At 37.6% G+C, this 59,087-nt stretch overlaps 6 protein-coding genes across 16 annotated transcripts; 5 read left to right on the forward strand and 1 right to left on the reverse strand.

Moving 5' to 3' along the window:
- Positions 1 to 2,526: 2,526 nt before the first annotated feature.
- On the reverse strand, positions 2,527 to 8,421 carry LOC131312632 (transcription factor TGA9-like). 5 transcript variants are annotated; one of them, XM_058340528.1, is made up of 13 exons: positions 8,200 to 8,421; positions 7,947 to 8,100; positions 7,718 to 7,809; positions 7,305 to 7,384; positions 6,761 to 6,988; positions 5,884 to 5,928; positions 5,729 to 5,788; positions 5,356 to 5,433; positions 5,153 to 5,201; positions 3,658 to 3,929; positions 3,232 to 3,456; positions 2,975 to 3,117; positions 2,527 to 2,875 (listed from the first exon to the last, which is right to left on the reverse strand). In XM_058340528.1, exons 2-13 carry the CDS (start codon positions 8,051 to 8,053, stop codon positions 2,788 to 2,790), a joined length of 1,467 nt encoding a protein of 488 aa, XP_058196511.1. In that variant the 5' UTR covers positions 8,054 to 8,100; positions 8,200 to 8,421; the 3' UTR covers positions 2,527 to 2,787. The 5 variants fall into 5 exon arrangements, with proteins under 5 accessions (XP_058196511.1, XP_058196510.1, XP_058196509.1 ...); XM_058340527.1 differs by having other exon boundaries at positions 3,658 to 3,932; XM_058340526.1 differs by having other exon boundaries at positions 5,153 to 5,204.
- A 5,280-nt stretch (positions 8,422 to 13,701) lies between these two features.
- LOC131312633 (transmembrane 9 superfamily member 5) lies at positions 13,702 to 20,839 on the forward strand. Of its 2 annotated transcripts, XR_009195928.1 has the most exons (8): positions 13,732 to 13,979; positions 16,489 to 16,529; positions 16,790 to 17,378; positions 17,496 to 17,627; positions 18,481 to 18,637; positions 18,736 to 19,220; positions 19,550 to 19,808; positions 20,084 to 20,219. XR_009195928.1 is itself a non-coding variant. In XM_058340529.1 (7 exons), the coding sequence occupies exons 1-7, from the start codon at positions 13,750 to 13,752 to the stop codon at positions 20,298 to 20,300; spliced, it is 1,851 nt and encodes a 616-aa protein (XP_058196512.1). In that variant the 5' UTR covers positions 13,702 to 13,749; the 3' UTR covers positions 20,301 to 20,839. The 2 variants fall into 2 exon arrangements, 1 of the variants encoding a protein (XP_058196512.1); XM_058340529.1 differs by lacking the exon at positions 19,550 to 19,808 and having other exon boundaries at positions 13,702 to 13,979; positions 20,084 to 20,839.
- A 2,736-nt stretch (positions 20,840 to 23,575) lies between these two features.
- On the forward strand, positions 23,576 to 34,832 carry LOC131312634 (cell division protein FtsZ homolog 2-1, chloroplastic-like). The gene is made up of 8 exons (XM_058340531.1): positions 23,576 to 23,932; positions 24,886 to 25,617; positions 25,850 to 26,149; positions 27,982 to 28,072; positions 32,236 to 32,360; positions 33,202 to 33,294; positions 33,927 to 33,983; positions 34,446 to 34,832. Exons 2-8 carry the CDS (start codon positions 25,000 to 25,002, stop codon positions 34,548 to 34,550), a joined length of 1,389 nt encoding a protein of 462 aa, XP_058196514.1. The 5' UTR covers positions 23,576 to 23,932; positions 24,886 to 24,999; the 3' UTR covers positions 34,551 to 34,832.
- Positions 34,833 to 35,961: 1,129 nt separating this feature from the next.
- On the forward strand, positions 35,962 to 38,830 carry LOC131312640 (cytochrome b-c1 complex subunit 9, mitochondrial-like). Its single transcript, XM_058340541.1, has 3 exons — positions 35,962 to 36,216; positions 36,957 to 37,004; positions 38,643 to 38,830. The coding sequence occupies exons 1-3, from the start codon at positions 36,124 to 36,126 to the stop codon at positions 38,688 to 38,690; spliced, it is 189 nt and encodes a 62-aa protein (XP_058196524.1). The 5' UTR covers positions 35,962 to 36,123; the 3' UTR covers positions 38,691 to 38,830.
- Positions 38,831 to 40,592: 1,762 nt separating this feature from the next.
- LOC131312637 (large ribosomal subunit protein uL1-like) lies at positions 40,593 to 44,498 on the forward strand. Of its 2 annotated transcripts, none has more exons than XM_058340534.1 (6): positions 40,593 to 40,709; positions 40,820 to 40,850; positions 41,452 to 41,671; positions 42,551 to 42,716; positions 43,501 to 43,706; positions 44,257 to 44,498. In XM_058340534.1, the coding sequence occupies exons 2-6, from the start codon at positions 40,846 to 40,848 to the stop codon at positions 44,308 to 44,310; spliced, it is 651 nt and encodes a 216-aa protein (XP_058196517.1). In that variant the 5' UTR covers positions 40,593 to 40,709; positions 40,820 to 40,845; the 3' UTR covers positions 44,311 to 44,498. The 2 variants fall into 2 exon arrangements, with proteins under 2 accessions (XP_058196517.1, XP_058196518.1); XM_058340535.1 differs by having other exon boundaries at positions 40,686 to 40,739; positions 40,827 to 40,850.
- Positions 44,499 to 46,099: 1,601 nt separating this feature from the next.
- On the forward strand, positions 46,100 to 50,873 carry LOC131312638 (ferredoxin, root R-B1). Of its 5 annotated transcripts, XM_058340538.1 has the most exons (4): positions 46,137 to 46,341; positions 48,486 to 48,631; positions 48,724 to 49,047; positions 50,239 to 50,873. In XM_058340538.1, the coding sequence occupies exon 4, from the start codon at positions 50,245 to 50,247 to the stop codon at positions 50,716 to 50,718; it is 474 nt and encodes a 157-aa protein (XP_058196521.1). In that variant the 5' UTR covers positions 46,137 to 46,341; positions 48,486 to 48,631; positions 48,724 to 49,047; positions 50,239 to 50,244; the 3' UTR covers positions 50,719 to 50,873. The 5 variants fall into 5 exon arrangements, with proteins under 5 accessions (XP_058196520.1, XP_058196523.1, XP_058196521.1 ...); XM_058340539.1 differs by lacking the exon at positions 48,724 to 49,047; XM_058340537.1 differs by lacking the exons at positions 48,486 to 48,631; positions 48,724 to 49,047 and having other exon boundaries at positions 46,100 to 46,341.
- The last annotated feature ends 8,214 nt before the right edge of the window (positions 50,874 to 59,087 follow it).

The raw sequence follows: 59,087 nt of genomic DNA on the forward strand, positions 1-59,087 counted from the left end.
CCACAGCACCATTAAACAAACAAAACAGAACCCCATCCCTATCACACCCATTAAAATCATACTAGCTAGCTAGTAGTAGTACTATTATTTTGCGAAAAGTTTAGAAAAAATAACAGAATGTCACGTACTAGAGAGAATCAACGAGAACACTTGTTTTCATTTAGATAACTACACATGCTTTAATCATATCTCTATTATAAAACAGAAGGGTGTGGGGACAAGTTGTTGGAACAGTTCAGATTCATTTGATCCAAATGTTGTAGTGCATCCTCCTACTTTTCGGTTAAGTGTCAATGGTTTTCACCTAAATCACACAACTGCCATCCCCTTTCACATTTCAAGCTTATTTCAAGGGGTTTCACATTTATTTCAAATTCCAAACCTCCATCTTCTTCGTTTTCTTCTGTTCCCATCGCCGTGCACACTGGAACTTCGGATCGCCACCGTATCGCCACACCGGTCCATGTTTGAAACCCCACTCACTTTCTCTCTCAGCAAAAGGCAGTCCCAAGACTCAAATTTTGAAACCCCACTCATGTTTTTTGATTTGCCTAACATCTCTGATTCTCTGGTTTTGATAAGTATTATCAAATAGCAAGGTAAGTCATTTTTTTTAATGGGTACTTGGATATAAATTGATTGATGTGCTCCTTTCTCAACTATGCTCGATCGGTAATTTCTGTATTCTGCCAATATTTTTTTTTACTTTCCTGCTTTGATTTTATTTTGACATTCTGTTGTCTATCAATTGGGAAAGTACTGTAGAACTCTGGAATGGTAAACGGTGAAGGGGGTTATTGCAAGGTTTTAACTTTGAAACGAGACATGCATATACAAGGGCCTTTGTGCAGGGCAGGGCTGGACTTTGTCTTTGCCCAATCTTTTTTTACAAAAATCTGAAACACCAAAGACATGGGTTCGCTTCTCTTCTTCTTTTTCATGAAGGGCATGAGCCTTGGTCCCTGTGGATTGCGCATGTTCTCTTTACAGGAGGACCTAACCATTTAAAGGGGGCTATGATTCACAAGTTTTGCATGGTTTTGACTTTCAAAAAAATTTGCATCTACCTGTCTTAAAGAAATAAAAAGCAAAGCAAGAATGCTACAACAAGAGGTCCAAATGTGAGCAGTGTAGCTTAGGGAGCAAAGGCCATTTTGCATTTCTTTCCCTTTAAACAAATTTTTTTTTTCGTTTTTTGGTAACTTCGCTTTGAATAAGTTCTTGCTTCACTCCTTTATGTTTTTAGTTCGACAGTCAGGGATGTTCGGGCCAACTTTTTTATCCAAACAAAGGCAAACCATCTACGGCGCCAGAACTATGGTATTCACAATGAATTACTTTCCTGTGGCTTGACTCCAAGAAATAGAATCTTGATCGATAGAAGGTCCTAAACTACCTTAGTGGTGCTAGAGAGGGACCACTAAATTTATATTTTGTTAGCATCATTATATCTGGTGGGTCCTTATCGATTTGCATTTTTTCTCTACATATGGAAAAGTAAGATGGCAGAATCTATGATCAGATTGACTGTATTCAAGAACCAATTTTAAAGAGATTGAATTTGTTACTTCACTATATATAAAATGAGTGAATTTGTCAGGGTGCTGTGAAGATCTTTGATGCTGATGGTGTACATTTCTGCTCTATATTGAGTGTTTTTCTACTACTAATTTGCTTCTCTATGATATGATGGTGTTTCAATTCTACCCATATTTGACGAAATCCCATCTCTCTATTGGAAATATGCTTATGTTTGTTGCTGCTTAGTTTTAACTTTTTACCTGGTATTTATTGCGATTCCATAAGCAAATTGATAATTTTTTGTAGCTAGCTTAAAGGTTTAGTTGGGACAGTACCATAAGCCCGGGTAATTATATTTCATGTCACTAAGAAGAGGATCACATACTACACACTAATTAATCGATTTAGTGTTTGAGCTACTAGATAGCAAATACCAAAAGGCACGGGCAATTTCAATCGGGATGCATAGTGTCGTAGGCACGGACAAACACTAGTACAGTAAATTGTATAATGTGAGCACAGCATCATGTGGCACCGCCCTATTTAGCAATTGAATCAATTGCATTAGGAGATCAGTCATTTGTCTTAAACCTTCTAAGGCTATTTCTCATTCCTTTTCCTTTTTTTTTTTGACATTCGTTAAACCTAATCTATTATCAATGTAGTAGCATTTAACAAAATAGGGCTAGAATAATAGTAGTATTGTAGCACTAAGTATATTTTTTCAATATTTATTTTTAGGATCAATTTGCTTTAAGCGTAAAGCGTTTTCTTGTTAGAGTTTATATCCTCATTATATGTTAAGCGTAAAGCATTCTCTCGTTTTCTCGGATAATTCACGGTTTCACAATGAAAATCCGTGGACAGAACCGTACTTTCCGGTTTTTTAATTTTTGAATCTGTATCTAGATCATTAAGCCACTGATCCAATCCAAAATGTATGGAACAGATAGGATCGGACAAGTTTCACGATTTACCGGATTTTTTGGAGAGCCCTAATTATATGCAAGTCAGAATAAATAACAAGGGCATGCATACGTTCATTCCAAGACATACCTAAACATTCCATATTCTTCTATGTTTCCTCTTTGTTTACTTCAAACTATAAGCTAGCTTCCTCATATATGTAATGTCACATCTACAAGGCTGGCAACATAACTCATCAAGATAAATAGATCAAGGAAAATCCTCTCCTAATTAGCTATGGGAGAATTCTTCTTCTTCTTCATCATCACGTACAGCTTTTTCCGCCTATTGTGATCATGATCAAAAGTTGGAGAAGTGGTGTTGTGAAGATTGCACCATGTGAAAATCCGTGGCCGTTTGGCAGGAGTTATCATCGCTCATCAAAGTCCTGAAAGATGCGAACGGGCAAGATGCGTGACAAAAATGTTCTCAGAAAAGAAAAAATTGTACCAGTAATCTATACTGATTCATGTTTTAGATATCTTACTCTCGAGGCCGAGATGTCCAAAGGGAACTTAGGGCTCGTAGTCTACCATAGTACTCGCTAATTACCAAAAAACATCTTGCCGCTTGTCGAACTGTTAAGATTCGCCGCAGTTGATGTAGAGTTTGTTGTCTTAGATTATCGGCCTAGAATCGAAAATTATCAGACATCGTTAATGTCCAAGACAAAAGGACCAACATCTAAATAACTCGAGAGGGAGAAGAAATAATATATACGTGGTTTAACGAGGACTGTATTACCTGTCGAACAAAGCCTTCGAGATTAGTCAGCTTGCCCATAGCGACGGCCATATGGTGCAAGCCATCATTGAAAGAGCCACCACCGGAAACGGTGTCAATAAGAGATTGCTGTAGCTGATCCAGGCCCTGGGAAAGGGCCTCCTCAGCCTGTTGTGAGGAATGTTGGAGGCTGTAAATTCCCATCACTTGTTGCTCTGTTAATGGGTCCAGTTGGGTTATCAACATCTGGTAGCAGTATCGAAAGAAGCCCAGAATAAGTCAGAAGAGTAGAAAATAATAGCAATGCACAAAAAAATAATAATAATTCAGAATAATAATTTTCTAAATATTCTTTGGAAATACCCAATCACAGTCTTCACATTTCCCTAATCATCTTAAGTGTGACATGCATGCTTGAAGAAACAAAAAGCGTAGATTGGTTAAAACCTTGATTAGCTCGGAGGGCCGAAAACCACCCATCCAGAGGAAGCAACGCTCCGCCGGAGTAGTCCACATTCCGGTTATGAGATGGAAGACATCTGTTTTGGCAGCCACTCCCTTCAAGTGGAAGATTTCATCGTAATGACCAACATACCCATCTACTATTTTCTTAAGATCGTGGTCCGGCAAATGATGTTGCAACCCTGCCCGGAGCTCCGACATGTGCCTTAGATCATCGTCTAACCATCTCGCGTATTCCATGTCAAATATTGCGGCACCTGCTTTAACAACAAAACATGAAGAACGATGACAACTATACTTTCGACATTTGCGTAAGCTGAGAACCAATTTTGAAAAGTTGGGATCCCTTGACCTAAAACCTCTAGTCTGTCTCATGAGTACAAATGAGAATAAATGCGTTCATCAACTTGGTAAAATGAGAATAAATGGCCACGTGATTTGAGATTTATGAGGTATGGAGACTATTTTTGGTAGGCGAAAAGGTAATGTATGAATTGGTTGTGTTATGTGGAAGCCGAATAAACAGAAGATGATTATGAATATTGAATCGAAGAAATTCAACAAGTTGTTCTTCTGAAATTTTATTTTATTTTATTTGCTAAGCTGTTCTTCTGAATTTTTTAATCAGTAACCAGAAAACTAGAAGGAAAATGAAGTCAGATTCAAGATTGATTACGTCAAATCATCATTAGTTTTGTCAAATAATCCACTTAAGTGCAGAAGAACAAGACTTGAAATGTGAGGTTTGCTTTCATATGACCAAATTTTAGTACTATGTGAAAATTCAGATCAAATGGCACTTTTTTCTTGTCAAACTATTTGAAAAACTAATGCTGAAGACAAATCGGTGCAGTACTTCCTTGATAAAAGGCTCTTTTTGTTTTTTTTGTCTACAAAGGGTTTGAAAGCCAAGCAAAAATAATTGGTCACCGCACAAAAATTCTCCGAAGACGATAATAATTTATTGTGCAACTAAAACCTATGTTACATGGACTCAGGTGCAGGTGCAAATTCAACCGTCGGACCTTCCTAAACTTAAATCTTAGGATACGTGGATATATGTCTCCAACTTGGATACAAGTACGGATACTGGGACACATCCTGAACTCTTATTTGTATTATATATTGCATAATTTTCTCAGATTATATACCGTAAACTATGTTTACAAATGTATTTAAACAAGAAAGGGTTAAGAAAATTATGTTTTTGCTATTTTCCTATTTTCTGTCTATGTGAAATACTCGAATTATCACTTCTCTAGCTAATATGATATTACTTTTCTGCAAGTATCTTAACAAGTAGAGGATCCGAGTGTCCAAAAGAATATGGGTGTCGGACACATCGACACGGGTACTTGAGCCAAAATGAAAGATCCATGTAACATAGACTAAAACGGCTTCTTTTTCTGTTCATAAACTTTCTCAACAAATATTCAAATTTTGCCAGAACTGATAAATTATTATTGTTAGAAAATCTTACCAGAACTGATATTTCCACCAGGTCCGCCGGCACCTCCCAACAACAGTCCCTGCTAATAATACACAGACAAGAAGGGAAAAAAGAAGAACTGTTCAATAATAACCCATTAGTACTTATGGACCTCGCATAATAGTGTAATGGTAAAAAGTCCCGAGTCTGGCACGTGGCCATGCCGGAGGACCATTGAATAACTACACGCGAACCTGAGCTCGAGCGTGGTGAAGGTCTTGCTCCAACTGAGTGAGCTTTATCCTACTTGATTCCAGTTGCTGTACGTAAGCCTGCTCCATATATAATTAGGCAGAGAGCAAGTGAAGATACTGTTGACCGCAGAATTAATCACACAAGATTACAAAGAATAATTTACTTATTCATATAAATAGGATACTCGGGTGCAGACAAATCTTAGTATCAAATAGTAGCTCTTCTCAAACGGATACGCTAATTCTTGCTTTCTTCGGTCGACGATGGATACAATAATCGGAAGGTGAGAGACACTGGAATTCTATATATGAGCCAGTATTATTGCTGGATTAAGATATTTCTAATTTCCTGTACTTAGAAAATGACCCTTACCTTTTTTCTAAGTCTGCTTTTCCTCGCTGCTTCTCTGTTTTGAGCCAAACGTCTCAATGTCTGTAACAATATAGCACAATCCTTCAACTTAAGCACAAAACTCTGCGATATTTTACGGATACTCAGATAGTATGTGTGTGGGTTTGTCTGATTACCTTAGCATCATGCCCTCTTTCCGACGTTGAACCAACTCCCTTCCTCTGCAACACCAGTTCAAATCAGTAAAAATTTCTTTGATCTAAGCAAGAACCCCCATTTGAAATTGAATTAAAAAAAAAAAAATGCAACTTTGTAGAAGCTTTCATGGTATTTTTAAGCGGGACCGGAAAAGTAAGGCTTAATGCGATGATTTGCTACAGTAAAGTCGAACTTAAACAATATACCTAGTAAAATACTCTGCTCACCAGGCTAACCTTTTCAACGCAGAATCTTCATAATTCCGACAATCAATCAATAATTTTTTTTAAAAGAAGAAAATTGCAGTGACAGAAAAAAGAGACCCACTTCTCTACTTGTCTGGACAATCATATCTTCTCTTCTGATGCTGATCGATTACTGATTTTGAGGCAGTTGACGATAATTGCAAGGTTTAGCTCTTTAGTCTATGTCATTACCTGCCATTTGAGTTTCTAGTCCCAAGATGGATTAAGGCCTAAACAAAAATCTAAATTGTTGGGGAATGACAAGTAAAGAGGGGTTGCCTTTTCACAAAACCAAAAACAGGTAAAGGAGGGATTTTTATTATATTCCTCAGATAAGAAACAGTGGTAACTGTTGTAAAGATTCTCTTCTTCTTTTTCTTGTGGAGATAGGAGGTGGGGCACAACTCTTATCTCTCATGCAGTTCAAAGGAAAAAAACACTCTCTTATCTCTCATATTCTTTTTATTTTACATGTCACACTTGAATTAGCATATCACCAGAAACCATAAAAACCTGGCTTGACTGAAATCCTCACAGTCGTGTAGCTTTGTGCTTCTGTGTGTGTGTGTGTGTGAAGAGAGAGAGAGAGAGAGAGAGAGAGAGAGAGAACCTTATCTGTGGTGGGTTTGGCAGCTGGTTGAGTGATTTGAGCCTGTGATGATCCTGTTCTATTGCCATCATTTGTCATGTCAAGTTGTTGGGGCTGTTGGGGAAGATGCTTGTGATCAAAAGCCTGATAATCTAAAGAATCTTTTCTACTCATGGGAGAGTCTGGTTCAAGATGAGCCTCTGCCTTACTTGAATGAGAGTCGGTACTCTCTCCTGATTGTGAACTACCCTGTATTGAAGTAAAATGATAACAAAAAGAACACCAAAGTTATTCAAATGGGTATTTTCAATCACCCAAAAATGCAACCAAAACCTTGCCAAACGATTCAAGTTTTGTTTTTCTGCTCATATAAGAACAAATTGTCAAGGATTGGAAAAACCCACCAAATTGTTCAAAATGGTATCTACATGTCACCCAAACAAATCATCAAAACCGCCTAAAGACTTCAGTTTTCATTTGGGTATTCTCCACAAAAAAAAGTCATGTGTCAAATGGGAATGAGAAAAACAGATGGTCAAAGATAGGATGGAACTGAGGAAACTACTCTTGAGGTGTGGTGGAATCTCATAGGCCAAGAAGGGAACATTTCCAGAGTAGCGGCAGACCTGACTGTGGTAAATAAAGCTGCAACAGGATCACAGAAAGCAAAATCAGGAAAATAAAGACTAGCAACATTTTCAAAACTCATAAAGGGAGGAAACCCAATTCCCTTTTTCTCTCATTTTTTGTTTTACTCCTGCAGTTATGAAGTCGGCAAAAAATTTCCTTGTTTGAATCCCCACGCCAATTCACTTCCTCATCCAAAATGATTCCTGTACCGGAAATGGAAAGCTACCCCCACTCCTGCCTCTATGGACATTTTCAAACCTACCTCTCTCTCTCTCTCTCTCTCTCTCTCTCTCTCTCCAGACGTCACAAAAGGAGAAAGGAGAGTAGTAGTTAGAGAGAGAAGCCTACGTGCTTTAGCTTCATCATTATCGATCTTCACTCCTTGCAGTGCAATAGCTTGCTCCAGCTCTCCAAAATCAAAAGCAGATCCTCCTTGATTACTGAGACTCAAAATTGTTCGAAACCCATTTCAGAAACAAACAGAAAGCAAAACCAGTTTAAAGAAACTAAAAGACAAAAAAAAAAAAAAAAATCGGAAGCCATTAATTAAAAAATGGGAATTTCAATGGAAAAGTACACGAAGCTAGTGGGATGATTAATCCCATGAAAAACTGCATATGGGTTATGGTCGTTTGAAGGCCCTGAGTCTGCCAAACCAATCTCTCCAGCTCTGTGACTCGCCATACAAAGTTCTAGTCTTCAAACCATTGCCATGATTTTCCAACAAGAAACTGCAGATACAAAGGATTGAAAATCATTTCCAATGTAGAAAAAAGGTGGGAAATGAAAGGAAGGAAACAGAGGAAAGGAAAATATCAAAGTATATCTACTTGAAGCCAACACAAAAGGGTCCGGTCTGTTTTTCCCTCTCTCTCAAAAGAGCCTTGTAACTCCTTATCCTGAGTCTTATCTATTTTGTTTCTTTCTCTACTTCTCTGTGAAGAAACCTCTATTCATTATTCTGGTTGGGTTGCTTTATCGGCTTCTGTAGAGTTATTATTGATAGCAGAGTTGAAAAATCATTTGAAAAATCCTGTCTCAGGCGTCTGGTTTTGTTTGGTTTGAAGACGGAAAATGCGGAAGTACAATAGAATAACAACATAATTTCTGTTTCGGGTAACGACACTATTGGTCCCCGTAGTTTTTGCACTCTTTCAACATCATTATTTTCTACCCGACATTTTTCTTTCTTTTCTTTTTTGGAAAAACTCATTTTTTTGTTGAGTTCAATGTATCCATTTGTCATCTTGTTTTACTATTTCAAACAAGAAGACAACACGGACAAAACTTTTGTGGGTAGCTAGCTAACATTTTGAACACCTGCACCTGATAGAGAAAGATTACACTAAATTACTACATCGGTAGCTTTTGGATTTCTTCTGTGCCGCGCATTGATCTACTCTTTCAGTATGAAATAGTAAGAGATTAAATTTTTTACACCGCCGGTGTAAACATTTATTTTCTTAAAATCAATTATATTGCACCACATCGCCATATTTTATTAATTAGGATCACTGTTTTGCAATGTGGCGCAATGTAATTGATTTGGAGGAAACAAATGTTTACACCGGCGTTGTAAAAAATTTATTCTCAAATACTTCCTCTGTCAAAATTTGTTTGTCCAATTGTCGAAATACGTGTCTTTCAAAAATATATTTATATCTTACATTTTATAATGTTTTTTATGATTTTGAAGATTTTGTATAATAAAACTAATTGAAATCTATCAAACAAGATCCATATTGCATATTAAAAACATTACGAATTGAAAATTATAACCAATTCTTTGAGAGGTCAAACGCTCTCAAAAAGTCAAAAAAGGGGACAAACAAATCGGGACGGAGGGAGTAGTAATGGAGTACGGGGGAGGAACTACTCAGAAATAGTAGCGGTTTAAACTGAAATATTAAATTTATGATGCCTAAACTGAAATACTTGCAAACTCATGGTGACCATAACTGTAATTTCCCCTTTTGCCTCAAGAAAAGGTGCGGTCTTTTGCAGGAACCCACCAGAAATCACTCCTGCTCCAATCTCTCTCTCCCTAACCGCCTGTGCTTTCCAATTGGCTCTTTCACACAGAGCTGCAAGTAGTACTAAATTTTAAGAAAATTCTAAAATTAAAATAACTTCAACATCCAGTTGGAGATAAGACAAGTTCTTCTTCCACATAAGAATCAGAGTTACTAGCAGCTTTGCTCCGGCTTTAATTAGACTTCCGCAAGTGGGTAGCGAAATTGAGCCTCAATATTAGTCGAGGTGTGCGTAAGCTAGTTCGGACACTTTAGTAGGAAAAAAAAAAGAACTGATAAAAAATAAAGAATTTAGAGTTACTTAATAGTGTTTTTTTTTTTTTTTTTGCATCATTATATAGCTCAAAGGAGATATTGAGTTTACTTTGACAACTCATGCTTTTGGAAAGAGATGTGTATACTTTAAAATCCTGCTTATCTATATAGTCTATCCATATGCAGCCCTCATCTTCTACCAAAACATTTAAAATAATCACCATAACAAAACCCCATTGGGTTGTTAATCCAAAGTCTTAGACATGGATTTGTTTGCTATTATCCCCTTTGTTAGTAGGTCGATGTCCATTCCTGTCATAACCAAAAACCATGCCACACTAAGATGCTTTCCATTAGCAGAGTCATTATATTCCTGGTGTGCCTGTTTTGAGAGGTCCATGGCAGAATCGATCGCCAGAAATGGTATTTTTTTCCTGCTTCTCTTTATGATCATTGATCCCACACTAGTGTTTGTAATGTCTTAATTAAACCTTGTTTCTAATACAAGTATGCGAAATCCTAACATGAGATCTAAGGGGTATATCAAAACAAAAGTACACACGCTCGCCAAATTGGGGCGATTCACTGCATGTGAGCGTTTCAATAGTTTTACCGTGACTAGAAGACTTCAAAATTCACCGGAGTTGTCATGCCTCTTCAGTTACACTATCTGGCTAGAATTATAAGTCTATGCAACAAAATTACTTGAAAGTGTTAATTAGTACTGCTAATTTTTCGGTATAAAATAAGATAAGACTCGAAGCTCCATACCAACTTCTTTAACGACAGAGTCCCTTAAATGTTAATTGTCCCTATGTTCCCAAATTTTTTTCTGGATGCAAATGACAACATGTTCTTCTTATGGAAAACTCAGACTTTGAGGAGGTCAACAGATCCCTTGTTTGTTGCATCGATCCCTTCCAAACTGCGGTCTCTATAGTTTAATTGCTTGCGGTTAATTAGTCATACCTAAAAGTGTTATTCATGACTTTAACCCATATATTTTATATCAGCTGGAGGTATGATCTCACTTAGACATGGAACTTGTTATAGAACAATTAATATGCGAATCATATGTTATAATGTATTCTAAACAAAGAAAACAGATAAAAAAAAACAGCCTGATCTCATAGGCTGATAGGCTTGAGGGCTTGAAGGCTAAAAAAAACTAACCAACCCGTGGTTCTGCTAGTCCTGGAACTGGCTCACGTAGTGAGACTGGACTACGCCTCACAGTATTTGGCTCGTAGGTTGACTCCCCTATGCATCCAGACTAAGGTCTCACAAATTGACTCATTCCTTATCCGAGCATATTAACCATCCTTCTTTATAGCGCTCTTCCTTCATTCGCTTAAGTGCGCTATTGCTTAGCTTGCTTCAAATGCAAGGTCCATTGCCCCTACATGATACTAGGAAAGAGCCTGACTAATGTCTCTATATGCATCCTATATAACTTAATAAAAGGGGGTATCCACATCACGGAGCTCCCGCATACTCGGGGTCTAGGGAATTTTGGTTGCTCCTGGAGCAATGGGGAATTTTGGACCTTTTGGTTGCAGGTTGCTCGTCTAGCATTCTACCGTGGTGCCCTAACACATATTTCCACCTTATACTATTAAGGTGGGAGATTCAAAACTAAGTGTATGGATTCCACATGTATTTGTGGTGGAGAAGTACGTAGGGGCACCACAAAGCCACTGACTACTTACTCCTCCCGCATTCCATACTTAATCAGAAGAAAAGAATAGACGTACATTCTGGATTTTGAGAGACAAATGCCATTTGAGCCCAAAAAGTGAGCTAGGTTTTTTCGGTTTTCCGAATTTTGAAACAACCCTCCAAATTGAAAACGGAAGCAAAAATTTGGACCAGATCATCAATTTTCTTTCTTCCTCTTTTCCGTGTTCCTTTCCAGGGGAATTCAGTTTCCATTCCCTTCATTTTCTTGGCTTGTGTTTTCTTCTGATGCATCTTTACACCACGTACCTTGGGCCGCAGCCATCAAGTGGATGAAATTTTATTGCCTCGAAGGGAAACGAAAACCCTAATGTCGCAACCGGATTGTCAACTCCATATGCTGTTTCGTTAGAGCGAGGATATGGAAGTTCGACAAGTGACTAAGGTTTAGAAATAAGTACTAGAGTGATCGACTTCCTCCCAATGGGTTTATTGCGCTATGCTTGATATATAATGTCGATAATTTAAGAGGAGTGATTATATTGAGTGATCGATCTAACCAATACCCATCTTATTAATTAGGAAAACAAAAGGAAGTGTACCGATCGAGTAACATTTCAATTTCTATTCCCACAATGAATGTATCAAGAAAGAAGTTATACGAATTTAATTGATCAGTAGCGCAACGGCAGGGGCAGAGGGAAGAAAGAAGACAAGGGTGCGGAGGGAATGTGAAATGAAAGAGGAGGGAATTAAGTTTTGAGGGAGGGGGGAAAAAGGAAATTAAAGCAAAAGGTGGTTGTGTGGAGTCATACGTAAATTTCACTCCAAATATAGATTGGAGAACAAATGAATCAAGTTTAAAGAGTCACTTTGAACAAGTGCACTCTAAGGAACTCTTTAACTTCAAATTTATTATTACTTTAACGAAAAAGGCTCAATTTGCAAAAAGAGAAAGAAAAAATTAGTTCACCGGTCATAAATCAAGATTTTGACGAGATAGAAGTTTGAAGAGTCATTTCTCAATTTACAAATTGAGAGAGAGAGAGAGAGAGAGAGAGAGAGAGAGAGAGAGAGAGAGAGAGAGAGAGATTTTGACGAGATAGAAGTTTGAAGAGTCATTTCTCAATTTACAAATTGAGAGAGAGAGAGAGAGAGAGAGAGAGAGGGAGGGAGGGGGGGTACGTGCATTTGGCGTACGTAGCAAACTTGCTACGTCCCTTGCAATGCCTTTTGTTTGCATGGATTCTTAAATATATTTTAATTTTGATTTTGCGCTTTACTCATTCTTTTACTCAAACAATAACGCCGCATTCATCATGCAAAAGAGCCCAATAAAATTATGTCATTACTTGTGCATACACGTCTTACAATAAATTTTTGAAATAAAGCGCAAATATTACATTTCAAAAGTAAATAAGATACCAATAAATTGCAAAGGAAAAACTATGTCGAAAAATATAGTAGATTAATTGTGGAGTATATAAAAACAAACTTAAGTACGATACATCGGCAAAAAGTGAGTGACTTTGAGAAGTGAAAAGATGGAGACGATAGGGAGAGATGAAAGATATGGTGGTCAATAAACGAGTGTCACAGGGAAGTGAAATGGTGGAGCTGGAAAATGATATGCGAGATGAAAGAAGTGGAAAGAATGATGCGCATTTTTTATGTGTTTTTTTATTTTATTAGGAAAAGGAGGTAGTCAAGGACGGAACTAGGATTTTACCCTAGTAATGGCGAAATGTATACTAAAAAAATTTAGTGGTGCCGAGACTATATAAGTTGGGCATAAATTTTTTTTTTACATATAATAATTGCATTTTTTAAAATTCTTGTCGTGGCGGTCGCCGTTACTAGACCCCCCTGATCCCATCCTTGGAGGTAGTGTCAATTGGACTACACATCTTTTTTTGCTAAAATAGTATAGATAGATAAATAGACAAGCACACAGATGAACAGACATACAAATAGATTTGAGTAAAAATTTCATTTCATATTTCATCTCATGTGAAATACTTTCATGAACATTTCAAAATCTAGTAAAAATATATTAATTACATAATCATAAAAATTTGAATCTCCATTAACTTGAGTAAAACTCAATTTGAGATAAGTTTAATTCAGGAAGTGTAGTTGGTTTTATGAGTTTTTTTTACTCAATTTTTGGAATTGAGTCCTTTTAAATAAAAATAAATAAAAGGAGGGAGGGAAGATGCTCCAAGCGGATCAAAAAAAAAAAAAGATGCTCCAAGGTAGTTTGTACGTCCTTCCATTAACGATAAATTGATAGGGGCAGAATCGATATTTCAAATACAGTAAGGGTGTTCGCTTCAAAAGCGTGCGTAACAATAACATTTTCTACTTGGTCCAGCCTGATAATGGTCCTTCCATGCCTCTACTCAGCGTTTCCGGATGCAGCGAATCTCGACTCAGAGACTCTCTCTCTCTCTCTCTCTCTCTCTCCATAGATTTTCCCCTATGAATCAACAACCCTCTCGAATCGCTATCCTTTCGGTACTGCTCATAGCAACCCTCGGTTTCTCACTCCCCTCAGCCACTGCTTCTCCGAGTGATCATCATTACAATGTAGGCGATCACGTCCCCTTATTCGTCAACAAAGTGGGTCCCCTGAACAATCCCAGGTTTGTCTCTCCAAACCCATTTCGGACTCACCCGTTTCTTGTAAATCTGCGTGTCTGACTTCAAATTGTATGCTGTACTCTAAATATATGAGAACTATTGTTATTGATCGTTGAAGATAGTGTTCGACTTAGTTGACTTTAATCTCATAAGCTGTACTCTCCAAATCCGGATTGTTATAAAATTAAGCTTAAGTTTTCATTTGCAAGCTTATGAGATTTGAACCCCAAGGAGTTGGCCTGGTTTGAAACCTTGCCAGTTCATACCTAGCAATTGCCCCGGCTTAATTGGGCTTTCCGCAAGTGGGTGGTGGGATTGGGCCCCAGATTAGTCGAGGTGCGAGTAAGCTGACCCGGAGACCTGAGTTATCCAAAAAAAACACGAAAGAAAGCTTATGAGGTTAGAACCAGTTGGAGGATTAAGGAATGGTGGAAGTTATTTCTGCTAATGTGTGGAGAAAGAGAAGAATTTATTCTCAGCCCCTCATTGAGATTCAACTGGCAATAGTAGGAAAAAATGATGACACCCTTCTCTGTTTTCTTGATATTTGTTTGCCTTGTTTAAGGGTAACCCTTCCAAGTCAGGACCACTTTGGATCCATCTGCAGGTAATTAAACCCGGGTAACCGCAGCTGTTCAAAAGCCATACTTTTTGTTTTCTCTATGTAGGATGGAAATGGCAATTTAATTGCAGCAAGAAGATACTTTTTGCTGCTCTATTTTTTGGTTGGGGAAAAAGTTACAGTTTGAATCTCATGCATCTGTTACTCTGTCCATTCATCTAGCTTAAATCTAATTCATTTGCCACAAAACGGATTCTCTACTGGCAGTTTTGAATTTTTTTTATTTTGATAGATACTGGTGATTGGAAACCACTAACCAGGAAAACTTCTTTGGATCAAACACTTTTGTGAAGGAACTTAATAAATTGTCGTTAGTCATATATCAATAGTTGATTGAACCCAATTGAAGTTGTGTTGTATGTAAAATTTTACCTCCTCATGCTTTAATATTGGACACGGTATGTAGGTTTCATCAAACCAAGACTAACCATGCCGACTTTTGTTTGGCATCCTTGCCGAATTGTAAAGTCATTAACCGTAGCCCATCTTTTTTCTCCTTCTCGTGGGTTGGGCGTAGTGTCATCTAATGCAAGTTCTGACTTACCACATACTATAGTAATACTCAAATCTGCTCAATTACTCAGTATTACTCAAGAACAGTAATACTCAATTCTTAGTTGCAGGGATTGCCAAAATGAGGAGCTTCTGAGTTGGTAATTAATTAATCTAATTGGGTGGGTTTTGCCGAGCTTGGGCTCTCTATAAGACTAAATTAATAGATTTCTATTTTACCATGAATAGGGAAATTTTGTGATTTAAAGAAAACCATGCTTCTTAGTCTAGGGCATGAAGTCTTCACTATCAAACATGTAGAAGAACCCTGTAACTTAGTTATTTATTGAGTGAGATGGATGTCTATGTAATAAGATAGCAAGTATGAAATGAGCGGATTTGCACCCCGTTCCAGTTTCTTGGAAAAAGTACTTTTTGAAAAGGAAGGTAATTTTAAGCTCAAAAATCACGTATTTACTCAAATTATTTTTCTACCAATATGGAACTTGTTTGATAGATTTCATTGAGATCTTTTAAACGATGCCAAAAAAAAAAAATTTATTTTCCATTTTCATTATATTTGAGTTTGAAATTACCTTCTTTTTAAAAAAGAAGGTTTAAAAAGAAAGCGGAACGGCACCTAAAAGTCCCACTAAATGATGATAAATAAGGGAAAGTTGTGGACTTGATGGTTGGATCAGGTGCATCAAATAATGGAGAAAGAGACTGTTAAAATGCAAAATTATTAAAAGAAAAAAGAAAAGACAAAGGATGGCTAAGAGCATATAGGTTGAGATAGACACGGAAGGCATGCTAATTGATTGTACAGAGAAGTGTATACTATTCCCTAGATAGTGCCATTAGAGGGGAAAAAATTATTGATTTTGTGGATTGAACTCAACACAAACGTTGATGAGTTGGTTTTATACTTCCTCCGTCCCCCAAAGATAGTCCACCGCAAAAATACGCGCAAGTTTCGGATGAAAAAATAACTTACTTCTGTGCATAATTTTTCGAATTTCTGGACACCAAATTAAAGAACTAATATAGTGTAAAGAAATTTTATGCACAGAAGTACTTTTTTTTCTATCCAAAAGTTTGCACATCTTTTTGCAGGGGACTATCTTTGCAGGACGGAAGGAGTATAACATTCATTGATGTTGCTATTCTTTAACTATTGGTAGAAAAAACTCTCTTTAGCACAATGATAAGAATGAGAAACAATCTTTGGCTTTTACACTGTGAATCCATTTATATCTCCTTAAGCATCATATGTCCAAAAAAGTCATTTGCTCTTTACTTTTGTATATGGCATGCAGAAAATCAATGTTATGTAATGTTCAATTAGGCATCATTGTTATCAATCCTAATGCTGTTTTAGTGCCTTTCTCTTGCAGTGAATCCTACGAATACTTTGACTGGCCTTTCTGCCACCCAGGTTAGCATTGAGGCTCACATGAACTTTCTGTGTATTGAATCATTATTGGAAGAAGAATTAGAGTTGAGTGTTATGTTATAAACTGATGTTGGTATTCATTAGCTATCAAGAATTTACACTTTTGACATTGGCTTTATATTCATGATGCCCATTGTGCAGCTGGTATTTATATGGCACTGAATTGTATGGCCGGCATTTCAGATGCAGTATTCTACCTCATTTCTGTGTGCTAAACGTGCCCTTTTATTTGCACTTTGCAGATTACTTGGTAAAGAAGAAGGAATCACTTGGGGAGGTTTTAAGTGGTGATCGCTTAACAAATGCCTTGTATGACTTGAAATTCAGGGAGGACAAAACTGCAGAGATTTTGTGCCAAAAGACGCTTAAAGAAGATGAAATCGTGAAGTTCAGGAATGCTATCATTAACGAGTATTACTTCCAGATGTTCTACGATGATCTTCCTTTCTGGGGTTTCATAGGGAAAGTTGAAGAAGAAAGTTGGGCGCTTGATGGAAAGGGTCCCAAGTACTATCTATTCAAACATGTGCAGTTCCATGCATTTTACAATGGTAACCAAGTCATAGAAATACGTGCTTTTAGTGACCCAAATCATGTGGTAGATGTTACTGAAGATGCAGAGACCAGCGTTAGGTTTACTTATTCCATCATCTGGAATGAAACCTCTACTCAGTTTGAGAACAGAATGGACAAATACTCAAGGGCTTCATCATTGCCGACACATAGGCGAATCCATTGGTTCTCAATCATCAACTCAATTGTGATCATTGTGCTACTAATGGGATTGCTTATGGTCCTTTTTATGCGGCATCTCAAAAATGATTTGAAAAAGTGAGGCAGTAAGGCACACTACAGCGTTTGGTTTTACTACAAGTCTAAAACTGCTACTAATATCATAAACAAAGTGGATTTGGAAATTGTTCTATACTTGATGCTTCTGTGTTGTAGGTTTACTAATGGAGATGAAGAAGAAGATAAGGAGGTTGGTTGGAAATACATTCACAGTGATGTATTCAAGTGTCCTCCCCGTATGCTCTTGTTTTGTGCTTTTTTGGGCAGTGGCACCCAGTTGTTGACCATGTAAGCAAGTCCAAAGGATTTTACTTCAATCATGTTGGTACTTATGATAGCTGTACGTCCATGTATTCCTCAGACAATGTCATCATAGTTCCATATGTGATGTGACATGTTAGCAATTGTTACTTGCTACTGCTGATGGCCTAACCTTATTAAAGCAGTCCTAGCGATCTTAATGTGCACTCTAGAGTCTAGAGGGATGCCAAAGGTAATGTTTTCACATCTTCACCCATGGTGCTTGAAGAGAGGTAGCTCTATGAACCTTGGGATAATGCTTTATATTTTTTTATCATTTATTGGAGTATGCCCTTTGGCATTGATACTTTGATAGAAGTAGGTATCGTCTTCTCCATGTTTTCCCATTATTAGTTAGTATTCTGTGCATTATCCCTCGTGAGGAACGGATTAGTCCAAGTAAGGAACTTCAAAGGACCATTATGAGCAATGGATTCGAACCTGTTTTTTTATCAGAAAACACTAAAACTGTATAGCAGTTTATGTTTTGGAAATTGCACATTCTGAAACATGATGCACTTTGTTTTGCCGAAGCGATCCCCGTACTTTTTCCTTCTTTGGTACGGAATGGAGCTTAGGCATGACAGAATGCAAAAACTTGGTTATAATGCTCCTAGAAATGTGTTTTACTTATGAGGTGTTCTGTAAAAGCCTAACCCTATAGCACCACAATTTAGAGCATTGGTGTACCACATTCACGTCCAGAAATTCCTTGTAACATAGGTTTGAATCCCTCAAGTCAGAACTATGTGGCCTGTGCTGTTCAAATGAATTTTCTGTATGACGAAAGTCTGAGAGTGACATGTTTTACTTTTCTCTAATCCCTTTTCACATTTTTCAGGGTTCTCTTACTATTTTCTTTGGCATTTCTTGGCGTCCTCTATCCCTACAGTCGTGGAGCTTTGTGCACTTCTCTTGTGGTGATTTATATCCTTACATCTACGATTTGTGGATACAGTTCTGCTTCTTTTTACAATCAGTTTGCTGAAACCAGATGGGTATGGCGTAAACTTTTTCTATTACTCTTCTTTATAGTCTTTCATTTTCTTCAATTTCTTTACTTTATTACTGATCGTGACAGTTTTAATGCTTCCAGGAAAGAAGTGTTCTTCTAGCTGGGGTTCTCTACCTTGGTCCACTGTTGTCAGTAGTGTCAATCCTTAACACTATCGCAATATCTTATGGAGCTACAGCAGCACTTCCCTTTGGCACTATAGTAGTGATTTTTTTGGTACTTGTGGTCGTCAACATTCCTTTGCTTGCCATTGGTGGAGTAATTGGGCACCGACTCAGGTCCAAATTTCAAGCACCTTCTGCAACCAAGAGATTTCCAAGTGGCATTCCACTGTCAGCTTGGTACAGCAAAACACCAGGTCAAATGTTTGTTGGGGGTCTTTTACCTTTCAGTGCAGTTGTCCTTGAGTTACACAACCTTTATGCTAGCATGTGGGGCTACAAGATCTACACCCTTCCCAGTATTCTGTTTGTAACTTTCATCATTCTCGTCCTACTTGTTGCAATGTTGAGTGTTGGTTTGGTGTACATTCAGCTGACTGTGGAAGACCATGAGTGGTGGTGGAGGTATGTTCTCCAGCTTAGATCTCACAGCATGCATATACAATTATCTGCATATAATCATTTAGATGTATCTATGAGTGCTAGTGTTTTGTTCAATCCAACCACTACTTGCCACTCCCTGTACAGGACCTTGGTGTCTTTGGGGTCGTTCTAACCTTTGAAATTTTGATGATGCTAGTTAGAAGTACTTAAAAGAATCTTTAATATTTTGCTCACTCATTATCTTTTGTTAGGGGATATGTGATTAGTTCCAGCAAGTTCTGAGGCATTTTTGTTTCTATTACCAATTGGTTGTAATCCAAGTGAAATATTTGCATCCTTGATTCTATTAGAAAAAGCCGCCATGCTGTTTTGTGAAGCTCATAATCTGAAGAGCAGAAGAGGGTAATGTGAGGTTAGCATGAGCTGTGAATGTGATCAATAGGGAGCTAGCCTCTGAACACAAGAGTGTACTAATAGAAGGCACTTCTTAAAATCATGAGGTTTATGGTGTTGCTTCTTTGATGTGGTATTCCATCCCAAAAAAAAACCAAACAAATGTTTCATCATTTACCACCAGACTGCTGCTACGAGGCCATGATAGATAAGTTGGTAAATTTCTTGCTTCAGCTTTCCCTTTGATGCATCCAGTGTGGTTATTTTGCAATACTGTTAAAGTTCCGAACGTTGAAAAGTCTATTCACTCTCTTTTGCAAAAAAAAAATCTCCACAAGATCTTTAAAAAAAAATCCTCTACGCCTCATTTCCAATTTAATTGCATGTCAGATTTTAAAAGTAGAAGTGCCACTTCTTACAGAGGGAAGTTCATTCATTTCTTCTTTTTGTCCCTTGCATCGGTTTATCAATAACTTATCTCTTTGATGCAGATCAATTTTGCGTGGGGGTTCCATTGCCATATTTATGTTCGGCTACGCTATTTACTTTTATGCCAAGTCAAATATGAGGGGTTTTCTGCAGCTATCCTTCTTTTTCGGGTACAATGCTTGCATTTGCTATGCACTTTTCCTGATGCTTGGTACAATCAGTTTTCGTGCTTCCTTGCTATTTGTTCAGCACATATATCGTTCTGCCAAGAATGAATGAAGTCACTCGTGCATTTCGGGGGGGTAGCTTTTTCTTTGTGTATCTTCCAACACAATGCTCAGAATGACATAAAGTGTATATTACTATTGCTGTTTTTGGATCATGGATTTGTAGAAGGATTCATGAGATGAAGGAGATGAAAACATAAAGGAAAATATAATGTCGTAAAATAAGGTGAAGAAGCTGACTTATCTCCTCGGTATTCCCAAAGGAAAGTTCCTGCACAGATCCATGATTAAAAACAGTTTGTAGCACCTTAAGAGAGTAATTGAGCTGAATTCAAGACGAAGCAGAAGTTTGCTGATGACCCATCTGGTGGTGATTTACTTTACGGTGCTCATATGTTGAGATTCATTTTTTGCATTAACACAGTTTGCAGTTTTAATTGAAACAGTAATCTAATTTCAGTTTTATTAGCACAGAATCCTGTCACAATTGTTAGAAGTAAATTCATTTTATGCAGTGCATGGGCCGGAATAATTTGTTCTCCGTCTTGTTTACCCAAAATAGAATTTGAGTGATTCTGCTCTGCTTATTCCCATTTGGTTTTTGGTATGTTGGGTTCTCTTTTCTTTTCTTTTTTTATCATCCGAAAATGCGTTTGCTGGTTTTTGTTAAAAACTAAAAACCCTAGCTTGATGGGAAACTCTATTCCTCCTCCTTTGCAAGATGAGTTTCTGTAGATCATGGATCACTTACAGAGGAGCATCATTTACGACAAAGTGGTAAAAAACGTGGTTCTGTGAATCATTTGTTTTGTGGTTTCAGCTTTTGGTGTCGGGTGCAGATTCTCTCTAGTCCAAGTTGTAGACGGGATAGTCCAAATCTGGATCATAAATTGGTATAATCAATAGTGTGAATTTACTCAAATACTCTTACCGATAAAGAGTATGGGGAGTGATTTTCGCCCTCCTCAAATTACTAACCACGCTCCACCAAAGTTAACAATATGGGGATGTGAAAATCAACTCTACATTAATTTTCGCACTCCCCTTGGAGTGCGGTTAACAATTTGAAGAATGCGAAAATCACTCTCCTAGAGTATCTAAGAATCCGAAACCCTTAGTTGTAGCAATAAATGATTCAGATTTAGAATGTCCATCAAGTACAAATTAAGGATTAGAGAGATCCATACTTTTCATAGGAAGATGATACACCCACCGCGGCTCCCCCACCGCACCGCCCACCGCATGCACTCCGGCCACCGGACGGCCGATTCGAGCCGTCCAAAAATTCTATAAAAAAAAAAACCGAGTGGGCCTACGCGAGAATCAACAGCATCCGACGTATGTAGGTCCTCGATCCGAACTTCCAAAAATCAGATGATCTAAGACGTTAAAAATGGAAGTTCGGATTGAGCACCTACACACGTCGGATGCCGTTGATTTTCGCGAGCCCACTCGGTTTTTTTTTTTTAGAATTTTTGGACGGCTCGGATCGGCCGTCCGGTGGCCGGAGTGGGCCCGGCGTGCGTGCGGTGGGGGAGCCTCGGTGGGTGTATCATTTTCCCTTTTTCATATCGGTTCATGTGGTCAAAATCTTATTTACATTGTCAAAACTAAGAGAGCAACGTACTAAGCAGGTCAAAGGGGCAGCTCCAACTTTTTGTCTAACCCAAAATGTGGTTGGTCTCTATATACATGGAAAATTTAGTCAATTTCTTGGGTACCGCCAAGTGGTGTTCAAATTATTTTTCCACCGAAATTTGGCACTCCACCCCGCGGTGCCCTAGAGGTGTGGAATAATTACTCCTAAACCTGTGAGTCTTCGATGCTAATTCCTCCAATGAGAAAAGATGGCGTGGTGAAAATCAGAAGTTGTATCAGTGCAGAAGACTCCCTTTGTATGTCCAATGGTAGGAAGAAGAACATGATTTTCATGACTTCACACGTCCATGGCCTTGTTTGTTGACAAGCACATCTTATGTCAAGTCTTGCCTAGCTCAGTGACTTGTACATGTTGTGTCATGTCTTGTCTAGACCGATAACAAGTACATGGCATGCCATGTCTTTCATTGTCTAGTACAAAATATTTCACGCAAGGTTGTGGGCATCTAAATTTTGCCAATCGTTTTTTTGTGGTGGCTTGTATCCACTTATTTTTTTGGGGAAATATATTTCCGTTGTGTAATCCACACTTTTGATATTTGTATTTCTAAGAAAACCATTGTGAAAGGTAAAATATATTTTGTCAATCACAAGCATACGCAAAATCTGTAGCTTGAAATGGTGATAAAAATCATGTGATTTATAACTCCAATGATAACAATCATGTGATTTATAACTCCGAATGATAACAATCGTGTGATCCATCTAGAGCCAGCTAAAGGCAAAGGCAAGGGAAGGGAAGCATGGGCTTTGGGCCCTTAAAAAATGTTTAAAATGAGGGCTCCGAAAATTCTAGAACTCCTATATAGTATATATAATTATATATCCTAAAAAAAATTGCACTAAGCTTCTTTATACAAAATAGGCCCAATTGAAATTTAGGAGCCACAAAATAAGCCCAACAATAAAATTACTAATGAAAAACACTGAGGCGATAAAATAAAATAAAATAAAATAAGAAGAAACGCTAGTTATGTGGAGTTGGAGGACTCCAAACTACGGCAACCCAGTTCGAGTACTATGGGAAGATTTATTTTCAGAATTAAAAGTCTTGAAGGAGTTTTGCCAAAAGATTAAGGAAAGCTAATTGATGCGTTGAATTACTTGAAGACAATGGATGGTTGTTTCCCGAATGCATGGATTGCCTACGGAATATTGTTGACTCTATCGGTTACAGTTGCATCAAGGGAAATAAGTTTTTCAAAGTTAAAAGTGATCAAAAATTATCTTCAGTCAACCATGTCTCAATAAAGATTAAATGGATTGGGTATATTGTCTATTGAAAAGGAGTTGATGACGCAGCTTGACTATGGAGACTTAATTAGTATGTTTGCAGCAAAAAGTACGAGAAGATAAATTTTCAAATGATAGATTTTGAGGTATTATAATAGTTGTATTTTTTTGAAATAATTATATAAATGCTTATATTTTGTAATAGTAAATCTTTTACAATATTTTTTTTAGGAGACTTTTTGTAGACCGACTTTTGTATGAAAAATATAGGGATAACTCATTCAAAAAATTTACTTTCAACCTGCAAAACTTATGAACCAGCCCTGGATCCATCGTAGATTTTGTGATATGCGATCATGCTAAAATCGCGCACACTTTTTTGACCTTCTAAAATTGAAAATGATTTTCGCACCCCATTTCACTGTACGAGATCGCAAGGGACAAATTTCAATATTCCATGAAGCCAAGCCTCGCAAAAAGAAAGAAAAAGAACAGAACATTTCGCCGTTTGGAGCCATCCACAATTCCGATAAGGCAACACCTGTCCAAACATTTCGCCATTTGGAGCCTGACCCCTCTCTGTTCTTTTCCTTGGGATTTTTCGCCTGTCACTGCCACTTTCCTTCGAGTCCATTTCAAACATCGTTGTACTTGTACTAGTAGTGTATATACTGTCACTTAAAAAACCCTTTTTCGCCCTCTTTTCAATGGCCGACCTGCTTCCTCAGTTACTGCTTCCGATATGCTTGGAGGGCCTCCGATACTGTCCCCTTTGATTCTTCGGCTCCGCAGGTACTCTTGTGTTCGTTAACAATTCAAAACCCAGATGTGATTTAACTCTAGCTTGTTCGCAATTGATACTTTAGTTGGCAATTTGTGGACATTTAGTTAAGATTCTCTCTCCTTTCTATCCAAACTTGTTCCTTTAAGATGCTTTCATTAGTCGTTTAAATGTCATTCTGATATTCGTATATCACTTGGTTCTGTCGGTGTGTGTTTAATTACTGTCTCTTTCTGTCTTGTCGGTCATTGTCTCTGCGGTTCTTTATCTGTGTTTGGTTCAATTGGTTATGGTGGCATTGGTTCAATTGGTTATGGTGGCATTTCTGATAGCCTTCTTTCACTGTTTCATATTCCCCTCGCGTAATTATAACATCGATTTGGAGCTCTTTCTTGGTATATAGGGAGATTGGGTCAGAAATTTCTTGTAGTACTTGGGATTGCCCATTGACCGCCATTTTATATTTGAGAAATTATGGGATTTTAATTGTTTCTAGTTGCTTACTGGGGCCATATTCAGTGGTTAAAACTTGGCCTATTAATGTTGAGGTTATGCATTCGATCTGAGTATAGCAACTTTGAGCATAAAATGCCGTCACAATTTGTATTAAAAAATTATACACATTTTTTCTCTCATAACACTTACTACCTCCTTAGTATCTTTGTCAAGTTTTAAAAAAAGTACTCTTTTACGCTCTTTTTTTTCCTCCATAAAGACTCGTTATTTATATGTGTATTGTAGCAAATTTTGTCTTAAGTTCATTTCTTTCATGTTATGGTTGTTTACTACAAGTAAAATATAGAAAATTCTAAAACCATGCTCAATGGTGCCCCCACCGACCTAAATTTCTGGCTATGCCACTGCATATGTACCCAATCTACCCATCCTGACCGCCATTATTAAGATTGGATGTGGGGTGGTTTTTTATTCCGTTTCTAATTGTTTGTTGATTAATTTTGGAAAGGCTCTGGCTTCTTGGGAATGATTGGTGACTAAACTGCAGAAAAAAGGGCATTTTCGTTTCGTAATTCTTTACTGTATAGAAGTTTCGGGAATTCAGCTTTGCCTTCTTGTTGATATGGCGACTTGCATACACTCTTCCTTTTCACCTTCCGATACACAAAATCCAGTGCCAGTATTTTCCATTCCAAGAAGGAGATTTGTAAACGAGAGCGGTAAGAAGAGCAGAGCTGCTTGCCAAAAGAAAATTTCAGTTCTCTCAAGAATTAAATGTTCGACGAATTCACACAGAGTTAGCCCGATTAATAGCAAAGACCCTTTTCTGAATCTGCACCCCGAAGATTCGATGCGTAGGGGTGAGGGAAATGATATAGCTACTATCTTAAGGAAGGAGAGCTTTGGTGACAATAGTACTGAAAACTTGACAGAATCCTACATTCCAAGTGACTACAATGAAGCTAAGATCAAAGTTGTTGGTGTTGGAGGTGGTGGCTCCAATGCTGTCAACAGAATGATTCAGAGTTCTATGAAGGGTGTGGAATTCTGGATTGTCAACACAGATGTTCAAGCCATGAGCATGTCGCCTGTTTCCGCTGCAAACCGGCTACAGATCGGGAAGGATCTAACCAGGGGTCTTGGTGCTGGTGGGAATCCTGAAATTGGTACGAGTGCTGCAAATGAAAGCAAAGCGGCTATAGAGGAGGCAGTTTCTGGTGCTGACATGGTGTTTGTGACGGTAGGTTAATCTCATTGTTTTGTGTGACTGTGTAATTAAAAATGAGTTATCATGATAACATATGTGTTTTTGGAATCCAGCTAAAGAACTTCCTTAATCTGGCCCCTTTTTTTGAATGATCAGTGAAGTTAGAAAGCAATTCATATGTTTTGGAATCCTGCTAAAGAACTCTCATACTCTGGTCCATTTATTCAGTTTTGCCCTTGGTTCTCATTGGTAAATTGATTTTTAGGCTGGCATGGGTGGAGGAACTGGTACAGGTGGGGCTCCAGTAATGGCAGGAATTGCAAAGTCAATGGGTATTTTAACCGTTGGTATTGTCACGACCCCATTCTCTTTTGAGGGACGAAGGCGTGCTATTCAAGCTCAGGAAGGAATTGCGGCGCTTAGAGACAATGTTGACACACTGATTGTAATTCCAAACGACAAGTTGTTGACTGCCGTTTCACAATCTACTCCAGTAACTGAAGCATTTAATTTGGCTGATGATATTCTTCGACAAGGTGTCCGTGGTATCTCTGACATAATAACGGTACAAATTACATAATTCATATATTAGAGTTTCAACTCTCATGTTTTTGTTTTCGGATTCTCGTACAGTGAATAAGTATATCTGTTTACAATACCTCAGCCTAATAAGTTTTCAGATGCCAAGGAAGTCTATGATTCTTCCTTTTTAATTGTTCCTTTTTTTTTAAAATTACTGACCATATTGCGGTTGGGTTATATGTTCGATTGAAATTAACAATTCAGTAGCTTTGCTCTCAGAAGTGAAAGCTTAAAACGTCATTTGCTCTATAGGTCTTTAACAGTTCAAGTTTTATTTGTTTAGCCTTACAATCTCATCAAATGTGGTACATAATTTTCAAAAGTTGCTCTGGCTGCTCTCCTTTACCACGTTTGGGGTGAAAGGAATGGCAGAATCTTCAAAAGCTTTCGGAGCTCTGTTCAACAGTTGGAGATCAAAGTGCGAACTGATATCCATGCATGTGTTAGTTCTTGGCGAGGAGTCAAGAAGTCAGGCCCTAACATGGCTCTTTGTTCTCGGTGGAATGGGCCAGCTAGAGTTTTTGATAGCATGTAATTTTTTGTTGTTGGTTCCTTTTCTTTGTTTTATAATGTTCTGTTTTCAAGCTTTGATTGATGTCCATTTGTATGGTTTTGTTTGACAAGGGTATGCCCTGTCTTGTGTAATGTGGTTTGATTTAATAAAATTTTACCTTACCCAAAAAAAAAAAAAATGTGGTACATAATTGTGACAAGATTCATTAGTCACTTTTAGATATGAACATCAGGTGTCAAAGATACTTTATCTCCAATCTAGATGGATGGAAAACACAACATACTTGTATGCAATCAACCACACATAGATTTACTAACAGTTCGTAAAGGTTCGCGTTCAATAACTGTTATGGTTTGTAATTGTTTATGTGCTTTGCTGGGAGGGGGTTGGCTGTGAGTTCTGTTTAAACAATTTTGTGACATGGTCACTTTAGATATAGATTACTGTTTTACATATTACAGGCTCAATTGTCATCAATGTGTTTTGCATATCTGGTTGCATTTGCTTTCCATGGAAATAGTTGGGGTAGATCTGCTCTTTTTCTGTTTAGTGGATGTTGATATCATTTAAGGTATATCAAATTATGTGGTAAATTTTTACTCTTTCATACATACGCCATCCCCATTCTTCTTGCTTACTTTATTTTGGGATGTCCAAAATGGTGTCCATTTGAAACGTCTAAGAGTTTAGTCCTATGGTTTTGCATTATTTTTGTCTTCAGAATCATGGGCATGAAATGTGATTGCAGTTTATTATGTGAAATAAAGGGTTGGTCTCAGAAGACTATGTTAACGCTATCTGATGAATATAGGCTTGGGGATGACCCTATTCTAAGAAATAAATACCAAGATGCTACTTGACATACATAGGCTTCTGGTTGACTTATGAGTTGCAAACAAGCAAAGAAGCTGACGTAAGAATGTGGACTTATGGCTAATTTTTTAAAGAGAAAAAGGAATTTGTCTTTTTTGATTTAAACATTATGAAACAAAGGAGTTATCCAAGCTTAGGAAGGAACAAGCCGTACCATTTCAAATCCCTCAGTTTACTTGATCAATCATGGATGACCTTTTGTCTTTAACGAGTGGAGGCAAGAGATGTATAAGTCAGGTGGATAGTGTGTTTGTGTGTGTGTGCGTGTAACGATAAGGATTGCACGAGGTTCATATATTTGTTAAAACATCTGGAGTTCCTTTTCAAATATTCTGTACGCTCATGAATCTTATATTATCATCTTCAACAGTTTTGAAGTGTTTCAGTCATTCAATGTACTAATTGGTGGTAGGTTACTTCAATTGCAGGTCCCAGGTTTGGTTAATGTTGATTTTGCAGATGTGCGAGCTATCATGGAAAATGCGGGGTCATCTCTTATGGGCATAGGAACTGCAACTGGTAAAGTTAATTGATCTTCGTCTCCTTGCCATAGTCTCTATTTATTAGAAGGTCATTTATCTAGAGAATTGAAGTAGCAAAAATGGATCTGAAGAAAAACTCAAAGTAAAATATTAAACCAAAGCTGTCTTCAACACGTATTGCTTTGATTTGAGGTGGTCCCAGGTTTTCAAAAGTGAACTTAGATAGGTCGAGTTCATTTTGGTTGGGAATTAGGAATTGTAGTGCCATCTTGGAAGGTAAAGTGGAATCCTTTGAATGCTTCCTAATTGGGCTAACTGCTAGGACCTTCTTTCAAGACAAAGAATCTCTGGGACTCCATTATCAAAAGGTTCCAAAATGGTTGCCGCGGTGGAATTGGCTGCTTTTCAAAAGAAGTTTAACGGTTGGGAGGTGAGGGAAGCAATTGGATGTTCTTGAGCATGTCTATTCATATTTTGTATATGCGTTAAGGGGAGAAAGCTTTGGGGTGGATGAGATTCAAACCCGGAATATTCGAGGTGAAGTCTAGTTACCAGACTTGGGTGGTTTCAGAGGGGTGGATCCTTCCCATGCATGAGGTTTTTCCCCTAGTGTTTTTCCCCCTTGAACCGTCACAAGTTGCATATCTTACTTAGATACTTTTTGGAAGCGGCAAAGGTTTTGATCATTTGATGGTTCACATCGCATGTGCATGGGTTCCAGGGACTTATTATTGCATTCTTTGGTGGCTTCTCAGCTTCGCGATATTATTTTTGCTCTTTTTGGTGTTGCATGGATAAGACCGTGAGTATTTTTTGGTTTGTTAGCATATAGGCTGTCCATACAAAGGCCATAGAAAATCTCGGGATGTTTTGCCCTTTTGCATTTAATGGTGTATTTCGCGGGAGAGGAATTATAGATCTTTTGAGGGTAAAGAGTGCTCCATTCGTGTTCTGAAAGGAATATGCTTCTTCTTTTCTTCTATCTTGTTTTCCTTGACTTGGCCGGACTTATCCCTTTTTCGTAGATTCTCTTGTAGAAGTTTTGGGGGAGCTGTATGTCTCTAGCTATGTTTATAGACTCTTCCAAATGTGCATAGTACCTGTTTCGGATGCTCAACACTCGAGTAAGAGTACGGGATTCCCGTCAAACATGTTTAATGGCACATTTACCTAGCGAGCACGTTTTGTAATCTGAATTTACCATGACGCACAAAACTCCTATAATGTCCATGAATTGCCCTAAGGCACCTTATAAACACCATTATCTGGAAAAAAATAAAGGAGATAATGCTAAATGGATTATTTGAGTATTTTGTCGTGTCTCTGCATCCTTGGGATGGAAATTAAATGACTCCAACATGTGGACACATACCTTCACTTGACACCAAAACTCGAGTCCATGTAACAGTTCACTGGGACATCTTACGAGTTCTATGTACTTCAGGTATTTTGGATGCTTTGTGTATAATTTTGAAGCCCTTTTGGAGTTTGAAAACTTTGTATAATAGAATTAATCGAGAACTATCAAACAAAATCCATATTGTATATTTTTTGAGATCCATATTGAAAGATATAAGGAATTGAAATTTGTTAGAATATAGTATTGCTATTAGTCCCACATTGATTAATGTAGTCTTATGTTATGATTTTCCATTATATAATAAGAGTTGATTGTGTTAGGGTTAGGCTCCGTTCCAGAAACCTTCTTAAAAAATAAGCAGCTTATTTCACATTTTCAAACTCAAAAATTATATAAATGAAAAATAAATTTTCAATTTTTTTGGATCGTATAAAAGATCTCATCGAGATCTTTCAAACAAGATCCATATTGCATTTTTTTAGATTTCAATAAATCCATACTTTTTTAGCTTGAAATTACCTTCTTAAAAAATAAGGGCTTTTTTTCATTTCCGGAACGGAGCCTTAGTTAACACAACACCCTATACACTTTACCTTCTTTCTCTCACAACATGGTATTAGAGCAGGTTCACCATCCACCTTAGATGTACAAAACCCTAGCCGCCACCCTCTACCGCCATCATCATCTCACCATGAAACCCTAAATCTACTGCCAACATCATCTCTATTGTTGCGTTCTATTGTTGCGTCGTGAACAGTGTTCGCGCATATGTGAACAATGCTTGTTGGTTTCTCTCTCACGCAACCTTTGTTTTCTCTAGGCGATCATCGTACCCTCCGGCGACTATTTTTCTGGCCCATCAGCCCCGGAAACTCCAAGCCTAGTTGATTTCATCCCTCCAACAACCCAAAAATCCCTCATCCAGTGCTTAAAATCCTTAAAACCCCAACCCAGCTCTTCTTCACTTTGAACAGCTCCAAATCAGGACCGAAAGTGCCTGAATAGTGTTCAAAAGTATCAGTTTGTGTTCACAATCCATACATCAGGTTCGAACTTACCTTAAAACCCTAGTCGGCATTGTTTTTGGGATCTGTTGATGCTTAGGCTGTTAAGTATCATCCTCTTGGTTGATCTATTTCTTGTCTTCCACTGCTCGGTATGTTGTTCTTCGATCAAAATAAATTTCTCAACTGTGTTTGAGACTCAGAAGTTGTGCTCTTTGTTTGGTGAGTTCCTATCGGCCATAGTTCACATCTGTATGTCGCTTAATCCGTTGGTTACCTCTCATTGCACGGTGACATGTTTGCAATGAAATCTGATTCTGATTCTGCTTCTGCTTCCGCTGTCTCTGGTGGGTTTGGTTCTTCAATCAGCCATGGTCATGGTCGCAGCCGTGATTCTGGGTACCGTGGTCGGATTTTTTGGTCATGCTTTTGGTGAGTATGGTAACGTATCTTGTTTTGTCGTCTATTTCGTTGAAGTTGGTGGTTGTTGGTTGGTAATTGAAGGTGGTTGTTATTGGTCGTTGAAGTCGTTCGTTAGTCGTTGAAGTTGTTCATTGAATTCGTTTGTTGATTCGTTGGTCGTTGAAATTATTTTGTTGAAGTCATTGAAATCGTTGAAGTTGGTTGGTCGTTGAAGTCGTTTCGTTCGTTGAAGTTGGTCATTAGTCGTTGCTAATTGCTATTGAAAGTTGTTCCATTGTTTTTAACAAGTTGGTTGTTTTTCGTTGTTGATGTTAGTAGTTGAGGTAATTGTTTCGTTGGTTGATATGTAACAAGCTGAAATTATTTTGTTGAAGTCATTGAAATCGTTGAAGTTGGTTGGTCGTTGAAGTCGTTTCGTTCGTTGAAGTTGGTCATTAGTCGTTGCTAATTGCTATTGAAAGTTGTTCCATTGTTTTTAACAAGTTGGTTGTTTTTCGTTGTTGATGTTAGTAGTTGAGGTAATTGTTTCGTTGGTTGATATGTAACAAGCTGGAGAGTCTTCAGCTTGAGGGGGAGTGTTAGAATATCGTATTGCTATTAGTCCCACATTGGTTAATGTAGTCTTATGTTATGATTTCCCATTATATAAATAAGAGTTTATTGAGTTAGGGTTAGTTAACACAACACCCTATACACTTTCCCTTATTTCTCTCACAACAAAATTGACACAGATATCAAAAATTGACATCCAATTTGGGACTGAGGGAGTACTACATTTGCTCATATAAGAAGATAAATGAGGTTCTAAAACTTCCCATATGGTCGCATTTTTGTTTGGACGACAACCTATTACAAGATCCTGACTAGTGATAACTGTTGGAGTTTGTCCCACCTTGGTTAATTATCTTCTTCAAAACAAGTATATGAGCTTGAGCGGCCTTTCCGCTCATTGCCAATTGGTCTTGAGTTGGATGCTTTAACATGGTATCAGAGCTAGAGTTTTGGAGAATTTGTTCCCTCTTGTTTGTGCCATTAGTGTACCATTGTTTGTTGTGATCCACGTGTTATGGATCCTTTGGATTACCTCTCCACGTACAAGTCGGGGGTTGCACGTGCGGGAAATTGTTGGAGTTTGTCCCGCATTGGTTATGTCTGTTCCACAAAAAAAAATTAGTATATGAGCCTGGGCAGCCTCTTCACTTATTGCGAATTGGTCTTGAGTTGGACCATTTTTTGTCATGCATTCCTTATTCTTATGAGTAGTTCCTCCTAGATTAACTGCCAATTGTGATTAGTTTCATGAAGCATTTCAAACTGGATGGATCCTGAACTAATGAACCTATCCGGCCAGTTTTATGGTTTAAGCTTCTGACAAGCTGTATGAATATAAATTGTTTCCTTATGCATTCACAGGAAAGACAAGAGCAAGAGATGCTGCACTGAATGCCGTTCAATCACCTTTACTAGATATTGGCATTGAAAGAGCTACTGGGATAGTCTGGAACATAACTGGTGGAAGCGATCTAACTCTGTTTGAGGTGGGCGTTTTTCAGTAGTTACAACTTGCCGGGAACTTATGCACATTGACATGGGGCCAAAACAGTGGTGGTTGAATACTTTTAATAGTGGTCTTTGAAACAGTTCTGATCATTTTGATAACAACCAATTTTATCTGTTTTACCAAGAAGTTACTAGGGCTTGAGTGCGTACAGCCCTAATGAATGGAAAAAAAATATTCCAAATAGCCCTATATTAGTATAGTTGGCTTTAGGAAAGCAAAGCGTCACGAAATTCCCTCTTCTTAAGAATTCTCTTAATTCTGTAGGGTTGAGTTTTTCATATGTTATATTGTTCTCACGCAAATCTGAATTATAAAATGCTTAAGTATAAAAGATGCAAAATGGCTTGCCTAGATGCAATTCCTAGCTTGCTGGAAAACACACACGCTAGAAATGAAAGCAGGGAGATCTTGTGTCTATGATAAATGATCATAAAAAAGTTTGCTTCTATCCTTAGAGGCCATGGTTCAGATGGTGGCACAACTTGTCCTCTCTCTCTCTCTCTCTCTCTCTCATCATTCAGTTGGCCTATTAAGTCATTATTATGTTTCCCAGAGCTGCTTGATCGACACAGCTGAATATGTTAGGAAGAGTTTTTAGCAATTGCAAATACTTTTTTATTTTATTAAAAAGTTAAGGGAAATATTAGTTTCTTGTACTCAGTTTAGTATGCTTTTGCTTTGTTCATGCTCATTTCTTGCACATGACCACACGATGACACGCTTTGACTTCTGAGATTCTTGCCTATCAAAAAAAACTTCTGAGATTCTTAGCTTTTTACTGTACTGTAGCCTCTAATTAGCATTTCACATTTTACCAGGTAAATGCTGCGGCGGAGGTTATATATGACCTTGTAGATCCAAATGCGAACTTAATATTTGGAGCAGTGATAGATCCATCACTAAGTGGCCAAGTAAGTTGGGTATTGGGAGTGCTTAGAATACAAGTGTTACTGGGTGCAATGCAAACTTTGTAGGAAGAACCTTATCTATTGAGCACCTTCTAGGACTCAATATTCCACATAAATCCTGGAAACAAGTGTTATAAGTGTTTGTTTAAGAAAATAAAAAATTCATATTGCATGCATTTGCCACGTGTCAGTTCTACAATCTACGGCTTTTTTTGTTAGGACACAAATAGGATATTTTGTATCTAAAAATGGAGTTGCTTGTTGGGGAGGGAGTTCAGTAGAATTATATACATTGTTGGTATGTACCCAAAAAAAAAAAAACCATTTTTGGGCTAATTCTAAAACAGCTTAAGCTTTTAGGATGATTAGTGACTTCATGTCGGCCTTAAAATATGATGATTTAATTAAAACACTAGTACAGGGATGCTGAGCACAATAAAAAAAATAGTACAGAGAATAAGGACTCGTTCACTTTATTTGTCCAATGATAAAATACAGCTGGGTGGCATTATTCACTTTTCGTAGTTTGTTGTGACTCTATCTCCGTCCCCCTTTCTCTGTTTGTGTATGTTTATATACTGTTAAATTGGCATTCGGCTAGTATAACTGGATGGTCAATGTGATTTTGCATTCAGGTCAGCATAACATTGATTGCCACTGGATTTAAACGTCAAGAGGAATCTGAAGGAAGGGTACTCTCTCTCTCTCTCTCTCTCTCTCTCAAAATTTCTTTGGGGCCTGCTAGGCGCTAAAGATTTTCAATGGGTGTCCATAAAAAATCTTTTGAGGGGTAAGAGTCCATTACTCCATTCAATCTGAGTACACGTATCAGTAATTTGCGTGCTACTTTAGTGGAGGAGGGCATCACCTTGAATGGAGCTATGTACAAAAATTGATACCCATATATGCGGTGATCTCTGGATTGTATCTTGAGTGGACCAAACTCAATATTTTAACCATCTTTTTCAGTTTTCAGGCGACTGTAGTTTCTGTCTTTTTATGTCCGAATGATGAATGTTTTCACATCGATATACCATGTAAAACGCATGGCCTTAGTCAAAATTCAAGGGACATTTAAACAGGCCCAATCGTCTCAATGTCGGAAAAGGAGTCTCCGTCTCAATTTTATTCTTGTCTTGATCTGAAAAATGTAGGGACGTGGAGACAGCAACGCTGGAGTAAATAGGCGCTCATCTTACACTGAAGGCGGCTCAGTGCAAATCCCCGAATTCCTAAGAAAGAAAGGCCGTTCTCGGTAACCCCAGATTGACACTCTCCTCTGTAATATACATAAATTCGCTCTCCTTCCGAGCTTGACATATCAGGGATCGACATTGCTCCTTCCAATTCTGTTAGAGATGCAATTTTTCGATCTTCTAGTTTTTTTTTTTTTTTGCCAACTCCCAGTTTATGTAGCAAATAAATGCAGTCCTCCCATTTGTTTTCGGAGGAAAGTTTCCACTTTGGTATCCTTAGTGATGTGTATAACTGTGTTTCTTGATTATAGTCCGTAATGCATTTGGGAATGCTACTTGGGCCAATTTCCGTTTTCTCCGTTTTATTGTTATCTTTTGGATCTTTTCCTTTCATCCTGAAAATACTCGACATGATCATGATTCAAACAACACCTTGATATCTTGAGTCGTCGTATTGTAAAAATCTGAAGACAGATGAATGTCCACAAATACGAACACTGAAATGTCCAGAACCATTCGATGCGCGAAGTTTATGTGGAGCCCGCACACATCGAACAGTTCCATAACATTGGTTTTGTATTACTCCTATCAAACAGCTATGTAGCTTCCTCTGCTTTCTGCATGAAGTACCCTCTGAGATTGCAATCTGCTTTCGTTTCTCTCAAGTATTCACAATTCTACCGTTTTGTGTAAAGTTCCTGCTGAAGTCTTTGCATCAAGAATTCAATTACAGATTAACCAAAATAGTACAAGGGGTACAAAAATTTCTCGATAAACAACGAAAACAATTCATCCAAAATTGATAAAACTTTGTTTTACAAGCACTTTATTTACGTTTTCTCAACTAACATATTTATCTTTGAAAATTACTACTACTAGAAGTAATTTATTTTAGACTGGGCTTTTTTGCACCGTATAGTTGGCAAACTTTATTTTGTTCATATACAAATCAATACCCGATTGATATACATTTATTTTGTGCAAAAATGAAATACTTACATTTATTTTGTACCGAATGAGCTGGCACAATGGATTGGACACTTTTTTGAAAAATAAATGTGTTTCGATCAGCTATTTATTGGTATGCGAACAACATACTTGCATGATAATTGTTCTCGGCAAAGTCTAAAATATGAACGATTCCGATCTCCAAAATGGCCCGCCCAAAATGCACCAACCCAATGGTAAGTTCTGCGAGAAGCCCATTTCATTGCACAACCACCCTTTTTATAGCTCATTTCTGATGTTCACAGAAAAAAAAAATTTACCAGTAAGATCTCATTCGGCTAATATTTATTAAAAAAAATTGAATTTCGGTCGTAATTTTTTACTTTCTAGATTTCTCTCGTTATGACGAAATAATAATTTTCAAAAAATTGACGAAAAATTAATAAATACGATAAAAAAATTGAATAAAGACAAAATAAATCAAATGACTTGTTTAGCCTAACGAGCCTGAGACCTCTGTAGTACTGCCCAACCAAACCGGTGGTAGAACCGCTGTGTGTAGGACCGGTTCGGTTCAAGACTTCAAGTGCGAAAGGAATACGCGTACCCTGAAGCGATTGCAGTCGTCCATTCCGTCAAAAAACACTTCAAGCCTCCAATCAGCAAAGGCGAGAGAGAGAGAGAGAGAATGGGAGTTCTCGAAGGCCTCTACAAGCTCCTGATGCGACGGACCTCCGTCTACGCCACCTTCGTCATCGCCGGCGCTTTCGCCGGAGAACGGGTCAGATTTCCGATCTGTTCTTCGCCGCCTTCCTCTGTTCGTCTATTGTTTCATTTTTAACACGTGGAGCAGATAAAGTATTGTTTGATACAAGTTTTCTGTCCCTAGCTTGGGTTATTGATTTACATTTCTATTGTACTCGTACACGTCGGGAATTTGAGGAGATTTGTTCCTGTAGGTGTATGGTAGTTGTTCTCTAACTAGACAGGCCTGAGCTCATTTTATCCAACAAATAGTCTAGGAACACAACGCGGACGCAATTTTGTTTAGAGAAGTTCGATGTGTGCCGGCCCACGTGCAGGGGCCGTCCAAAGGGGGTGCAGGGGGACTTGGCCCCTGCACAACGCCAAATTATCTCGCGTATAATACTAATTTTTAGCTTAATTAGGGAAAATTCTATGAGATTAGCCCTTGCAAGTCCTTTTGAGTGAATTTTTTTTTCTTCTAAAAGTTCATATATGTGGGGGGTAAAAATCCCCAAAATTTCAATAATTTTTTAGGTCTTGTGTATAAAGTTAAATGGTGGCTGCACCCATACACATAATATCGTCTCTTCTTCGGACCTTACGATAAGAAATATATGCTGGACACAAAATCCTGTGTCCGCCACTGCACATGTGCATCAAACAGCTCTGGAAAGTTGTGTTTTAAAATTGTGTTAGTTCCTAGCATTGCTTTTTATCGAATTGTCATGAAATCGGTTTTGTGGCTTATCACTGTATATATGGAATAACTTGCAGGCTGTGGACTATGGAGTTCATAAGATCTGGGAGTACAACAACGTTGGGGTATTTCCAACATCCTTTGATTAAATTCTTTTGCTTTGTTGGTTTTTTGATGTGCGTATTGGTGTGAATTCTTTTGATCCGATAAGGCTATGTGTTTCGATAATTGCTCTTTGGTTGATATGAATAGACCGTTTAGAAACGCCTTGGCAGTGCTTCTGTGTCTGTTTCAACAACCAGCTTACGGTTTCGCTCTCTGTGCACAATTGAGGGACCATGGACTGTTCTAACATGGTGATTTCCATGGGTTTCACAGCTCCAAATGCTGCTTTGTTGGTATAGATGTATCTCATATTGCGCTTACTTGAATCCATTTGATCTCAACATACTATCAAGTTCATAAAGGATTCACGGTCTGATTGCAGTAGGGGACAGTTATGGTGGAAGTATATGTCGCTGCATTATTTGATCTAGAGCAAAAAATAAGATTTGATACTGAACATTAGTAAAGCTATTTTAGTTATCTTGCAAGAATATTGTTCTATGTTCATATCTTGAGGATAAGGTTTTTGCAAAGAGGCACTCACACTTCTAAAAGATAGTGTTCCCGTCTGTGTAGGTTCCTCCCAAACGCTTATCAAACGCTTCATGCTTGTCTAATCTTATTCCTCTATTGCTTTATTTTTTAGAACTAGATATGTATCGAAGACTTGGAAAAAATCCAAGTCCATCGCTTAAATAACATTGGAACATACCACAAGTTTGAGAAAATAACACTGCGATAAGAGGATAGAAAATGAACAATGTGTACCCACTACCCACTACAAGTCTAATCTCAAAATTTAAATGTTTTAAGGGGAAAAATCTAGAATAAGTGTTATTTCTTTTTATCGATCCTTTTTTTAATAGCTCCGGTGTCTTGGTCCTCGACTAATCCCTAAAAGACCAAATCCTACCATCCATAAGCAAGGGCCCAATTAAAGCTACTTAGGTTCTAGCACATACGCCTTATTGCTTGTCAAGAAACAAAAAGAAATCATCCTTATATTCTAATATGTGAAATTTGAAGAAGATTTTCTACCAGTATTCTATGATATAATTTGAATGTTTTGCAGTGTAGAAAATAAATGGTTCCTATTTTCATCAATGCATAAAGAATTTACCATTTATGAACATAGCCTTATCGTTTCACCCTTTGATTCTTTTTTTTCATATGTGTTGTGTCGTATCAACTATCCATGAAGGAATTGGATCAATTATAGGCCTTTTGAATGCTTTTAGGGCTTTATGAAGCCTATTATTTGGTCCTATCGTCTTAAAATTAGAAAAGTGTTTGGAGAATGAGGTAATCTCAGTGTTTTGGTAGCAAGGGGCATGGGTAGAGATGGAGGGAGGGGGAGAGAGGGGGAAAGTTTAACATTATGTGCCCTTTTATCGGCTTAGCTCGTACTTCCTTTGGTTTAGTGTATAGACAATAGATATGCAGATGGATAACTCTTGGTAACTTAGTGAGGCATATAGTATTCTTCATAAGGTCGTATGTAAATATGTTCATCAGCTATATGCATTTGTTTTGTGAATCCTCTTTCATTTCAGCCAATGGTAGATTTCTTGCAGTTCATTATCTTGCGGCTGCTTTTCCAACACCTTCTTTTAGCTGCTTATGTCTCTGACCCAGATTTGCTTACTCCTATAATGCAGAAGCGGTACGAGGACATTCCAGTTTTGGGACAGAGGCCAACGGAATGAAATTACTCGTCTCTCTTTCCTTCTTCTTCCTAGATCAAGACGAAACGTTTTGCGTTGATGTTTGAATAATTATTGCTTCTTGGACAATTTGACCATGATCTTTCGAAACATTTATAGATTGTTTGGATTTTGTTTGTCGAGCTTGGTTTTAGTTTGTTTCAACCTTCCAAGGCAGGCAGTTTTCAGTTCCTCAATGTTGTTATCTTACTTTTGCAAGTATTCTACACATGCCATTCGCTGAAGGTTGAGTTCCATTTAGGCTCAGTTTGGTTGGTGGGATTCGTAGTTACATGGTCTGCAATTCAGGTAAGTTCGGCCAGGCTGCGGCCTGCGATTCCAAGGTGAATGTTGATGTGCCTTATTGATGGCCCATGTCTAGATAAGATCATTGTGACTTGTGAGCAGCTTAGGCTCAACTTGCTCTGAGTTTTCAATCAATCTTATAGTACTACCTTAAACTGCGACTTTTATCCTTGTTGGTTCAATCAAACAGTTTATGAAGTTATTTTTGTTGACCGGTAATTTGTACTGTAATATTTTTTTGGATTTTTTTTTTTCTTTATGTAGAGAAGCTAAACATGTTCAGGGTTTCGTATTGATGGTTAAATCTCTTTACACATCTATAGTCTGAGCATAGAGTGACACTCCTTCATAAGGGCATCTCGACCCAAGTCTTCAAATTGAGGAAGACTGAAAATAACATTTTTTGCACGAAGAGTTAGTATGAAGAATCTATTCAAACATCTCTACTTTTTAAAATCTCATTCATTTCTCTTCAAAACTCAACTTTTCCGCCAAAAGTTGAACTTTTAGTTTTTTTTTAATATTACCAAAATATATTGATGAGTGTTCTTGTGTAAAGATCTCATGAATATGCTTTCAAATATATTAATCTTATGAAGAATAAATTAAGATGCTATGTAAGTTATAATAACATTTAAAAGAATAGAAATAAAAATGTGTTTCATTTTTTGGAGGATTCTTCCTATATGAAGAATGATACTCCCTCCGTCCTTTTAAAAATGTCTCGCTTCGTAATTCCAACTTATTAAAAAAATATCATCATTACACTTTTCACATCAACGTTTATCTTCACTTTTCCTACTTATCCTCTATGGAGACATCATCATTACAATTTTACTCACTAATTTTTTAAAATGGAATCTACTTTTAGGGGCAAAATGGGAAATGTACTACTTTTATCCACTAACTTTACAAAATGGACACTTATTAAGGGACAGTCCAAAATGGAATACTGGACATTAAAAAAAGGACGGAGGAAGTATTAAGTATGGCCGGAGGCCAACCATTCTTCAAAATGAAGGTTTGGTTGGAGATGCTCTAAGAGTTGTGTTTTCCAAAAATTGATGATAAAAAATTAGAAATTGAATTCGTTAAATTCGGCCTTCATTTACTAAATCTTTGAAAATAGTAGTAACTTTGGAAAGATAGTTAAAAATAATGAATATATCCCTATAAAAATTACTAAGTTAGCGTTTGCCAAAAATTATTTTGACACTTTTTTAGATTCTAAAACTTTCAAAAACTAGTGTAGAAATGTTTGTCAAAAATTCTACATGAATTGATTTTTAGAATCTACAGATTATGAGAAATTAAAAAAAATAAGGAAATTCTCAAAAATTCAAAGTTGAGTTTTGGTAGCTCTTAGGATTTTACAACTCAAAATTCGTAGAAAATAAATAAAATTCTCATATTCTCGCAATTGCAATAAACAAGTTTCTTTAAAATCTGAAGCTAAAATATAAAACATGCATCCACATCTGTCGCAAACAAGCTCTAAGGGAGTATATAGCATCATCATTATGACTAGATTAAAAATTTACAAAATCAAGACTTAAACGTACTTAATCCAAAAAATTACAAGTAGGGGGAGTAATTTGTGGCACAGATCAAGTTTCAGGGTTTTTATGTAATTATCGCAATATATATATCCTTCTTATACGCCAGCTAGGGTTTTTCCTTTGAAATCAGCAACAGCCCAAATCGTATATCGAACAGGTACTCCTCTCTCTCCCTCCCCGTCCGTGTGTTCTTCTCCTTCGACTATTACTGTACTTATCTAGACAATTGATTTGATTGTTTGTATGTGTTTTCTGTTGTGGTGACAGTCTGAAGAAGCAAAAAAGTTTGAGCCATGAGGTATGTGATGCTTCTTTTTTTTTTTTTTTTGGTAAACACTTGCTACGTTTTGGTAAACACTTGCTACGTTTTCCACATGTATTGTTCTTGTATCATAATGCTTCGCTTTATCCAGTTTGTGTGTGTTTATGCTGTTTGTTGTGGAAAATTCTAATGGTGAAAATGGTTACTTAGGTAGGGCAACACATTGGTTACGATTGACACTAAGATTTGATAAATTTTTCTGTGGAAGGGTTCATCTGGAATAGCAACTCTCTACTCCCTGCCAGTTGTTCCCTCCCCCCCCCCCCCCCCCCCCCCCCCCCCCCCCCCCCCCCGTTTATGACCATTTAGAATAGCGATTTGAGCGTGTTTCTTATGCTATGCTTCATGTTGTTTTCAAATTAAGATTATTTGTTAATTTCTATAGGCTCTATTTGCAATTCTATAGGCTTCATTTGCTAAGAAGTTAGTGCATAAGGACATTGTAATTATCAATCTGATCATTGGCGTTGATTCTATGCCATGTCATTGTGTTTGAAATGGAGCTGTCTTTCTTGTGAATCCCAATGAGATTGGCTTTCATCCTCCCTAACCCAGTTGAATATTTTTTTACTCGCAGTAAGCTTCAGAGTGAGGCCTTGAGGGAAGCCATCACTCAGATTGCCAAAGATGCCAGGGAGAAAAAACGGAAGTTCGATGAAACAATTGAGCTCCAAATTGGGCTGAAAAACTATGATCCCCAAAAGGATAAGCGCTTCAGTGGTTCGGTGAGGTTGCCTCACATTCCACGTCCCAAAATGAAGGTTTGCATGCTTGGTGATGCTCAGCACGTGGAAGAGGTAAACCTGCTCAGTCCGGATTAGTATTGTTCTCCCTCAATCGGTTATCCTGTATTTGCTGCTTTTAGTCTACAAAAACGAGCATTTCGTATACCCTTGAAGAAAGGGCACCCATGAGAAATTGCATGTCGTTTCATATGTATGGTAGACGATAAAGGTCCAATCCTTTTTTGAAAAGCTTTTTATTTTTTATTTGTTTGCATGGGGGTTGTTTAATTCAATGTCAATTTTGTTGCAATATGTATTTTTTTCATGTTGATGGCATGTATCAAGTGTTTTGTTGGTTGTCAAGTGTCTGCATATAAAAACGTTTTAGGGCTGAAATAACAGTGTTCTCTACACTTTCCAGTTCATTAACTGGACTTATATTGCTGGTTTCTAGGTTTTGTTGTATGCTCTTCGTTTATAATGTGCGTTGTGTGGATGATGTAATCATGATACTTGAGAAGTCATTTTCTAAGACAGATCCTTTTATTCTATGATAATTTCTACCTTTGAATAGTCTCGGTCCGTGGTGGAAGCTTCCGTATTTGAGCCTTTACTTCTATACTAGATGAACTTGCATTACTACGAGAAAGTAGGAACATGTACATGTACACTATTTTTGGCATGCTTCCCTCGGTACATGTGTCATTAGTCATTACTTTTGAGTTTTGACAATGGACTATTTTAGGCCTGGAATGCATAGTAAATTATTGTTCCCAATATCTTTTCTTTCAAGAGAGAGACCAATATTCAAGCGTTTGTTTTGTCCTTATACGGAAGGAAGAATACTTCACTTCTTATTTTAGATTATGTACGCTGTTAAAAGTTGGGACTTTGTTCATGTGTTAAATGTGCTTTATCTTGAGGTCATGTTATTTACTTTGTAAACTGCAGGCTGAGAAGATAGGGTTGGAGTATATGGATGTAGAAGGTCTGAAGAAACTTAACAAAAACAAGAAACTGGTCAAGAAACTCGCAAAGAAATACCATGCCTTCTTAGCATCAGAAGCTGTCATTAAGCAGATTCCCCGTCTACTGGGCCCTGGTCTCAACAAAGCAGGCAAGTGTGTTTGATGAAAGGAAAACCGTTATTTGACATCTCGTTAATTGACAGCAATTTCTTGTCTTTTTGTCTTTAGGTTTAGGTTGTAACCATTTTAGCTTTTTACTTTCTTTTCTTGGGTTTTTGGGGACTTATGAAGCTAATATACTGATTATCAAGATATGCTTTAGCAACCAGACTATGGCAGGTGTCTACTACATGCATTGTTGTGTAGACCGTTGAATGTCTGGGAAAGAAATCAAAGAGGTTGAAAAATATCTCAGGGGTGTCCATCGTTGCTCTCTAGTACCACTAACTGATTATGTGAGCTACATCTGGACACTACAACCTTTTACTTATCAAAAAAATATCAAAATATGCTTTAGAATTTTCCTTCATTATTAGCGCTTGTTTCTTTATTCTCAGCTGTTTATGTGTTTTCTCTTTTGGTAGATTTGTAGTTTCTAAGATCGTTTATCAATGTCCACTGCCGGAAGGCAAAGCAGTTTTTATACAACACGCTGCACAGATTTGAAGGGAATTTTCTTCTTGGTCGGTTGTTGAATTCATGCTTTGTTGTTCCCTCCTGAGTCCTGTTCTTAGACTGGCAAGTCTAAAAGGATTGTTCTGTGTCTACCCCATCGTGTTGTGCCTAAGTTATTTGTCATGTTGTTTGTGGTTCTGAATGAAGTCTTCCATGTCAGTATACAGACTTACAAGGCAGTTGTAACGTTTTCTTAGTTGCCTGGGTGGAATGGTATCTTTCTTTTGTCTAACTACGTCCATTCATATGCCAATGCAGGGAAGTTTCCTACCCTTGTTAGTCACCAGGAATCCCTCGAGTCTAAAGTTAATGAGACCAAAGCTACAGTTAAGTTCCAACTGAAGAAGGTTCTCTGCATGGGAGTTGCTGTTGGGAACTGCACTATGGAGGAGAAGCAGATCTTTCAAAATGTGCAAATGAGCGTCAATTTCCTAGTTTCATTGTTGAAGAAGAACTGGCAAAATGTGAGTCTGTTTTCCTGCTGCTAAATTATGAGTTTGTCGTGAATGCATGGACGTATTACCTCAATCTGAGTAGGTTGCTACTAGCTTTTAATGTCTCTTTGGTCTATTGTAGTTTGTCATTTCCTACTTCGATTTACCGGTTTTTCACATTTTTGTCATTGTATGGTTAGCTTTGAGAGGCAATCAGGTTGACCAATCGATCATTGATAATTAATAAAAATAAGTAGCTTTGCCCTTAACCCTGGTCCCCAACCCCCTCCCCAGTATACAAAGACAAAGGGAAGAAAAAGAAAGAAAACAATCACACATAACCTGCCTTCACAACTAGTACAAAACGCTTTTCTTGGAATAGCTATTAAGATATCATGTTTTTACAAAGCTTTATGCCTGTGAAGAGTCTCCGACACAACTCGCCTACTCTGTTGAAGGGTCGTAGCTCCTTCATGGGATCTCTCGTTGACAATTGTTGAGTCTATTATTGTTCTCTTAAATCATTTACTCTGTTGAATTATCAATTAGCTTACAGTGTTCTATTGTGATTGGAATTCAGGTGAGGTGCTTGTACCTGAAGAGTACCATGGGGAAGACAGTTCGCGTCTTTTAAAGAGTTTCTTTGCTTGAGCTCTTTAGTGAAGGATTTATCGTGAGCAAATGCTTGGAAAAGATTTTCCTGGATTTAGCAATTCACCCTTTTTGTTAGTCTTTTACATAGACACTTCCGTGAATTTCATGAACCTAAGAATGTTTGTTTCCAATTTTATTTCAAGGAGAGGTCTATCTATTAATCGTTCATTTGCTTGTTTTACTGGTGATCCTATTTGATGGGTTAACAGTACAGTATGACCAAAATAGTATTTGATTTTGTAAAACCCTAAACTTCTTTTTTGTGACAGCGCTCTTCTGTTGTATGGTGCACTGTCCACTCACATAGAGGCTCTGTTATTCCATGTCATTGACCATTATACCAATCGGCAGGACATGTAGAGACCAGCGAGTGGCTGGACCGTGAGCCAACCAGCAATCCGAGAACCGACCACTGATTCTGTAATGCTGCTGCAAACCACCAATGTTTCCACTCTAGCCTTTTCGAAGGGATTTTGTACTTCCGTATTGTACAAAAACCAATTTCTTTTTATTTTCTGAAGTTCTAAACTAATTTTTACATTTAATATTCTGGAGACATTCACTAAAAACAGCTCATAATGAAGACAATAAATTGCGAATGTCATAGACTCATGCTATGAAAAGAGTCCGGTAATTATGTCATCTTTGAGCTAACTTTTTACAAACTTTTAGCATGTCTTTTTGGGGTGTTTCCTCTTAATTTTGTGTCTTTTTGTCGTCTTTAATGAATTTTATATAATAGGGTTTATACTTTTTACTTCTCCTATTTCGTCAACGAACATTTATATAATAGGGTTTATACTTTTTACTTCTCCTATTTCCTCAACGAACAAAGTGACTTCCTCAACGAACAAAGTGACGTAAAAATTAAATTATAGACAAATTCAATAAAAACAAAGAGAAAACAGCAAAAAAAGATGATGTAAAAAAATGGGTCAAAGATTGGTTGGTTTAATTTTGCTTTAAAAAATATGCAAGAAAGTGTAATACTCGCAACACATTGACAATCATATAAGCCCATTTATTATTCCGTACTGTATTAGTCTTCAATACCCTCGGAGTTCTCAATTCCCGCTTCGCTCAACCTCCAAAACCGAGCTCTTAGCGGCTGCCACCCCATCTTTCAACCCCTCCCAACCATTAGCCATCACCTCCTCGAGTCTTCAGACCACTGGCCAACACCAGCCACCATCTCTTCTATCGGCATCTACCACTTTGACACCACCATTCTCTCCCCTCCTCCATTCGTCACTAACCCAACATTTCTATCTCCTTTTGATAATCTACTCGATGAGACATATTTAGAATTGAACTTCTGAACTAACATAGATTATTTCACCAAACTCCTCTGTAACAAGAATCTTCCAAACAGACAGTTTTATTTCAAAGTCATACAATCGAACAAAAATACTTTGTTCAAAACATATTCTTGAACGATCCTTAAATTTATTGACAAATCGGTAAACAAAAATGATTCTCCACCAAATTGCGCGAGAGGACTTCCAATTCTTCACCATCTTTTTCCATTGCACATATCGTGAGTGATGTCTTTTTCATCACACATGGTGAGTAGAAGTCAGAAGAGGACGGCTCGGCCGATGGTAGTGTTGGTTGGGCGGGGGAGGGAGGGAAGGACAGAGAGGTTGGAAAAAGAAAGAAAAGATGTGGGTGCTAATTGCTAAAAGAAAGGCAAAGGATAAAACGGTAAAATAACGTACTAAGGTTTGGGTACTGAGTCAAAAAGGGGTGCAAACAGACTTTCCCGTAACTTTGGCCCTTACCAATTAGGGCATCCTTTCGTCACTTTTGCGGCCGTCTCTCGAAGTATGCTAAAGGCCGTCTCTCTCTCTCTCTCTCTCTCTCTCTCTCTCTCCAAAAATATTGACTAAATAAAAGCTTGTGTAGCAGCTTAAGCACTTGGAACTTAGCTCGTGCCTTCGCTCCTTAGAAATCTCCGCCTCTGATTGAAAAAAAAATCCATAACCCCTCTCTTGGAACACTTCGTATCTCTGTAAGCTACTCCTGAATATCTCTTTGTACGCGCTCTTCTGCGATTTTTTTATGGATTAGTTGTAATCAAGTTTCACTGTTTTCTGTTTGTGTTTGGTTATGAAGATGTGTTTTTGTTCATGTAACTGTTCATGATTGAGTTGATTATTATCGCGATCGAGCTGAAATCCTGAATATTACCTGATGTTTTGTGGGTTAGTTTTAGGGTTGGCAATGGGGCGGGTAGGGGGTGGATACCACTATCCCCGTCCCCGATCTTCGAATCCAAATCCATCCCCATCCCCGTCCCCATCCCCTCTCCGATCCCTACCGGGGAATTATTTTTACCCTCCATCCCCTCCCCAAACAGGGAACGGGGATCCCCGTGGGGAATCGGGAATCCAACTGAAACCACAAGCAAAACCGGTATTCTTAATCCGGTATCCCTCCTGCAGCAAGACGCCAAGAACAAACAACACACGCAAAGCTCTTTAAAGCTTCGTTTCTTAGTCTCTCAACACGACGCTATTTAATGAGTATCCGACGTGAACAATATTTATCTAACTAGAACTATCGATTTGAGCTCTTTTTTCTACTAATCTTCTATCCGTGGTAAGTGAATTCAATTACTTCTATGTTAATTGACAGTGAGATTTAGTTTCTGTCTTTCTTCCTCACTTATGTATATATAGTACTCCTATATAATTTTCATTTATGTATATAACTTATTTATTTTACTCCCTCCGTCCCATATTATTTGGACTTTTTCGATATTTGTGTCAGTTTTCAATCGTTTGTATCTTCCAATATAAATCTCCAACAATATGCAATATGGATCTTATTTGATAGTTCTCGATTAGATCTATAATACAAAGTTTTCAAAATTATAAAAAATATCATAAATTGGGAAATATAAGATTTTAAAGAATGGCACGAATATCAAAAAATACCAAATATTTTGGGTCGGAGGGAGTATATACACACACACACACACACACACACACACACACAAACGGGGCGGGGATGGGGCGGGGACAGACTCATACCCATCCCCTACCCGTTCCCCATTTTTTTAAAAAAATTATCCCGATTCCCGAAAAATCCCCGAATCCCCAATCCATTTGGGGTGGGGCGGCCGGGATTGCCATCCCCAGTTAGTTTTAGTTTTTGGTGGTTTTTTTTATAACTAGGTGTGTGGATCAGCTTACGGCCTCCTCGAAATATTTTGTGGGTTTGTTTGTTTTATACGGAGTATAACATTTCAATCGTGTATAAGATGGTAGATAAACGGAAATAAAAGTGATTGCATTTCAACAGTGTATGTGGGTTTCTTGATGTGATTTTTTTTTTTGGCTTACCCAGTTTTTTAATAACAAAACCACTTGAATGAATTGTGGTGCTCCTCTTCCACCTTTAGGCTAATTTGGGTGAAAAAAAGAAGGATTGCATTACACCGAAATAAATCATCCATGATCTGAACAGGATTTTTAGCTCATTACTATGCACTTGAATAAGAAAGGCCCAGAAATGGATGTCACCTAAGTATTGTGAATGGGATATTTTGTGGGATTGGTTGTTCGATTGAACGGTCTTTGTAATCAATAGATAGAGGCACACACAGACCCTTATGGGATATTTCGTGAATGTCGGTCATGTGGTTCCCGCAAGATTTATAATGCTCAATAGTGCTGTCGATCAAAAAATGACAAAAGAAGTTCTAGAGTCCTTTGTAACCTCTCTAAAAGAATTAAAGTACAAATCGGTAGAAAGTTTATTGACATTCCCATCTATACCGTAATATTGAATTCCTATTCTGCTGTACTGTTTCAATTTTCTATTCACTAAATTATGTTTTGCATTTTTCCATTGAATTGTGACGGGAAAGCTCCCGCTTTTGTTTTTTGCTTCTAGATTTACTATCATTGTGTTCCTTTTGGTGACGTTCTTTGATTAATTCTGTTTAGGATGATAAAGCTTTTACCCACAATGTCTATTCAAAAACGTTTTCACAGTATGCTCACAAAAGCTTAAAAGAGCTAAGTGTTTTTGTTACCAGAGGTTTTCTTATGGTTGTCTAACTTTTGGTACTTACTTTTCTCTCTCAATTACTCAACATGTCCTAATGTTTGTAGTAGGAAATCATGTTTTTGAACTCACCCTACACAGGAATAAAGAAAATACATAAGACCAAGAAAAGAATAATGTGGTTTGAAGAGGGGTTAACATTTGATAAAGAAGGTTGCAGCAGCCAAGCTCCTCAACTTTTCAGTAAAATATAGAGTACCGAGATAAAAATAGAAGGGCTGTATTTGGTAAAGTTTCAAATCTTGGGAAGATGAGAGGTTTAGTTTTCTAATAGTGCTTAATTGCGTCCTAAGACCTTGTTATCCTTTAATTCGTCCAGAATGAACTAAAGGGCATTCATCCTGCTGAGACAAATATACACGATCAGCATCATTAGTCATAAATGAAAGTGAGTGTAAGACAGTTGCTGTCATTTGGAACACCCTGGAGCCTAGATTGAAGAGCAGACAGCCACTCGCTTTGCTTCTTCTCACAGTGCTCCCAGACCGATTGCCTTTATTGTTGCAGAACTGGATGGTTAAGTTCCATTTCGCTGTAACATGGAGGGCTACATACCAATGGTGGTTCCCCTTCTGTCAAACTTAACTTATGCTTTGACTTATAAATTAAGAAACTCACTTCAAGTTCAAGAGGAGAAGATTGGGTATGAATAACTCTTTAAATCCCCTGACACCGTATTCATTATTATTTCTTATTTGACTATGAGCTCTTCTAGAAGCTTGAAAGTTTTTTAAGCCAATTGCGATTTGGAATAGGGTTCTCCAGCCATTGTAGTGCCCAAGTTTGAAATATTGTTTGTGATATTTGGTCACATCACTTTGCCTGAAATACAGTTTAGTGTGAAGAAATACATACATGAGGAAATGGTTGAAGTAATGCAATGACCTGCTTTGCCATTTGGATTTCGGAAGTGCTGAATCCTAAGAAGCTATTACTACTTGGGTGATGCTTCTTAGGGAACATCAACCCTTAACCAACACAGCACATTCAAAGCATGTTGGGTGTAAATAAAATTATGAGGTCGTTGCACCGTTTGGTACAACATGGACTCTAGGAGCCTCGAGTGAAGAGCATAGAGCAACTCGCTCGTTTCTTCTCATAGTGCTCCAAACATTTAATGCCTCAGGAATGCAGAGATGGATGGTTTTGTTCCATTCTTGTGGATTCTTAATGGCAATATTTCAATGGTGGGATTCATATTCCCACCTTGTTGGCTAGGGGGCTAAACTTCTGAGTAAGCTGAAAGCCATATTTCACCTATTTTCAAGGAACTTAGAATATCTATTTGCCTTATCATTCTCTGTTGATAGAGGCTCCCTTTCCATTGAAAGATGATTCAAATCTGTGCTGACAACCTACCTCTAACCAGAGGTGATTACAAGAATGTACAAGTGACAGAGTCGAATAGGGCACAAATTTAGTCCTGGAGAAAGTAGAGTAGGTGGTGATATATTTTGTTCCTTTGAGTATGCCTGTCAGGAGTTTATCTTGGCCCTCTTGAGGTGACCTTGGGCTCAGTGGTCAAAGACTTAAAAACTTAGCCTACTAACCTCTTGGTTGTGTATTTGAGTGTAACTGTCCAAGGACAACCACCTTGAACATTGAATGCCAAAGGACGTTGGATATGTGCCCAATATGTACTTCTTGTTAATGCATGTCTGGAGTTTACCATGTTTCCATTGTAAACCTCGGAATTTGTGCAAGTCGCAGTTAGATTCTATTATTTTCCATGTGCTGATGTTTCTTGCAGACATTGCACCCCTTTCCATTTGTGACGATTGCATTTCCACAATTGGCGAACACTTGAGCTCTGAATCTTGCTTCTTTTTTCCAGGTAAACATGTTATTGTCAACCATGAAACTCCCCTCCCACTGCGTGCCCATGACCGCACCTCAGATGCAAATTACCAATAATACCCTCGTTAAGACCCCAACAACCACATCTTTACCATGCATAAAGAGCATCTCTAGCCCATTCGGCTTGAAATCTTCCTCCAGTCGTAGAGCATCTGCTATTATGGCAGTGTACAAAATCAAGCTGGTTACTCCGGAGGGCGAAGAGCACGAGTTTGAAGCCCCCGATGATGCTTACGTATTGGACTCCGCTGAAGATGCCGGAATCGAGCTGCCTTATTCTTGCAGGGCAGGCGCTTGCTCCACCTGTGCCGGGAAATTGGAGTCGGGTTCGGTGGACCAGTCAGATGGATCTTTCCTCGACGAGAAGCAGATGGAGGAAGGTTACGTGCTCACATGCATTTCCTACCCCACGTCCGATTGTGTCATTCACACCCACAAGGAAAGTGATCTTTACTGAGTACCCATTATAGCAAGCCGTGTGATATTAGTACTCCATAAGGGATGTATTGGAAAGCGTTTCAATTCAAACCTGTTGCTGGTTGTTAGTATGGACTGGGATCTTTTGGACATTTGGTACTCTTTTTTAAGTGAATCAATCGTGGTTTTCCCTCAGCGTCCTTTAGTTTCCAGCAAATCTTTTGATCTGTTTTTGTATTTACTCCTATATATCTATAGGCGTTGGTTTGATCATTTAAGCTTCTGATAAAGAAAATAAGAGAAGATCATTTAAGGTCAAGTGATGCTAGATAGAGATGGCAACACTCATTGTTACTGTAGTATACAAGCGTGAGTGAGTACTGGGTAAGGGAAAGGCCCATACGGTAACGTGTTAGCTCGTGTTTGCGAGAATTTATTTATTTATTTTTTAAATTTTGTGATTCTGTTTTTTCAAAATTAGTTTGGAGTGTTTGCAAAATTTTACATAATGGATTCTCGAATTCTACAAATTTTGAAAAGCTAAAAAATGAATGAAAATTTCAAAATCCCAAAGCTGGGTTTGGGTAGCTTTTGAGATTTTACAACACAAATTTTCAAAAAAAGAATGAAAATCTCATAATTTCACAGCTACGATAAACATGTATTTTTTGCCAAAGTGTGAAATCTAAAATTTGCAGCAAAATTCGAAGCTAAAATTTGAAACATGTATTCAAATCTTCTTTTAACAACTGAATGCAGTTTTAGAGTCTTATATTTAGTAAACGTAGTTCCCAAACTCCTTTTATATCGAGGATCTTTGAAAATCTATATTATGAAACAAAGGGGTCTTTGTTTATCCATATAAACATGAGCACCTCTATGGCCGTTGATCGCCTTCAAGCTAAAATTGTAGCCGTCCGATTAAGAGAATGTTTCCTTAAGTTATAATTTGACCTGCTGTTGTGGTAATAGATACACTTTTCTTTTCAATTTATTACCTTTTGATTTTTTTCATTTTAAGTTGATATTATTTCAAGAGGGTTGATAATTAACCTGTAAATTATTGCCTTTTTTTTATTTTTCTCTCTACCTTGGCATGAGCTTTTTAAAGTGAGACAGAGAGTGAATAGATTATATTGGACGGATAGAGCAGACAACTTATTTAAGTTGAGACTATATTTTGTTTAAAACGGGCATCCGCTAATTTGAAATAAGCAAGCACACTAGTTCCATGGGGAATACCATTTATGGTACATCACTTGAAAAACCTTTGTTATTCCTTCAATGAGCATAGTAGCAGGTATTTTATGGCACGCACATTCTCCATTACCGAATAATGCCTGCAATATGAGTAGTACCTGTACACCAAGAATTGGGATGGAGTTGTGCAGTGGTATGTGTGGCATCAAGCTACACACTTCCGAACCGTTACGATCCAACAGCTCGGATCTCATCTCGAAAATAAATGGCTCTCGATCGTTGGTTGCCGAGATGAGATCCAAGCCGTCGGATGCCCGATCCGACGGCTCGGAGGTGAGCAGTATGGTGTTTATGCACCTTATTGCATAACACCAACCCAAAGTCCATGCAACAAATCCTAGTAATTCGAAATAGAAACTTTTTAATGGGGCCTCCCGTAAAAAAAGTTTATAGAGGCCAATCTCGGTCATCCAAAAGTGTTTTGGACAATCCAGATTAAAGACAAACTATTAACGGAAAGAAAGATTTATTATTGGTAATAGTTTAAAAATGCATCTCAACCATTGATTGTCAAAATGGACGGATGAGATTGCGCGGAAATACCCTATGAAAGTGCCTAAGACCCTAAATCCTATAAAAGTGTCTAAATCGCTAAAATCCTATAATAGGAAAGTGCACTCTAAAATCCTATAATAGTGCCTAAACCCTAGGGTACCCTATGCTATGTTACCATACCCTACCCTAGGGTTTCCTATCCTATAATAGAAAATGCATCTTAAAATTTTATGAAAGTACCTAAATCCTAGAGTACCCTACCCTACTGGAGGCCGGAGGGTGCAACCCAAACCTAATCAGAGCGAGAGAGACAGAGACGGAGACGGAGAGAGGAGGCCAATCTCATTTAAAAACTTTACCGTTATATAGTAGGAGCAGTTCGGTCCATTAAAGGATTTCTAAGCCCGCATTAACTGTTAGGCTGATGAATCCAAAGCCTGATAAAAGAATAGCCCAGACTAGAAGGCTCAATAAGTCTACACTTTGGACTCTAGCCCAATTATCTCATAGTACTAATTCATCAAACTATTATTCCAAACACTTCATCCTTCCAAATTTCACATGCTTCTTGCAAAATCTTCTACGAATTGATTTTCGTACTCTCTTTTTATTATGGACACTCTATTTTTCATTCTTGTTTATGTGAATTTTTACGACATTCCAAAAATAGCCTGACTTGAGAACAGATGAAAATTATGCTCTCATGAATTATTCTCGAAGTCATCTTAGTCGTTAATCCTTTTTAAATGATCTGTATTAAGGAGTATATGGATCAAATTGAAATAGAACCCGTGATAAGTTCAACGGGCTCATAGCGTGGTCTAGCCCAATTAGTGTACGGTCACGGTCATCATATATACAAAATTAATTTGTACTGTAGTATACAAGACCCTCATATATATATATATATATATATATATATATATATATATATATATATATATATATATATATATATATATATATATTTGAACGGCATACAAGACCCTTATATGACATTGACACATCAAAATACTACACAAATTGGTATGTAAGAGGGCCTATACTATATGGCAACTTGTTAAAGCCAGATTAAGTATTTTTTTTTGTAGTATTTCTAAAATTAATTTTCAAACTCGAACCTTTGGCTAGGGTTGAAAGGCAATACAAGCACAGTTTTTAAAGTACGCGTGCCATCAAGGACGAAATGCAGGGGCGGATAGGCCAAGGTGACCATCCATCCCAAATTTGAAAAAATCTCATCACTATAATATTCACTTCATCAAAATTCCAAACTATGTACGTTTACTCTTTCAAATTTAACATCTTAGGAACATAAATTTTATTATTAAGTATACACTTGTCTCGTCGACTTGAAATCGTATGTCCGTCCTTCCTTAGGGGAGAGATGTAAAATAGAGGAATTTGAGAAAGATAGAAATGCCCGGCAAAAGAAAAAGGCACGCTACTACATGTTTCAAATCGAATAGGTAAAAGTTCCTAAAGGTCAATAAAGAAGCATAGAGTTAAGGTGAAAGAGAGAGAGAGAGACACGTCAAGAGAAAAAAAACAAAGTCTGAATATTATTGACAAAAAGCTGCATAAATATTAGGTTACAACCCCTTTTATAAGAGAAATGTATAACCCTAGCAAACCTAATTCAAAAACGAAAATTTCCAAAATTTGGGGAAAATAATAAAATTGGAAAAAGGAAAGAAAAACATGACTTTTCCAAAAAGAATATACTTCTACAGAATTATACTCTAAAAGTTATTAACGAAACAAATATTTCCTAAAACGGCAAAAACGTCCAATTGAAGGCCTAATCGAAAGAATTAGGCCGAAAAACACCTTTGATCATCAAGAGTATTGACCGCAGCGCGAAAACAAGTCAGCCCACTAAGTTTGGGCCCGATCTAAGCTCGTCCGAAAGTTGTCAAATCGGGTAATTTGCAATTAAACAACGTTTGGGCTTCCAAGGCTTTAACCGGTCCAATTGATCATGAAATTGGATCTCCATGTGTTCTACATCAGGATATATGTATAGCTAGTAGAAAACAACCTAATCAATTAATCTAAAATGTTTGTGCTTTCTTAATTTGTTATTAGTATTTTCTTGGAATCTTGTGAAAGTCAGAATTAAGAATCAAAATGTGGGAAAGAAAAGGAGTGCTAGGGACAAAGAAAATTGGCAAAGAAAATACCCTTAAAGTGTACATGAACGGCTCAGATTCACTATGCAGTGCATCTGAGCCGTTCATATACACTTTAAGAATATTTTTTTTGCACCTAGCATTTCTCGAGAAAGAAAGGCAATGCTCTGGAAATTAAAGTTGGTCTGTGGGTCATCATCTCACTTTAATTTGTACTTGATTTTCCAAGAAGGTTCCTCGATCCACATTCTTCCCTTCTAGCTGCTTAAGGCTTAACGAACGTGTTTAATGAGTATATATATATATATATATATATATATATATATTAGCACAAGTCAAGGATGACAATTGAGAAATTCCAACTCAAGAAAGAACTTTTGATGCAAATTGGAGAGTTCGAAGAAAAAGAAATACTCCAAGGAAAAAAAAGAGGATTATTCAAAAGGCCCGTGTACAAATCAAGACAGAGACAATTGAGCCAATTAATTAATTTGGTATTTTGGCATTATTGCCAAAAAGAGAAGTGCTCTTGAATTGTACTACTCCAACTTCAGTGAAAGTTGTGGCTTGCTATACTCACACTGGTTGTTGTATATAGTCAAACAAGTGCATGCAGTTAATTGGTTTTTGTTACTCCTCCTACTGATGAGCGAGTGCTGCTATTGGTACATATAACATGTACATATAATGTACATATAGATTTTGTGGGGTTCAATTCGGGTTTCATAAAGATGATTCGAACCGCTCATTATTTTTAAAACATCTTTTTATGGAGCCCTGTAAAAAATCAGCTCAACCCGATATCGGTAAGGATTTTTTCTGAATTTGTAGGGACGAAACTAGGCAGTTAAGTAGTTTCGCCTCCACAAATTAAGAAAAAATCCTTATCGATATCGGGTTGTGCTGATTTTTTACAGGGCTCTATAAAAAAATGTTTGAAAAATAATAGGTGGTTTGAATTATCTTTGTGGAACCCGAGGTGGGCCCCACAAAATTGATATGTACATAATATGTACATTTCATATGTACCCCTAGCATTTTTGCCTACTGATAGATGAACGTGATCCAGTTTGCCTTGCCAGATGAACATCATCTAGTTTACCGTTGGCGTTGGAGAGTTGTAATTAATTACAACTCTATAACAAGGTCTCAAGTTCAATTTTTATTATTAATAATTAATTCTTAGGGTCACCTCATACAAGCTCACGTTTTGTAAGCGTGTGACAAGACCGTGGAGGATCTATAGGAATTAGTCCAATGTTCAAGCAAACTGTCCGCGGACGAGAAAATCTAATTCACTGAGGTTCCGTGATTTGGGTGTTTGCGGAGCGGATCAATCTCAACCGTTCAAATGTGTCATGTGTGTTGGATGGTCCGAATTTTAAAGAAAAAAACTGTTTAAACTATTCGCGAGAATAATTTTTTTAAAATCCGGACCGTCCATTGACGAAACAAACGATGAGATGGGACAGCGCGGAGGCTCTGTTCATGGAGCCTCCGTGAATAAGGCAATCTCGTCCCCGGAAACCTACATATTGCCTCTTTAGATTCTGTGTGGTGTAGTAACTGATAAGTTAATTTGTCTTGTAAAATTGGGAGAAGAGGTCTCTTTTCCTCTGAATTTCAGCTTTCCACACGAGAATCCAGAGGATGGAATGAAGGAATCTTCCAAAAGCTTGTGCCAGGAAACGAAACAAAGCTTTGAATTCGATACATTGTTATCAAAGAGTTAAAAACCCTTTAGACCATTCACATAACTACCTTGAAATATTGTCATCTCCTTGGTATTTGATAAATTATTTAGTACTCATAGAACATTGTCCTATCCTACTACGAGCTCCGAATTATCTCTCCTTATGATTTTCTTCCCTTTCCCAAAATGAAATTGCAAGAAAAAAATTGAAAAACTAATAGTCAATTTAAATGGCCACACGCATCAATGTCCATAAGTACATCTTTTATGAGAGTCTAGTAATTCAAACATATATATCTTGCACAGTTTTTTTTTTTTTTTTGGACCCATCTTAAGTCCCACAAAGATAATCCAAACCACTTATTTTTAAAAATAATTTTTGAATAGTTTCTTTAAAAAAAAATTAGCTCAATCTAATATGAAAGTGTTTTTCCAAAATTTGAAGAACGAAACTGTGCTACAAATTTTGAAAAAACACTTACCAAAATGGCCCCAAAAATTTTGTGCAAGATGTATGAAAGGTCCGTGGAAATAGACTTTTTAGAATCAATAAGTTTAGAGCTACACACAAACACTTACACACACACACAATAAGAATGGACCCACACTGCAGTGTGTGTGGGGTCCATTCCTATTGTGAATGTGTGTGGGGTTCACACCAAAGTTCTGAATACCGTACCGGCTAAAGTATCGTTTTTCTTACTGGTACGGTACGGTACCAGTACCGGTCAAATACCGGTACCGTTTCGGATTTAGCGCAATTACCAATATATAGTTATAAATTGATTTTTTAACGCTCAAAATTGGTTTAATTCATACTATTAATTAGAATAAGTTGATATTTACCATTAATTTTTGGATAATAATTTCATTTTAGAATACAAATGTTTTAACCTTTTTTTTTTAGTAAAACATTAAAAGTAAACCATATTATTTGTTATAAAAACTGTTATTCCCCGATTTTAAAATTAAAAAAAAAAACGTAATGAAAAAGTGATGGAAAAGTGAGTGTATATATACATGTACGGGACGGTTCAAGAGACACCCAAAAAAACACCTAAAAAACACCCCAAATCTCAAATTCATAGTTTCCGATCAAATTTTTATGATCCAAACCGTTCAATTTGTGCAGAATGTGATTTTAAAGGTGCTCGCGAGAAATTAACAAAAAAAATGATCGGGAAAGGCTTGATTTGAGCAGTTTTTATTTGAATCGTTCAATAAAAAACTGTTCGAAACTGTTCGGATCAAGCCCTTCCCGGTCATTTTTTTTGCTGATTTCTCACAGTTACCCTTAAAATCACGTTCTGATCACATTGAGCGGCTCGGATCATCAAAATTTGATCGAAAACTATGAGGTGTTTTTTTAGGTGTTTTTTTGGGTGTCCCCGAAACCGTCCCGATACACGTAATTGGAATTAAAAAAATGATTACACATACAACTACAAAACCCACTCTCTTCTTTCATTCACAACAACAAAACCCACTTTTCTGTCATTACCCACGCCGCACAGCAAATCCTCTGCAACCCCTTGTTTTCTCCGACTCCGTCTACTGCCGCCAGCTTCTTCTTCTTCTTCCAGACCCCTCTTGCTCCGATCACACTCTCTCTCCACTACTATAATAATCGTAAAAGACGACAGTTTAAAAGTGTTATTAAACGCGAAAGATGACAGTTTTAAAACTGTCATCTATAGAGCTGTCATTAAAAGTCTGAATCTTAAAATGACGGTTTGAAACTGTCATTAATATCTATAAAGATGACGCTTTATAAATGTAATTGAAAATAAAAGATGACAGTTGTGAAACGTCATTAAAGTGCTTTAAAACCGTCATCTTTTGTAACGACCCGCTCCCACCCTGTATAATATTGTCCGCTTTGAACACCAAAGCCCATCAAACCTCCCAGTGAGGTCACCCATCCCAGGATTACTCCAGTGCGAACACACTTAACTATGAAGTTTCAATTGGCTTTGGCACCCTCATTGCTTTAAAAGTCCTTGTACAAGATAGAATGACGATATATTATTTATAGCACACAACTTACACTTCACCAAGCGATGTGGGACTACCCTCGGTTGACCCTTCTGATCACCGATCCGACAGCCCCTCGCACGGGTCCCAATTGCGCTCAGACCGGTTGACCACTACCAAGAACTCCCCAGAGGCAGCGCGTCACAATCTCCCCCACTTAGGAACACACGTCCTTGTATGGGGTCGAGATTCTGTCTCACATTTCCGGTTGGTAGAGGCTCTGATAGCATATGTAACGACCCGCTCCCAATTTGAGACTTTAAAGCAACGATGCTCATATATAGATGGCGCCGTTTTCTCCAAAAATAAATTTTTGTTCTTCAATGTCACTTATAAGGAGAAACTGACATTAAAAAAAAAATAGTTATGTCACTATTTTACAAAATGACATCATAAATATATTATTAGATCACAGTTTAGGAGAAACTGACATTAAAAAGAAAGAATAGTTATGTCACTATTTTAGAAAGTGACATCATAAATATTTTATATCACAGTTTTTTAAATGACTGACATTATTTATCTACTACAATCTTTTTAATTACAGTTTTTTCAAAAATTGACATCTTTCCACTTTTTGAAGCATCATCTTTTAATAATATTGTAGTAGTGCTCTCTCTCTCTCTCTCTCTCTCTCCTCGTCGGTATCTCTCTCAATCTCTCTCACTGTGTGTGATGTGTGAGAATTTCTCATTGAGAAAAGGTTAGCAAAATACCACCCGAAATATCTGGTACCACCATCTCGCCCGGTATTGTCCGGAATCGCCGGTACCGACCGGTAACGGCCGGTATTGA

The sequence above is a fragment of the Rhododendron vialii genome, chromosome 13a (genome assembly GCF_030253575.1).
Source record: "Rhododendron vialii isolate Sample 1 chromosome 13a, ASM3025357v1".
In the NCBI taxonomy this organism is placed as follows: domain Eukaryota; kingdom Viridiplantae; phylum Streptophyta; class Magnoliopsida; order Ericales; family Ericaceae; genus Rhododendron; species Rhododendron vialii.

Excerpts from the sequence above, each read along its gene's own strand:
- LOC131312638 (XM_058340537.1), top strand. The coding sequence starts at position 50,245 with ATGTTATTGTCAACCATGAAACTCCCCTCCCACTGCGTGCCCATGACC.
- LOC131312632 (XM_058340524.1), bottom strand. The coding sequence starts at position 8,053 with ATGGCGAGTCACAGAGCTGGAGAGATTGGTTTGGCAGACTCAGGGCCT. Across the intron at positions 7,810-7,946 it reads AATCATCCCACTAGCTTCGT|TAATCAAGGAGGATCTGCTT; the intron begins GTACTTTTCCAT and ends TTTGAGTCTCAG. Across the intron at positions 5,929-6,760 it reads CCAAACCCACCACAGATAAG|AGGAAGGGAGTTGGTTCAAC; the intron begins GTTCTCTCTCTC and ends CTGGTGTTGCAG.
- LOC131312634 (XM_058340531.1), top strand. The coding sequence starts at position 25,000 with ATGGCGACTTGCATACACTCTTCCTTTTCACCTTCCGATACACAAAAT. Across the intron at positions 32,361-33,201 it reads GCGATCTAACTCTGTTTGAG|GTAAATGCTGCGGCGGAGGT; the intron begins GTGGGCGTTTTT and ends ACATTTTACCAG. Across the intron at positions 33,295-33,926 it reads ATCCATCACTAAGTGGCCAA|GTCAGCATAACATTGATTGC; the intron begins GTAAGTTGGGTA and ends TTTTGCATTCAG.
- LOC131312637 (XM_058340534.1), top strand. Across the intron at positions 42,717-43,500 it reads CCCTGGTCTCAACAAAGCAG|GGAAGTTTCCTACCCTTGTT; the intron begins GCAAGTGTGTTT and ends ATGCCAATGCAG. Across the intron at positions 43,707-44,256 it reads TGAAGAAGAACTGGCAAAAT|GTGAGGTGCTTGTACCTGAA; the intron begins GTGAGTCTGTTT and ends ATTGGAATTCAG.
- LOC131312633 (XM_058340529.1), top strand. The coding sequence starts at position 13,750 with ATGCAGCGAATCTCGACTCAGAGACTCTCTCTCTCTCTCTCTCTCTCT. Across the intron at positions 17,628-18,480 it reads GGCACCCAGTTGTTGACCAT|GGTTCTCTTACTATTTTCTT; the intron begins GTAAGCAAGTCC and ends CACATTTTTCAG. Across the intron at positions 18,638-18,735 it reads AGTTTGCTGAAACCAGATGG|GAAAGAAGTGTTCTTCTAGC; the intron begins GTATGGCGTAAA and ends TAATGCTTCCAG.
- LOC131312640 (XM_058340541.1), top strand. The coding sequence starts at position 36,124 with ATGGGAGTTCTCGAAGGCCTCTACAAGCTCCTGATGCGACGGACCTCC. Across the intron at positions 36,217-36,956 it reads GCGCTTTCGCCGGAGAACGG|GCTGTGGACTATGGAGTTCA; the intron begins GTCAGATTTCCG and ends AATAACTTGCAG. Across the intron at positions 37,005-38,642 it reads GGGAGTACAACAACGTTGGG|AAGCGGTACGAGGACATTCC; the intron begins GTATTTCCAACA and ends CCTATAATGCAG.